At 40.7% G+C, this 70429-nt stretch overlaps 6 protein-coding genes and 1 long non-coding RNA gene across 9 annotated transcripts; 5 read left to right on the forward strand and 2 right to left on the reverse strand.

The window, feature by feature from the left end:
- Nucleotides 1-1157: 1157 nt before the first annotated feature.
- LOC137608241 (betaine--homocysteine S-methyltransferase 1-like) lies at nt 1158-4514 on the reverse strand. Its single transcript, XM_068334467.1, has 8 exons — nt 4368-4514; nt 4124-4256; nt 3930-4042; nt 3650-3841; nt 3018-3165; nt 1983-2165; nt 1672-1900; nt 1158-1597 (listed from the first exon to the last, which is right to left on the reverse strand). Exons 1-8 carry the CDS (start codon nt 4389-4391, stop codon nt 1417-1419), a joined length of 1203 nt encoding a protein of 400 aa, XP_068190568.1. The 5' UTR covers nt 4392-4514; the 3' UTR covers nt 1158-1416.
- Nucleotides 4515-7176: 2662 nt separating this feature from the next.
- Nucleotides 7177-20517, forward strand: dmgdh (dimethylglycine dehydrogenase). The gene is made up of 16 exons (XM_068334549.1): nt 7177-7383; nt 7612-7780; nt 10039-10137; nt 10221-10385; nt 10936-11140; nt 13741-13989; nt 14106-14304; nt 14371-14540; nt 14656-14809; nt 15520-15685; nt 15772-15902; nt 16642-16859; nt 17215-17372; nt 18688-18747; nt 18863-18997; nt 19883-20517. The coding sequence occupies exons 1-16, from the start codon at nt 7262-7264 to the stop codon at nt 20093-20095; spliced, it is 2613 nt and encodes an 870-aa protein (XP_068190650.1). The 5' UTR covers nt 7177-7261; the 3' UTR covers nt 20096-20517.
- A 548-nt stretch (nt 20518-21065) lies between these two features.
- On the forward strand, nt 21066-25411 carry LOC137608869 (arylsulfatase B-like). Its single transcript, XM_068335459.1, has 8 exons — nt 21066-21311; nt 21815-22001; nt 22160-22347; nt 22789-22996; nt 23227-23470; nt 23736-23791; nt 24490-24630; nt 25046-25411. Exons 1-8 carry the CDS (start codon nt 21066-21068, stop codon nt 25309-25311), a joined length of 1536 nt encoding a protein of 511 aa, XP_068191560.1. The 3' UTR covers nt 25312-25411.
- Nucleotides 25412-33114: 7703 nt separating this feature from the next.
- Nucleotides 33115-40153, forward strand: LOC137608243 (arylsulfatase B-like). Its single transcript, XM_068334469.1, has 8 exons — nt 33115-33615; nt 35170-35356; nt 35463-35644; nt 36257-36464; nt 37103-37346; nt 37584-37660; nt 39237-39344; nt 39805-40153. Exons 1-8 carry the CDS (start codon nt 33370-33372, stop codon nt 40068-40070), a joined length of 1518 nt encoding a protein of 505 aa, XP_068190570.1. The 5' UTR covers nt 33115-33369; the 3' UTR covers nt 40071-40153.
- A 1197-nt stretch (nt 40154-41350) lies between these two features.
- Nucleotides 41351-49516, forward strand: LOC137608245 (arylsulfatase B-like). 2 transcript variants are annotated; one of them, XM_068334471.1, is made up of 9 exons: nt 41351-41389; nt 41578-41768; nt 42014-42200; nt 42348-42538; nt 42952-43159; nt 44532-44775; nt 45473-45543; nt 46627-46731; nt 47031-49516. In XM_068334471.1, the coding sequence occupies exons 2-9, from the start codon at nt 41751-41753 to the stop codon at nt 47291-47293; spliced, it is 1287 nt and encodes a 428-aa protein (XP_068190572.1). In that variant the 5' UTR covers nt 41351-41389; nt 41578-41750; the 3' UTR covers nt 47294-49516. The 2 variants fall into 2 exon arrangements, with proteins under 2 accessions (XP_068190572.1, XP_068190571.1); XM_068334470.1 differs by having other exon boundaries at nt 41358-41768.
- A 16098-nt stretch (nt 49517-65614) lies between these two features.
- On the reverse strand, nt 65615-66291 carry LOC137608870 (regulator of G-protein signaling 14-like). Its single transcript, XM_068335460.1, has 2 exons — nt 65723-66291; nt 65615-65630 (listed from the first exon to the last, which is right to left on the reverse strand). Exons 1-2 carry the CDS (start codon nt 66289-66291, stop codon nt 65615-65617), a joined length of 585 nt encoding a protein of 194 aa, XP_068191561.1.
- Nucleotides 66292-67672: 1381 nt separating this feature from the next.
- Nucleotides 67673-68530, forward strand: LOC137608895 (uncharacterized). 2 transcript variants are annotated; one of them, XR_011038249.1, is made up of 4 exons: nt 67673-67701; nt 67867-68076; nt 68216-68280; nt 68375-68530. It is a non-coding gene; the product is annotated as an uncharacterized lncRNA (long non-coding RNA). The 2 variants fall into 2 exon arrangements; XR_011038248.1 differs by lacking the exon at nt 67673-67701 and having other exon boundaries at nt 67708-68076.
- The last annotated feature ends 1899 nt before the right edge of the window (nt 68531-70429 follow it).

Here is a 70429-nt window from a genome sequence, read left to right on the forward strand (position 1 = left end):
TGGCAGCAGCACTTAAATCTGTTCATTCTGAGCTGTAGATACTGTATGAACTTTTAGTTTTAGAAAGGGACAGTTAAATGCAAAAGAGATTTTTCATCAGTTAATTGTGAGTCTTAGGGTGGTGCCGTGGTTCAATTCACCTGTAGACCTGTAAATAATAAAACACCTGTAGATAATTTACCCAAAGTGGATTATTAAAGTATTATTTAAGTGTTGTAGTATTAAAATATTTAAGAGTGTTTCGTCTTCTTCTGACCTGGGGGCTTCCCTGCTCGCCCAGTGCATTGGTTCCTCAACAGGTGGGACTTGAGGTTTGTGGGTCTTGAATGACTTTTTTGTCATTAGGAGAGAGCAGTATAATAGAAGAGTATAATAGTGTGTGCATAAAGGGTGTCATCACTCTGGCTCTCTCCAAAGGGTAAATCTAAACTATTTTACAAACTCAAGTGATGGAGAGTAGAGAGCAGTCCAGACCTATGGCAGCCCAGCTAAGAATGATCCTAACTTATAAACTTTATACAAAAAGGCAGGTTAAGGGTCCTAATTATAAGTTCTCTCCCTCCCAGACAAAGCCTGATAACGGAGTGTTCTCGCTGACATCTATTAGAGACCCAAGAGACCACTTGTACAGGTTCTGGTCTGAAAGTATGAAGTAGCGTTCTTGTTCAGCTGGAGTCGTCAAAAGAGGAAAGAGGACGGGATACATTGGCCCAACTGAGAGCTGTGCAGTCTACCAGGCTGAAGAAATGCAGCAGGAAAAAGAGTGATGATGACAAGACAGGGGAAATTTCAACGGGATAAGTGGGTAAAGAACACAAGGAGACTCGTACACGAAAGAGAAAACATGATGTTGAACTTGGGCCTATGTTATTTTGATTCTTTGTGGCGAAGTAGTATATTTGTTACCATTTAATAAGTGTTAGTTTGTTAAATAGGCCTATTTGTTACATAGCAGGACTCGAACTTGCGCCCATATTTTTTTATCTGACAGGAGGAGGTGTCAAATTGCCTAAAAAGATGTCTGAGACTTGAAGCAATGCCTCAAGTAAAAGCTACCGCTAAGATTCAGGATCTTATTTCACCTTTAACATTTTCTTTAATATTAAAAAAAAAAAAAAAAGCAATCTAGAAAAGAACAAAACATGCTCAAACACCGATCCTGTTCAGTAAGAAGTTTATTGATGGATGTAATCATTTTACAGTTTCCGAGTGTGGTTACTCGTGCACAGTTCTTTTAGTCACAGCAAATAATCTCAGGCACTTATTGTCACAGGAACCACATTGACATGCCAAAATTATGCAAGTTTTCTACAGAGCAAAAATGGGCCCCCCAGTAGAAAACAACAGCATTTTGACCTTTTTTGGTACGAGTTTGCCATCCTTTTCTTCCTCCTGACTAGCAGATGCAGGGGAAGCCTATTTGGATTTGTCTGCCTTGTCAAAGAGAGCATCCAGCTGCTTCTGGGTGGTGGCCTCCTCCTGCTGCATCAGGTCAGAGTCGCCCTTTTTGACCCCCCAGCCATCAGGTGTAGACATAGATGGGCAAAGAGGACGACCAGAAGCGGGCTTCAGTTTCTCCCAGTAATCACGACGGGCCCTAAGAGGAGGAATGCATTCAGGCAAACTGGTATTCTGTGTAAACGGGTGCAGAAAACAAAAAACTCTCCCTACCTGGCTCTAACCCAAGGCTTTGTGTGCATCTTCAGGCAGCTGCCCCAGCCGCCATGCTTCTCTGAACCAGCGGGCAGGAAACCCCTCTCAACCTCCAGCTCCTCAGCCAAGGCACGGATGTGATAGGGTTCGAATCCACAGCAGCCTCCGATGTAACGAATGCCAGCATTGTAAGCGTCTCGGGCGTATTTCTGCATGTCCCATCTGGTGAGGATCCTGGGCTCCAGACCTGTTGGAGGACAGTTGTTCACCGGTCTGATAAATGAGACCCAGGAAAATGGACCAGCAGCCTTTTGTGTCTGAAAACGCACCAAAGGGGAACTCTGGCAGGTCAATGAAACCCTGGCGGCCGCAGTCAGGGGTGTGATAAGCAAGCGGTTGGATCATGTAGTGAGCCTTCAGCCCGGCCTTCTTCACTCCCTCCATCATCAACTTCACAGTCTTCAAGCAGGTTTCAGGGTCAAAGTGGCAGTTAATGCCCACAATGTCTGCCCCTGTGAACAGGAAATGTCAATGTCACAATGTGCAGAAGCGCTTTTTGAAACTACCTTATTTTAATCATTCTGGAGTTTGTAGGAAGACAATCATACTTGGATGTAAAGCTTTGCAGGTAGTGCTTTTTACCACTAGATGGCGCCAAAATTAAAGAATTAAAATCCAACAATGGCATAAATAGGCATTAAAACCAGTCAAATCAGCAGGACAGGTTGGCATGAGCCTTTAAATTTTACATAGTTGAACAAAAATTGTGCCAAATGTGGAATTCTTTACACTCAGGAGAGCAGCAACTTATCTGATGGCGTGTTCATTATGAATGTGAAGCAATGGCTTTTTCTGCAGTGATAACATGCTGAAGGCGTACCTGTTGCTTGCAGAATGTTGGTATGCCCTTTTTGAATGCCACTACAGCAGAGTTATGTTGCCATGAGATCGTCTGATATACGTATACAAGCCAATCAGTCCATGAATATAGGTTAAGTTGACTTGCCTGCAGGGATTAAGATTAGGTGATACACGTCTAGGCTTGCAAGACAGCAGGAATCACAAACCTCTTTCAGTGCCTTAATGCATTTGAGATATTGCAGTCTGACTTTTCCCTCTTCCGATTGGGCCACGATCAAATTTTCAAAATCATTAAAAAAAACTGAAACTTAACATGCATGCCAAAGTCGGTCTCAACGTATCCTGGGCTAACGTGGAACACAACCATCAGAACTGAAGAAGCCTCTTGGATGAGAAGTGAAACATCGAGAATCTTTTTTAAAGTCCAGTGGATTGATTTAAACAGCTTTGGATAACCATGACATGGATAACTGAGAACCTACGCAGACATTACATTTGCATACCAGCCTTCACGAGACGGACGGCACAGTCCCCAGTGCTGACACCGTTCATGTCGCCCTCAGGTCCGATACACAGAGTGGCAGCCACGGGTTTCTTGCTGGTCTTCAGAACGTTGACCGCCCATTCAGCCTCTTCCACATGCTCAAAATACTGTAAAAAAACAATATCATCATCAGTTAAATGATATGATGTAGGTTTAAAAACACACATATTAAGTACTGTTAGCCACTTCCTGTAGTGTGATTTTACAGCTACAATTATTGAAAACGGGTTTCAGGTTACTATATTGAGACAAACAAAAAGCAGAAATAATAAAAATTTCAGAGCCATTTAAATGGATTTCATGCAGGAAGCGATCAAGAAAGTCCAAGCAATGCCAGAATGCCCCTCGTTTAGAAATTAGAAACCTGTGACCAGATCAGATGAGATTGTAGGAGATACCAGCTGACCTGGTACATCCTACGATCGGATCTGGATCCTGAAGTAAACCCTCACTGGTGTCTAGGTATTGTTTTTATGGCCAAGGGGTCATGAGGATCCAACTATGAGGACACTGTTTTTTTAGGCGAAGTCACATCACGGGGGAAACTGAACCGGCTTTGTGTACTTCTTGTTTTGTCTCCTCACTCCATACCTCTGCAATCAGGAAGTCCACGTCTTTCTTGACAAAGACCTCAAGTTGCTTCCCAAAGATGGCCTTGACCTCATCCTCGCTTTTGCAGCTGAGGTAGGCTGGGGTTTGAGATACCCCTCCCGCCACCAGAGCGCCCCCTTCGTTGGCAACCTCCCGGGCCAAGTCACAAGCTGCTTCGTTTATCTCCGCCCCCTAAGGCGCACGGAAGGGGAGACGGTTAGTGGGAGGGACGGTGGGTGCTTGTTCCAGAGAGGTTTTGGATCAGCGTTGACAGACTCACAGAGAAGCTCTGGTTGTGACCTCTGTTTAACAATTTGTCGTCGCTTGCGTAAAAAGTGAACGTCTGCATGACATCGGAACCGGCCCTGAGGAACTCCCTGTGCAGCTGACGCACTGAAACGACACGCCGGTCCCATCAGTGCGCGACAGAAACGCATTCACCAGCTGGGATGGATCGATTGGTAAAAACGATACCCGCTTCTGGATTCTCGGCTGCAGCCTCGGGAGTCCACGGCCCCGCCATCACGTAACCTCTCTTCTCAAGTTGGAAGACGAAGCCTCCGTCTCCGATGACGACCTCTCCCGCATCGAGGCGCTCCAAAATGCCCTGCGCGAAAAGTCAATTAGCGCAAGAAAAAAAAACATTTCAGTGGCACCAAATCTAGTGCCGTGAAACACGTTAAACTATATAAACACGACTAAATGCGTGCACATATACCTTCTTGGTTCCGGTTGGTGCCATGATTATTGCTGTTGTAACTTGCTTCTCCGTGTGTGGAAAGAACACATCCGAGCAGAGCCGTTTATATATTCCAGAGAATGGGTGTGGCGCGTTGGAGCCGCCTGCTTCCTGCAAAGATCATCTCTTTTTCTTCTGTTTGTCTGCGTAAAATAACCTCATTACGCATCATCAGCGCAAAACTCATGCTGCCTTTGATTTATAATGTGGAAATAATAAGTTTAAGTGGAACATTTATTTTACTCTTTTGTGATTTGGTTATTGCAAACACCTAATAGTGATGGTTTAAATACTTTCACCTGTACCTGTGGTGATTAGATGAGTGACTTCAGCCATACATAGGGGTGGTTTACGCACAAGTTCCACTGGTTCGTCACGCCCTAGGTTCATTCAAGGTATCCATTCACAAGCTGCAGAAACAAGAAACAGATGCAAGAAGTAAGGGGGGAGCACATTATGTCCTCAATGGAGGACATAATGTACTCCAAATTTCGAGCGAATGAGATTATAAATTGAGAATTACTAGAAAAGTTGTTCAAAAAGAAAACGAGACAAGATATCAGTGCCCACCCACCCCCATTGATTCTTTTCTTACATTAAGAGAGTCGTTTTTCTCTTGGGGAGAAAAGGCTGAGAAAAAAAAACATGCATTAATATAATTAAAATGATGTGTTCCATTTATTTAGCCCGCATAAGCAGATGTCAGATGACTGTTCGTCCTTAAACAGCAGCTGGTTGAGATTAGCTGCTTAAAAGGGGCTGACAGACAACTTTATAGCAAGCAGCAACTTGCCATAAAGTGACAAAGGGTGTGTTGTCATGTGATATACAGTAATGTAAACACATTCTCAAACTGTAAAAGTATTAATTATAAGAAAATTAAAACTAGAATGTTTTGTCATTTCAGATTAAGAAAACACTAGAGTTAGTAGTAAGGATTTGTTACCTTTCAATTGATAATGCATTGCTTTGCTGGTCAGGTGGTGTCCATATCTTAAGGACTTGTCGTGTAAAAGGACAGGATTCTGAGTGACATCACTGAGTTAGAAATACAGGATTCTGTGGTTACTTCAGTGTGTTGGAAGCAGACAGAATTCTGCATTGACAACACTCAGAAACGGACAGGATTCTGGAGTGACTTCACTGCGTGGGCTCAGGATCATATCAGTAAACACTAGCGACAGTGGAGACTCTACCACGCAAAGAGGAGATAAATCAGTCCAGATCTCTTGTTGGACCTGGGGTCTTTTAAAGAAAAAGGAAAACCTTTAAGGAAAAAGGAAAACTGTTCTGTTGTCTGAAATGTCAGAATGTAAAAATTTTTCACACATTATGGAATACATAATGGCATGGGGGTTAAGGTTAGGGTTACGATTTGGGTAATATCTGTCACAAATATTGGACTCATAAAATCACTAGTAAACCATTAAAAGCACATAATATCATGTTACTGTACAATAAATCAGAATAAAAACATACAATATTATATTATTACCCTGTCCTCTTGAAACACAATGAGGAAGAACTGGCTGAAGATGAGATGTTTTTTCTGTACAATATTATAAAAAAATTGTCAGCCTAAAATAGATTTGTATTAACCACATATTATTGAAAATGCATTCATGAATGAAGTACAGTACAAAACTGGGAATGGTTATCTTCAGTTTAGTCTGGAGACAAATCAATCTGACTTACGTAGCTTTTCGCCTTACGATTAAGTTTACGTCCGATTAACGACGTAAACTGAAGTTGACCTGCACATGTTTTATGTCAAGAAGATGGTTAACCAAAGGTAAACACAAACCTACCAATCGATGCAGGAGGAGGCAGATGAGCCTTTTTTCTCTGTGTCCTACAGGCTGGTATGAGTTATGTCCGATATCTTCAGAGTTGGGACCGAGTCTGTGGCAATATTTAAAATACATTTCTACTTTGGTTAATAAAGTCAGCTTTGTTAAATATTTCTCTGCCCTTTGGTTGGCTACACACTTTTTAACAGTTCTGTTCATTTAATGGTTTGCCATGTGTTGAACATCCAGTTCAGTCCAGTTGCAGCTTTTCCAGGTCAGAGGCTGTGTTGCAATAAAAAGCTCAAGGACCAGACAGATAAATGCTCTGGTGTGGATAGCTCAGACCGGATTCAACAGGTTACTTCTTTTTTAACTCTTTTTTTACATGATCAAACAGACCCTCTGGTACAAGGTGTAGCGATGCACGTGTTAATGTTTATCTGAGTCATTTTACATTCAACATGCGCTCAAAGCAATCATATCTTGTCATTGAGGAAGTGTCATCATTTGATCCATTGCTGTTATATTTGATCCGGATGTTCATGGTCCCTAAAGGATGAACCGTGAATCCAATGAGAGTTTTGTTTCTCTTGTGCCACGGTGAGGTTGAAGTGAAATACCTATTGGCTGGCTTGCTTTTGCATTTACTACGGTATTATAACTATTAGTAATCATGATGCTGATGTGATTCCAAATTCTGGGGGGGGGGGTTCTATTTTTTCCTCATCCTGGTATGTGGGTCACATCACCCTAAAGAACCTCCTCGTTTGATGCTTCAGCTTACATTTTATTGGTGTTTTTTTTTAAATTCCAAGTAATTTTCCCACAAGAAGTCTTCGCATTAGATTAGTATTTATTTATTAAAGCAATAAACACTGACAGTTGTCGACCCATGACCTACATTTGGAGTTGTGGCGCTCAAAGCGTTAACTCGCCTGAGAGTTTCTGTGGGGAACCGTCCGGAAGGCGTACCAAAGCGCCTGATAGGACAGGAGCAGTGTCGATAGTGACTGACCTGAAGTTACAGCTGCTTAAGGGACAGTGATTATGCACAGTTCGTTGTGTTGAAAAAGAACTTAAACCATGTCAAGGGTTCTAAATCTGATCGGTAACCGGTTACGGCGAGATGCAGCCGCATGTCCGGGGTTTACGCGTCTTCCTTTACGGACCATCTGCTGCAGTTCGCCAAAACAAGCTGCAGAGAGGTGAGATAGATAAAGTAGTCGTGTTTTACTTTGACTTAAACATGATTGGTCGATTTACAAACGATGGAGTATTTGTGCGTAAAGCTGCACAGCTGCTTGAGATCCGTGCAACTTTACGCGGAACTGATATGGTTAAATGGGAAATCTGGCTCTGCGCCTTACGCACGGTTGGCATCGGTCTTTACTAGGGCAGCTCAACCCATTCTTCTATTCTTTTCGTTCTTTCAGTGATGCATCCTCTGTTTTGGGGAAAAGGTGGAAAGACACTGCAGAAACTGTTGTCATCGGTGGGGGATGTGTGGGAACAAGCTTGGTTTACCACCTGGCCAAAGGGGGCATGAAGGATGTGGTGCTGCTGGAGAAGTCTGAGCTGACGGCTGGATCTACCTGGCATGCAGTAAGACCCCCCCCCCACCTGCAATAAGCCCCCACCTCCCTCTTTTTTTTTTTTTTTTAAGGAGAAAGTAGGTCAGAAGGGTTCCAGCAGTGTTTTTGAGTACAGTCCCTGTTAAGGTGGGCAAAGGTTATAGGTGGCAAAGTACAGTTTTCATGTACCTAGGTGGTCTAAGTTACGAGCACCTGTGTGTTGTTATACATTTATGTTGAACCTTTCAGTTTTTATTTTATGTTTGGTCTATAAAATATAAAAAATACCAGTAAAATACACAAAAACCCTGAGTTGGGTCATCAAAATGAGTCAAAACCCCCAAATTACGAAAAACAATCACCGCTCGAGAGAACTTAGGAACATGGCCAGGCAATACTGCAACGAATAAAAATCAGTCATTCACCAATCAATCAAAAACTTAATGGATCTGACATCCAATCCACCAGGCTTTCCTGTCCTGCTAACCCACATTAATTTTAGTGTTCTATTTAATGTTACGTCTATATAGATAATAAATAATTATACAACAAAAGACGTTTCTGTCGCTTAATCCGATGATGGCACCGTTTTTTGAAATTGATATCGAATCGATAGATCATTTTGTGAATACTGGTATGTACAAATGACTCGTTCTGAACTATTTATGCTTTAACAAAAAAGCTGAATATGACAATGTGCAAGCCGGTTAGAACACAGCACTGTTTTACAGAGCTGACACACTTCTGAGAAGACTAATTAACATCAACTGATAAGAAATAAGTTCAGTAAGTGAAAATTAGTTACTCAGCTATAGAGAAATCCATCAGGTTCTGATGTGGTTGCTTTGGCTGGGGGGGATCATGAGCTGAAACGATTACGAGTCAAAGATTTAATGCAAATTTCACCATGAGTTGGAGGATGAAATTTAGTATTTTGCATTTTTGCTGAAGATACTTTGATTCTGTATAAATAGTTTTAATGACCATACATCTAGTTAATACTATCAAATATTGAAGTTTTCAGTGCTAAAAGGAAAATCAAAGCACAGGTCTGATGAGGTTAAACCTCCCCAGCCTCATTTAGTGAAGGTGTTTACAGTCATTTGTGCCCCTACCCAGGGTAAGCAGCTGTTAAATGAGGTCTCGACCCTCTGACTAGCACTGAAATTCTATTTATACTCAGTTCACACGTCAGACGAGAAACTTTAGTTACTGTCTTGACAGACTTGTCCCCCATTGGATGAGAAACGGGGTGAACTCAGAACAAGGTTTCACGTTGGTATTCACACCTTCGGATCTTTAGATTAATGACGTGCTCACAAACAGTTCCAAATGAAAGGTACCAATATTTTAGTGTGATAAGTGATGTGGTTCTATACCTGTCATAGAAAATAGGTTTCTATAATGGTGAGTTAACTTACTAGCACTGTTTCCAGATGCTCTTCATACTGACTGGTTAACCATCAAATGGCAGGCAGACAGAGTTAGCGACTAGTCAGGGAACAGGGCCGAGCCCAGAGGTCGGCAACCCACGGCTCTTGAGCCGCATGCAGCTCTGTCATTCTTATGCCGCTGCTCCGCATGGCTTAGGAAAATAAAATATAAATATCCAATTGAAGGGTATTTTATTTGTGTTAGTTTGGTAATTTTATAGTGGTTGTACATTGGAAGGTTATTATAATCTTGATACATTAAAATAAAGTTATGTTTTTACTTTTATTATTTTTCATCACTCAAAATATGCGTCACACTTACGAAAGCCAGTGTAAGGAGTTCCATTAATTCTCCAGTGAAATAGCTCTTTATTTTTCTATTCATTTCTAAATGGAGGCCAAAAACAGGCTCCAAAAACTCAAAGGCGACATAAGGATGGCCGCTTACTGTATTTTTTTGTTAACGACATGTTCAAAATGTTTTTAATTGCGTTCATTACGTAAATAAAATTATTAAAAAAAAATTTCTCTGCAGCATTTCATGCAATTTATAAACGGAACACTATAGTTGTTTACACAAAGTGTGTAGGTAATGTGTATAGGTATAGGTATGTGTGGCTCTCTGCTGGAGAGCCACACAGGAATCAACAGAGACATTCCCAAAGAGGAATAAAAGTTATATTTTGATTGATCATGTAGATATAAACTTGACGGCAAATGAATATCAATGTTATTTTGTGTCGGCTAGATGAGGAGAATAACAATTGTGACATAACAGTGTTTATTTTACAGGTTTTTCCTGTTTCTTCTGAGTCTGTGATCTCACTCCACGGTTAATGTTTGTTTTGTGCTTCAGGCTGGTTTGACAACATATTACCATCCAGGCATTAATCTCAAAAAAGTCCACTATGACAGCATTAAATTATACGAGCGCTTGGAGGCTGAAACAGGACAGGTAAAGTCCTCTAACCGTTCACAAATCATAAGTGCTAGAGGTGTTTGGGGTCATACGTCATCCGTCTTTGTCTTCCTCCGCAGGCTGTGGGTTTTCATCAACCAGGCAGTGTTCGAATTGCTTCAACACCGGCAAGAGTGGATGAGATCAAGTACCAGATGACCCGGACGCACTGGCATGTGACGCCACAGTATCTAATAGGACCAGAGAAAGTCCACGAACTGTTCCCTCTGATCAACATGGATAAGGTCTGTTTTTAGTCTTGTAGAGAACATATTTCTTGAGGCTTCATGACCAAACAACAATGATTTGCAAGGATATTTCGGAGAGTGTCCATTCCTGAATTTGTCGCAGCTGAACCCTCATCATCTTCACCGTCACCATTCACCAGTTGTCTGGTCAGTAATATGATCAAATATCTCCACAACTCAACAGTTACAGGCCACATTCTGACTATTTTTCTTTGAATATTCATGATCCCCTTAGGGTCATGTTCTCTGATTTTAGATTCTGAGTTGAATTTTTCTAACTTTAAGGGAAGACTTCCCTGATAATTAGTAGAACTTTCTTTTATGTTCTTCAAAGGAAGTTCCTTTCCCATCAACATTTGGCCAAAATGTTCATCTTTTTGCAGAAATCCACTCAAGATTCACATTACTAGGCGGACTTCCATCAGTCTTTTGTTTAATATTCATGATCCCCAGAGGAATACCGGAAAGATTAAAAGGAAATCTGCTGGTCAAGACTTGCGAACGCATTATCAGTAATAATAACATGAAGGTTTGTGTGTGTCTTTAGGTGTTGGCGGGTCTGTACACCACAGAAGACGGCCATATCGACCCATACTCCTTGACCATGGCGCTGGCTGCTGGTGCTCGCATGTATGGCGCCCAGATCTACAACCCAGCCCCGGTCAACGCCCTCACCCCAACCGCTGATGGCAAGTGGGATGTCCAGACTCCCCATGGAACCATTCGCGCAAATCGTATTGTGAACGCAACAGGTTTGTATTTGAACACACGTTAGACAGATGGAACATGAAAAGGAAAAATTTGAAACACATGTTTGAGTTTCTGCCCTGATTTCACAAGAAACTTCAGACAAGAATATGTTTTATGAAATTATGTGTCCACGTCGACTTCATTTTCAGTCCTGATGTGCAATAATTCAAACACTGCAGTGGGTTTTCTTTGCTTTGAGTGTTCATGACGACATTACATAAGCCTGACAAAACAAAAACAAAAACAGAAACAGGGTTTTGCTGAAATTGGAATTTTACTTCACTTCCTCTCAGATACAATGTTTGTTTATTTCCAGATAAAATATATATAAAAAAGGAAAATTGTAATTCCAGAATGTTTAGTGTTTAAGACCTGGTGCAGACACATCCTGTTGTCACTGCTCTATACGTTATTTTATCTATGGACACTAGAGCTGGAGACCTTTGCCCACAGAGAACACATGAGCGCAGGAAAGTGAGCGTTTGCTTCAGACTGGGTCACACCAGTTCAGAGAGGAGGGGGGCGCTTACTGGCAAAGCCTTCTTTCATTCCTGTTGCTGCTGCTTGTTTATCTGGCGAGGGGGGCCAGATAATGTGCACGTTTAAAGTGATGCATTGGCTGTGGTTGAACTGCTATAAATGTTGTCCTTTAAAACATTCTAGTGTGCATTGAGAATAGCACTGTAAATGTTTAACTGTTGGTTTTACTTCTTCTTTCTCTCTCACTCACTTTGCACACAGTGTGTTCTGTTTCTAGCAGTAATGTCAGCCGTCTGCCAAATAGGCCACCACCTCATATTTCATTCAATCTCCTCCTGCTATCTTGCTTTCCTTTGTATTCATGGACTTGAGACTATAATTAACAGTTATTTGTGTCTGCTTGAATTCGTTTTTGTCCCGCAGTATGTTAAAGTTCATCTTTTTTAGTCAGATATACCGTTATAGAACGGATAAGTGCAGGCTTTAGTGAGTACAACCGCGTCTGCGGAGTCCGAATCGCTGCATTTTTAGCAACAGATGTCTCTCATTTATGAGCTATAGAAACAACTACAGTTAATTTAAAATTATTTACCTAAAAAAATAAATAAATAAAATTTAAAAAAATAAAAATATATATATATATAACAAGGAAGAGAAATGCTCCAAAGGAACAAGAGTGTCCTTTTTTTTTGTTTTTTACTGGATTATGTTCAAATGATTGTTTAAAACTATTTATGCTGTCACATCAGTTTTGCTGAGCTACGTTTAGTTAGTTGCTCTTTATTTCAGGGCCTTTTTTTTTGTTACTTCTTTCATTCCGGACCCTCTCCCGTCCCCACGGAGCCTCATCCTGACCCCGCAACTGCTTCTTTGTCCAGCTGTCTCCTTTTCACAAGTAACTGCTGACACTCGACACATGGCGTTGTACCAAATGAAGTCTGTAAATATGTCAGCCGACGGGAGTCCATGTTTAATTCAAAGGTCGTTCTCTAGAATGTCAGCTTAATGGATCCGTTGCATTATATCCTTAGGGAGGATGCAAATCTTTGAATCATTCTAAGAACAGCAAATTAGTCTTTCAAACGTGAAGCCCTAAAACTTATGGCTCTAACTTTTGGCCTCCTATCTTAGAACACTTTCTATTTTAAAGGTCGCTTTTAACAATATATAAAATGCAAATAGCAAAACCTTTACCGTGTAACACAAAATGCATCGCATGCTGGACAGACAGACAGACAGATAGGAAATTACAGTTGCAGTAATATTCCTAACAGGGTAATGTGTTTTCCTTCAAGTGAAATGAAATAGACGGTTGAATAAAACCTCTGTATTTCCCCAAGGTCTCTTAGCGGGTCTCAGAGTTTATCTTGGAAAGCTAGCTGTGAAATAATATAAAATATAAAATGCGTGTCCTGTTAAAAAAAAAAAAGAAGAAGCAGAATACGATTCTGTTTTCACGAGCGTCTCAGATGTCCTTGGAAAGCTTTCCAGTTTTCCGTGGTGGTACGAACACTGCTGTTGAGTACGTAAACATCCAGTACCAGCACTGAACTTCTGGGATACCTCATTGATGTATCTGAAATTCAAAGTATTTGTAATATGTTCCTTCAGTCATTTCTGCAGATGGTATACACAAAATCAATGCTCTAGTTTTCTCATTCACACAGTTTTCAATTTTTGTCATGTGTGTTTGTCTGTCTTTGTGGGTGTATATTTATTTCTGTTTATATTTTAATATTCATATCTCAAACTTAATATCACAGGATGGCGCATGATTACATTTTCTCTTGTGTTTTTGGTTCTGTCTCACCCAGTCAAAAGTTTTGGTTTGATTTTAAAGATATTGAGTCAGAAGTTGTAGAAACAAGTACATATTATTATTTGAAAAGGACACAGGACAGACAAAGATTCCCTGTTTCCCCATTTTTACAGAATTTATGCTAAGCTGACATAACTGACTTTTGAACAAAATGTAATCAGGCTTTCCCTTTTCCCATAAATTTGAATGAATTTGAACAAACATGTCATTTAAATCCAAATCCATCAGCAGAGTATGCAAACCATCATAAGTTCATTTTTTAATTGATTTAATTACATCTTTGCTGCTCTTTTTTTTTTTTAGGTTTCTGGGCGCGAGAGGTGGGCAAGATGATTGGGTTTGAACACCCCACCATCCCAGTGCACCACCAGTATGTAGTGACGGCGACAGTACCGGAGGTGAAGGCCCTGAAGACGGAGCTCGCTGTCATCAGGGACCTGGAGGGATCTTACTACCTGCGCCAGGAAAGAGATGGTCTGCTGTTTGGCCCGTATGAAAAAATGGAGAAGATGAAGCTCCAGGACTCCTGGGTCAGAGATGGAGTGCCTCCAGGTCTGTCTGCCATTGATAAAGATCTGTCTGTGAATACTGACAACTTTATTGGAGCGACTTTTCTTTGACAGGCCATTTTCTGTTTTGGTTTTGCTCTTATTCTGTGTTTGCATCAGGTTTCGGAAAAGAACTCTTTGAGTCAGATCTGGACAGGATAATGGAGCACGTGGAGATGGCCATGGAGATGGTCCCAGTGCTCAAGGAAGCTGATATCATCAACATTGTGTCTGGACCAATCACATACACACCTGACCTCCTGCCCATGGTTGGGCCGCACCAAGGAGTTAGAAACTACTGGTCGGCCATTGGCTTTGGGTATGTTTCAGGGAAGGGGGGACAATAGAGATGAATCACGATGATGAAAGCTTGGATTATTTTCAGATACGGAGTCATTCACGCTGGTGGTATCGGTAAGTTCCTGAGTGACTGGATCCTGAATGGAGAACCTCCGTATGACCTGATTGAATGCGACCCCAACCGCTACAGCAAATGGGTGGACGTGCCTTTCTTGTGCGCCAAAGCTCGAGAGTCCTACGGCTTCAACAATGTAGGTAAGAAGAACACAAGACAGTCACGCCTTACGTTGCGTTACGTTGACAGTCTATCCTTTTTCTCAACCCTGTTAAATTCTTTACTGCTTTTCTCTCGTTTTGTCGGTCTCCCCAGTTGGTTACCCAAAGGAGGAGCGTTTCGCCGGTCGACCAACCAAACGGACGAGCGGCGTTTACGAGCTGCTGAAGGACAAAGGCTCGATGGGCTTTCACGCCGGCTGGGAACAACCCCACTGGTTCTACAAGCCTGGAGATGACACCGGATACAAGTAATGAATCAAGTTTAACAGAGCTTGTCTGAAATGATGCACCGGCATAAATATCGAGAAAAGATGGTCCCATAACGATCTTAAAGCTCTTCACAATCACAGCAGATTCACCTGACTGCAAATTGTTGGATTTAATTCAGTTTACCTGTACAAAAACGCATTGATGAAATGAAAATATTCTATTTTGATCATTATTCCCTCATCATTCATCCAAATTACATTTGGAGGAGGGTGATCATTTCACCATCAGGTGCATTTGTGAAAAACTAAATAGTAATAATCTTTACTGTAACACACTCACATGAGTACACAATGTTCTGTGGTGAAGGTTGAATGTGTGGGTTACATGACAAACACATGTTGTCATGAACAGCTGCCTGTAAACCCTTTGACGTAATGTACACAGATCCCATACAGGGACAAAGAAGGGCAGCTGTTAAGCAGCAAATGCAGCATGTGCAGAAACCAGATCACTAAATACACGCCGGATCATATAGTTTGAACTTTACTGCATGCATGATTCAAATCTCTGAAACCAGAAACCAACAGTGGCCAAAAAAAAAAAGATCTTGAAAGTTGTCACGCGTTCACTTAGCAATGTCAGTACTTAATGTTCTAACACTCTGAAGCCAACAGTTCCTTATTTCATTTAAATAAATAAATATATGTTGGCAAATATGAAGTAACTGTTGATTTTCTGTCGCGCTCAGGCCCAGTTTCAGACGCACCAACTGGTTCGGACCAGTTGGCAGAGAGTGTAAGCTGGTAATGGAGAAAGTGGGAGTGATCGACCTGACTCCTTTCGGGAAGTTCATTGTGAAGGGGAGAGACTCCCAAAAGTTGCTGGACCGGCTGTTTGCTAACACAATGCCCAAGGTAGAACGATTCATCAGCGTCACTGTGAAGCGTTCCAGCTGTACAGACTGTATTCTAATACATCTGTCAACCCACAATGTTTCCAGGTGGGCCTGACGAACATCAGTCACATGTTGACCCCAACTGGGAGGGTCTTTGCTGAGGTCACAATCACTCAGCTGACACCAGGAGAGTTCTTCCTCATCACAGGCTCAGGGTCAGAAGGGCATGACCTCAGGTGAAACGCACAAATACACTCTCCTTGTAACCAGGCTGACAGTGTCACTGTTTAAATTATTAACAGAAGATTTATTACTCTAAAACCTGTTTGAAATTAAGTAAATTAAATATTGAGATAGTTTAAATAGACCAAAGCAGTATATTAAAATACTAACACTCTGTTCAGTTTGTAAGTTATTTGTAAGCTGCAGCTTTGATCAGTTATGTTTACAGTCCTGTCATCAAACATTGTGTTTTTCCATCTTAGTTACTGTAGTTACTTGTAGTTCTTGGAAGTGTGGTGTTCTTGAAAAACTACAATCTTAAGCAGAAAGGCAGGAACAGCCAGACACCCACAGACACAAAACTGTACATATACACACAAAACCGGTCGGACACATGTTGGTATGCGTTTTTCAGAGACCACGGAGTAACGGACCTCCATTGTCCGCAGGCAAACACACCCAGACTTGAGCTATTCTTCACAAACCGGGTTCTTTTGTTCGTTAGTTTTTACCGCTAAAGAAGAAAGCAAAAAGATTTCAGCAAATCCGCTCATTTTCCTGCCTTGTACCGCCCTCTGGTGATAGTAGTAGATTACAGTTCCTGTTTGAGGATGGATCCCTTGTGCCTTCTTTAAGCACCAGAGGGCGAAATATGACCGCATTTCGGCACACTGTTGTCCATCCTGAAGAATTAGTCATGCACACATGCTCTTTTTCATCCAGTGAGAGTGTTCCCTGCGGTTTTGATCACAGGTGGATCGAGACGGAGGCTGCAGAAGGCGGCTATGACGTCGCCATCAGCAACGTGACAGAAGATCTGGGCGTGTTGGGTATCGCAGGACCAAACTCGCGCAAAGTTCTCCAGAAACTGACAGATGAGGATCTGAGCGATGCTGGATTCAAGTTTCTCCACTGTAAAACAATAAAGTTGGCTGGTATCCCTGTGAGGGCAATCAGGATCTCCTACACAGGTACAGCCAGACCAAAAGAACTGCATCTGAACACATCTAAATGAGTTTTACTTCTTGTTCTTATGGAGATTGTTGATAGTGCAATTTATCAACAAAATTAATTGATTAGGCAGCTTACATGATGAAAAAATCTCTGTCCTCATCCCTGTTTTCTTCATATTTGTCTCATTATGAAACTTATAATGTGACATAATGACACTTACTGTTGTTACACAAGTGCATTAACAGCTTTAACTACAAACTTATTAAATCATCTCCCCGTCGCTGCCGTTGACATCTTTGTAGCTATTCTCAGAATAGGCCGGGAGACCGGCACATGAGTGGTGATACAATATATGGGTGTGTGTGTGTCTAGGTGAGCTCGGATGGGAGTTGTACATGGACCAGAAAAACATGGCGGCTCTGTACCGGGCCATGATGGAAGCAGGAAAAGATGAAGGCATTGACAATTTTGGTACCTACGCCATGTCCTCCCTGAGGTTGGAAAAGGGATTCAGAGGCTGGGGACAGGAGGTACACACACACACACACACACACACACACACACACACACACACACACACACTGGGATCCACGTTTAAAAACGCACACTTTCACGATATAACAGGAACTACAGGGACCAGTTAGTATCTTGTACACATCTGCAGGATATTGTTTGATGGACGATCCTCAAAATAGGCACCAAACAGACGGACAGAGAGAACTTTAACCACTTCCCACTTCCAGTTCACACTACAAATTTTTTTTGGTCTATCTGGATCTTGAACTGGCAAGACCCGGCTCAAGATCCAGTGTCAGGAGATACAGTTTTTATGACCTTTAGTCCATACTCATCTGTGGTCTCCACTGATTTGCTTTCCCTTTTGCAAACACTGTGTGTTTTTCTACACAAACCAAAATTGTTTATCAGTCTGTTAAAATGCCAGTCGGGGTCAGCTCCGTCAGCTGATCTCATGTTTACACGATGCCGCCACGGAGTTTTTATGGTCGTCTGACTGAGAATGAAAGTAGCTCCATGATTACCATAGGAAAATTATCAGTTATATAATGCAAATCAGGAGAGAAATAAGTAGAAATAAAGTTTTTAAAAAAAAGTAAAAGTGACAGAAGCTGGTGGTGTGCATGTGCGCATAAATGTACGTACAACAGTGGCACATGTGCACCACATCAACAGAGGTGTGTACAGCAGGCGCTGGCAGAGGTATTCATTCAAGTTTACTGGCCAGCCCAGACAAAAACATAGTTTTGCCAGTGTAGTTGGACGTCTGGCAGCCAAATGTGGCCCGCCACATCATTTTATGTGGCCCGCGAGAGCATAAAAGGTCAGAGTGTCTAAAAATAAACAGGTCAAAAGTGTGCTATGCAGTATTTGAGGCTATTTTAACTTTGATAAAACCATTTTGAAATGTTACTTTTCTTGATTGATGGAGTTCTGTGGGTTCAATAACTTGACAAATTAAAAGGATTTCTTTCAGAAACAAGCCAACAAATTTTTTCTGTGCAACTGTAATGTTTGAACCTTGAATAAGTAATATATTCAGAGTTATTCAACATTAAGGAGTAGTTACATTTATTTACATTTATAAGTTGCCCTTTGAGGACAGCCATTATGCTGATGTGGCCATCGGTGAAAATGAGTTTGAACTAGACTAGATGGAGAAAAGTACAGTAAATAATATCATATGAGAGAAGTTTAACAGCTGGTGCCTGTCTTTACGCTAAGCTAAACTAACTGAGAGATGTTCTGATGTGACAGTTGAAAATAAATCAAATGGAATTATTCCTAGAAGTAGCTCAGATGCTGATGAAGGTCAATTCCTCTTTCCAGATGAACTGTGACACCAATCCTCTGGAGGCTGGACTGGATTATTTCATCAAACTGAACAAGGTAACGATGGATCATCTGAACGTTCAGTTCCACTGTTCGTATCCATGTTTCCACAATTTCTTTGCTCTAGCAGTGAATACATTTAGACTAAACTTTGTTTCTGGACAAACCCTAGCCTGCCGACTTCATTGGGAAAGCAGCCCTCCAGGAAATCAAAGCTAAAGGCCTGAAGAGGAAGCTTTCCTACATCACCGTGGATACCGATGACATCGACCCTGAAGGAAATGAAACCATTTGGCACAACGACAAGGTAAACATCAGGAAGAAGCTTCATTGGAGGTTTTTGATCAAAAGATGTTTTATTTTACCTCTTCCAAGGAGACTTGATGGAATGTCTCCACATTTACTTTACATTCACATTTACTTGTTTGTTTGTTTGTTTGTTTGCGAAATATCTTGGAATACTCTGATTTTTGGAGGGTGTCCTGGGTGATGTGATGATAACAAAGGTGAGATAAAAATAATTCATGACTGCTTCTAAGATAAGAAGTCATATTTGAGGAAAAATAGATCCAGATCCACCATGATGGGTATTCCCTTTCTTGTCCAACCCAGTAAGAACTGATGATAACAACATGATCCTAAATGCTGGCTCCAAGCGTGACTACCGTAACTGTCTGAAGACAATAGTCTTGGTGGAGTTGTGTGTTCTCTGGGTGTTTTCCAATCATTATTCAAACTAAAATGCACAGTAAGTCAAACAATATAAAACTACATTGACACATTCGTCCCATTTCCAAACAGCTGCAATTCTATCTGCTTTTTATAAGCTGCATCACAAATAAAGATCCCTCGTAAACTAGGTGTTTGTTTTTTTCTGATGTCAACTGGAAGCAACACACGGAAGCGTTCTGTTGGATCCAACATTCTGTCATGTTTGATTTAATACGCAGGGATTCAAAGAACTTGGCGTTGATCTTTTTTCAGAATGTTCCACAAATTTGAATTCCCGAGGGCAAAAAATTGTTTCCTCTGTCCTATCATGAGGCAGATCAGACCATAATGGTGACATCACCAAAGCGGGACCTCAACATTGATGTGCTGACTCACAAGTGTCTTGAATGCTGATGGAAATTACTTTCATGCAGGTTGTGAGGTTGTGATCACTCAGCCTGTGTCTTGTGTTTCTTATCAGGTGGTCGGCAACACGACATCCGGAGCTTACAGCTACACCATCCAACAGAGCCTGGCGTTCGCCTACCTGCCCCTGGAGCTGGGATCTGTGGGTCAGAAGGTGGAGGTTGAGCTATTGGGAAAGAAATACCCCGCCACCGTCATCCAGGAACCTCTGGTCCTCACTGAGCCCACAAGGACCCGGATGCAGAAGAAAGGAAAAGGCAAAGCGTAAACACAGAACTGTCCACCATCACCTGACGAAGAACATGAACTGTGACATAAGAATGACTACCTTTCCCCCGTGTTTAAGAGGAGCAAACTGACGTCTTAGAACATTATCTGTTTTTGAGCATCAGGGAAATAACCATTGCTTTGGGAGAGTAATTGGTGTTTTTGATTCCACGAATGTATCTTAATGTTTACAGGTCAACCGAGGAAGGCTTTTCAGTGACTTGAGTGTCAAAATTTTAAAATAAAAAATGGGACTTGACTGCATTTCATCATCTTTATTAAGAATTGAAAGACGGTATTTATACACCAATTAGTCAAGGAAGAAAATGCTTGCAAATTTGTACAAAGATCATTTTGTAACTCTGTTTTTTGAAACTAATTGTTTTGTACATTTGTTTGTTTTGCTACCCTGATAATTAAAGTTTCTGCCTTGATTGAAATTGTTGTGTCTTTTCTCTCCAGTTTTCATCAGAAACTCTGGGTCTTCTTCAAAACCACGGTTTGACCGAGTCGGTACCCAGAGGATTAGGATGATGATGATGAATAAAATTTTTTCATGGTCACAATTTTGATCGTCCTAACATTTCAAATATTGAATGGATAGCTTTATAAGTTGTGAAAATCAGTACAGTAACTTTAATTAATTTACGAGTGTGTTCAGACCCTGTTGATCCTGACTGGCATTATTAGAAAATCTCTACACAGGTAAATAGAGTTCATAACTCCAGGAGTCTCATTGAAAGGTGGAGCACAGTTTCATAAACACGGATGTCAAGGATCAGTGTCTTAATAAAATATTTATTCCGTTGTGATTAAAAAATTAATGGGAAAAAACTAAAGCAAGATATGTCATATGAGCCTATTTGACTCCCTTTGGTGACATTTACCTTTCTGGACTTTTGTTTCCTTGTTTACTCTGTTTTATGATAAGCATAGTCTACACATCAATGGTTGAGTCATTTGAAAACAACATGTCTCTCCGACTGATCATAGCTGCTCTGTTCCTCATCTTCTCTGGAGTTTTAGCAGCTCGACAGCCTCACATCGTCTTCATCTTGGCTGATGACTTTGGTTGGAACGATGTCGGCTACCACGGGTCAGAGATCAGAACACCGAACCTGGACCAGCTCTCTGCTAATGGAGTCCGCCTGGAGAACTACTATGTTCAGCCCATCTGTACCCCATCCAGGAGCCAGCTCATGACCGGGAGATATCAGGTGAGGTTCACATTTTGTAATCCACTCATAAAGCAAATTTCTCCATTAAAAAAAATGCAAGAATTAACATTTCCCGGTGCAAGAAAATGAATTAAATGATATTTGACCCTCCTCTTGCCTGTATTCAGCTGTGATAGGCTCCATGACCCGCAAAGTGGAAAAAGTGATGTGGATGAGACAATTACTGCCGTCTCATCTATAAGAAGATGGATGGAGGGCTACTTATGAATGATTTGAAACATCACAGTGGTTTTAATTTATAATCATTGATTTAAGTATGCACTATTTGTATCCTAACTTCTTTTTTTTTAATGATCTTCATTGAATCAGTAAGAAAAAGATGTCATGATTTGATACGTTTGTCAGTGTGCACACAGAAACCATTAAAGCACAACACATACGGATGGATGTAAAAAAAAAAAGTCTTAAAATCCAGAAAAAGTGTTTCAAAAAAGAAATGCATTTTTAAATCCCTTTGCTGATCTTTGATTCATCTTCATCAGATCCACACAGGTTTGCAGCACAGTATCATCTGGCCCTGTCAGCCCAACTGTTTGCCTCTGGATGAGAAACTGCTGCCTCAGCTGTTGAAGGAGGTGGGATACTCCACACACATGGTGGGCAAATGGCACCTTGGAATGTACAAGAAGGAATGCCTGCCCACACGCCGGGGCTTTGACACGTACTTTGGTATATTTCTATGAGATTTAAGATTGTTTCATAGGACAACATTTCTACATTTAAAAAAAAATGCTTTAGTCCAATAATTGCTTTATTGGAATACATTTATAAATGTATACTTTTATATAAGCATTAATTCCTGTCATCTGCTCCCTGTGTTAATCCAGGTTACCTGACAGGCAGTGAGGATTATTACAGTCATGAACGCTGTACTGCCGTACCTGATGAGGGCGGGCACTGTGCGTTGGACCTGTGGGACGGAGAGGGAGTCGCCACCAACTACAGCGATGTCTATTCCACCGAGTTGTTCGCCCAGAAGTCCATCAGCATCATTAAAAAACACGAGTCAATGCAGGTAACATACACACACACACACACACACACACACACACACACACACACACACACACACACACACACACACACACACACACACACACACACACACACACACACACACACACACACACACACACACACACACACACACACACACCTGGTATGAATCAACCTTCAAACAGGAAACAAACCCAATCCAAACCTCACCTGCACATGGGGCCAAACACTCTCTTTGGTGATTCTTCTTCCAGATTTTTATCGACCGTTTTGCACAAACAGGAAATGATAAATTGTTCTGTATGTGTTTGGAGTTGCCTGATGATAATCTTCTCTACATTTGCATCACTTACATAGGATCTCCAGTAGAATACCCCTGCTTTGAAATGTATTCATAGAGAACTGTCTATCAGTAAGTTATAAAAATATGTCGTCACACATCTTTTTGTCCATCTTTCAGCCCCTCTTCCTTTACGTGGCTTTGCAATCAGTCCATGGTCCTCTTCAGGTGCCAGAGCGCTACCTAACCCCCTACAAGTTGATCACAGACCACAATAGGAGGGTGTACGCTGGCATGGTGGCAGCAATGGACGAGGCCGTGGGGAACATCACTCTGGCCATGAAGCAGCAGGGACTTTGGGACAACACGATCTTGGTGTTCTCAACAGGTGACGTACTGCATGTAAACACTGGACCAGAAGTCATTTTATAAATATTTAATCAAACATATTGAGGACCACGGATAACTTTGGGGCAAGACATTGCAAATACAGTGTAGTTAGACATCTGGCACAAATTTAAAAAAGCATAATATGGGACCTTTAATTAAATCTATCCCTCCACTTGTCATACAGATAATGGATGCAAGCCAGTATTGCTGTAATCTTCTGCCCCTCAGATAATGGAGGTGAGGTGATGGAGGGTGGCAGCAACTGGCCGCTACGAGGGAATAAGGGCACAATGTGGGAAGGAGGAGTCCGGGGAGTCGGATTCATCACCAGTCCACTTCTGCAGCAGCCCGGGACTGTTAGTCGTGAACTCATGCACATCTCTGATTGGCTCCCAACTTTAGTTAGCGTAGCAGGAGGGAGCACCAACGGCGCAAAGCCGTTGGATGGATTCGATATGTGGAATACAATCAGGTGAGCTGAGCTGTTGTACCATCAGCTCTTTACTGATGACGGCCTGTCCTCTCTGTGTGCTTCCTACTGATCCTTCCCCCATGTGTTTGCTTCTGCACTCTCGATCCAGGGTCTGTATCTCCTCGAGATTTTGCTTATTCAGTAACTCATTTGTTGTTGAACAAGTCCTTCCAACACTGTTTCCTCTCTTGGGCAAGAGATGTCATAATGTGTATGTGTGGGTTGAGTGTTCACATTAAGAGTTACACTGATTTTTATTTTACAGCAAAGGATTAAAATCTCCTCGTTTGGAGCTGCTGCACAACATCGACCCTCTCTTCGATCATCTATGTGAGTTCACATTTCACTGTACACAAAAAGTCTTTTCCCCTTCTCATTTGGTCTGTCAAATATTCACAGTAATAAGTGTCCCAATAAAATTAAATTCGCTTCACTTACAAAAAGTTTCAAATCTCAGAGTGTCCTCAAGGCCAGGGTTAGGATTAGGGGTTAGGATTAGGGCCTGTTTCATAAAGGCCACAAAGAAAGACAAATCACCGCCCCTCAACATGTATTGATGATATATTTGGATAAAACCTTGCAGCTGTGTTCACCAAAAGCATTTTTTTTCCAAAAACACCGACTTCTCTTGAATTTATTGCAGTAGAAACAAAGCATGTTTACCTTACGCTACAAATGCCAGTGGCGTAATGAGGCATTGGAAGTCTTTTCCATGCTACACGCTGCAGGTTTGGAATTTTATTTTTTTTTATCGGTCATCTGGAGTCTAAAAATGTTCAGCATTGTAAGAAATGCTGCTCTAGACTTTTTGTCCAGGTGTCCAATATCAGAGAAGGAGAGTTGGGAAGATAGCCACAAAAGCCACAAATACTTTATTGATCCCGCAAAACATAAGGACCCCGTGAGGTGGTCACTTGATAATAGCTCAGCCATTTTGTATCATTAAGTAGGCATCCGTAGAAATCATTTTGCAACCAGTGGCACTCTAATACTGTATCAGAATAAGCAGTTTTTTCAAATTGATCAGAAAGTTTGTCCTTTGTTCTCTGCAGGTAATTCTGAGATGGTTAACAATAGTGTTGGGTTCAAATCTCGCTTCAATGTGTCCATTCACGCAGCCATTCGATCTGAAAAGTGGAAGCTGCTCACTGGCCCCAAAGGTCAGTATTTTCCATCAAACACATTCATCTCTTATTTATGATCTGGTAGAATCAGTGATTTTATTCTTTTGTTGTATTGCCTTGAAGTCAGTTGGCTAGGGTAGGGGGGATATAGTGAGGAAAAAGATGGTGAAAGTGTCTGGTTCCGATGTGAAAATGAAAACATTACCTCACCTTAGATAGAGATTCATTGTCAGCGGTAGTTCTTGAAGATGAGGTCAGATCTCATTCTCCACCCTGAGTACTAGAACTACTTGCACCTTCTCTTTAATTTGTGGAATTTTTATGGTTGATTTCCTTCTTTGATTTTGCTGGTGACTGCTACTAACTTCTTTTTAGATTTTTAGTCATACTAGTAATATGTCATCAAGCCAACTTTAAGAATACCTGACATTGTTCATTTAATTTCCACCAGGTTGTAGTGCTTGGTACTCTCGACCTGGCCAGAGCCACTCTGAGTCAAGTCCTTCAGAGAATCAGCAGCTGAAGACTGTGATGCTGTTTGACATAGAAAATGATCCACGGGAGACAAAAGATGTATCTGCTCAGCATCCTGTTGTTGTGAAGAATCTCCTCAAGAGGCTCAAATTCCACCAAAAACGTGCTGTGCCAATTAATTTCCCTCATGCTGACCCCAAATGTATCACAAGTCCCGATGGAGCCTGGGGACCCTGGGCTTAGACGACGACAAGGATAAAGCTTTGTTTATGGGGATCACAGGAACAGGAATTTCTATTATAGAGAGGTGTGACATGTGTGTGTGAGTTTTATTCTACGTATTTGCATATCCATATTGTTTAAAGGGGTGAAATGTGATGATCAAATTTACCTGTTCTATAAATCACAAATTACTTAATAAAGAAACATTTGCATGTGGCTGCTTCTGAGTGCCCTTTTTTAAACTTAGTTAATTACTAGTGCTTTTGTTTTAGGAATACATTTTAGCTGTTAATGAGCTGGTGTTGCATTTTTTGTACTGTATTTAAGAATTTAAGAATTTTTTTTATGAACAGATGGTCCTCAAGATACAAGCATTGTTAGATATGAACAAACACATGTCGCCATATCCAATTACTGTAGTTCCCCTTTCTGCCACAACCTCCGCCGAGCAGCACTGCTGTGTTTGTGCATCTCCAACACTCATCTCCCTGAGTTTGTTCTTTTATGTTTCTCTGTAAGCATCTCAGCGCATCAGGCTTCTTACCTTCTTGGACACTTTTTACTAAAGCGTCAAGATGCATGGCTTCACTGCATCACGGATTTTTAGTACATGATACCATGCGCGCATGCTATTGGCTGACAGCATCCGTGTGTGCGCTGCATTCCGAGACTCAAGGTTCCTCCTGCAACTTTTCTTTAATACAATATTTTAAACAGTCTATAAGAGTGTGGGAAAAGGTAATACAAATATAAGGTGGTATGGGGAGGGTTCATAAACGTTTTACGGTAAATAATGCTTTGCTTTGGGAGAGTAATTGGTGTTTTTGATATCACGAATGTATCTTAATGTTTACAGGTCAACCGAGTGACTTGAGTGTCGAAATTTTAAAATTAAACGATGCATTTTATCATCTTCATTATGAATTGAAAGAATTGACAGTATTTATACATCAATTAGTCAAGGAAATGAAATTCTGGCAAATACGTACGAAGATCATTTTGTAAATCTGTTTTTTAAAAACTCATTTGTATGTACATTGGTTTGTTTTAATACCCTGATAATTAAAGTTGTGCACTTGTTGCCTTGATTTAAGTTTTTTATCTACTCTCATCAGAGACTCTCAGTTTTATTTTTATTCTGACTTGAGGACCAACAAAGCCACGGTTTGACCGAGTCGGTACCCAGAGGATGAGTATGATAATAACAAATAAAATTTATCATTGCCAAAATTTTGATTATCTGAAGGTTTCTGATGGAGAATGAATTGTGTTATAAATTGTAAAAATCAAAACCGTAATTAACTTTAATTGACTTGTAAGTGTGTTCAGTCCGTGATGATCCCAACTGGCCTGACCAGAGGCCTGTAAAACTTAATGAACCTAGCCGGTCTTCCTCTTACTTATCTGGCTTCACTTACACCTGCTCCGGAGCAGGTTAGGTGTTCAGCATAGGTTACCGCGACAACGTAGCCCGATAGGCAGTCAGCCACCTTTATGGTTCTGAAAAGCCAGGGTTAAACCTGAAGTTATCTCGCTAAGCCGTAATCCAGCTTTATGGTACAGTTCTCAGAAAACCTCTACAAAGACAAGCACAGTTCACAACTCCAGCTGTCTCATTAAAAGGTGGGGCACAGATCCACAAACATACAAACACGGATACGAAAGATCCTTGTCTGGATCAAATATTTATTCTGTTGTCACTAAACATAACTGTAGACATCTAAGTTACATCTGTCAACGCATTAACACTTCAAAGTCAAAGTCAAAGTCAACTTTATTGTCAGATGCACCATACATGCACAGCATACAGCACAGATGAAATTACAGCCCTCTCAGACCCACAGGCAGTTAAAAACAAAGACGAAAGGACCGCTATAGTGGGAGAAAAAGGACGCGCTCGTTTGTACGCGCCACCATCCTATCCTATCCCAAATAGGTTTGTTGCGGTGGAACCCAACAGAACCCAATAGAACCCTCCAGAGCAAGCACAAGCGACAGGAAAAACTCCTTCACTGAGGAAGAAACAGGGCTTGAATCATTTGAAAACAGCATGTCTCTCCAACTCATCATAGCTGCTCTGTTCCTCATCTTCTCTGGAGTTTTAGCAGCTCGACAGCCTCACATCGTCTTCATCTTGGCTGATGACTTCGGTTGGAACGATGTCGGCTACCACGGGTCAGAGATCAGAACACCGAACCTGGACCAGCTCTCTGCTAATGGAGTCCACCTGGAGAACTACTATGTTCAGCCCAACTGTACCCCATCCAGGAGCCAGCTCATGACCGGGAGATATCAGGTGAGGTTCACATAACTCGAAAAAGCAAATTTCTCTAAATGCAAGAATTGACAAGTCTGAATCCCAGAAAATTCACAACAGGTAGTCCTCACCCTACAAACACAATTGTTTCTGAAAGGTTATTTGTAAGTCGATTGTAAATTGAGGTTTTTTAAATTTTAATCTATAATCACCATTGAGGTAATTAAAATTCCATTAACACTCTAAATATGAAATTTAGCTCCTACAAGGGGACACCCCCCGTCAATAATCTAAGAAGAATATGAATAACCAGGCAGGTTGTGACACCGTTTTCTTACAGGGAGCCTATAGTGTCTATCGCTGGCTCTAACTTTCAACCTGACCTGAACTGACAGCAGTCTTGATGCTGGTGAACGTCCCCATGGACAGAACTAAATCATAAAAAAATAAAAATGAAGATGTCTTGACCCAACATATTTGTCCGTGTGTTGACACAGAAACTACACAGGCTGCATTCAAAGTGCAGGCTGGCCGTCCACTCTGTTTTTCATAAGTGTCCAAATGCAATTGTGCACTGTTCAGAAAGGGCCATATTGTTAGCCGATCTTACAGGTTGCCACAGAAATGTCTGAACGCAGCATTACTGTGTGACTCACATTGTCATTGTCACATTACAAAAATATCATACACAGGTGTATACACACACACATACACACACACACTGCATGCTGCTGATTCTGTGAAACCGAATGGGGTTTGTTAAAAAAATTATAATAATACTGAGTTCAATTAGTGAGGTTGCGCCCTGCACCCTGCAGCCCAACTAGAAAAAGAAAGATGTTGAACAGGCTTAGCAACAGGTTTAAGAATCAAATAAACTGAGGCTGCATATGCTAGCTGTGCATTTGTCCTTGAAAAAAAGAGTACATACAGTATGTGTCGTTCGAGGCATTGTACCGCAGAAGAGTATTCTTTGATTAAGAAGTAAATGAAAGAAGGGAAAACCTACAAAGAGGTGCAACGAATTATAGTGTGCCCACATGTTTAAGAGCTAAACTGATTTCTATTTTACAGCAAAGGATTAAAATCTCCTCATTTGGAGCTGCTGCACAACATCGACTCGCTCTTCAAAAATCCATGTGAGTTCACATTTCAGTGTACTCGAAAACTGGGATTATTACCACAAAAGTCACAAATAAGTTTCCTTGCCCACCCAAAAAATCTCATGAACCTGCAGGTCTGTCCTCTCTCCTTATGTCCCTCAGCTTTTCCTCCATCCACAACCAGAGTAAGAATTTTGCTCCTGTCATTTGGAGGCCTTGTTTTTGTGGTAATGCTGCCACAACAAGGAACAAGTAGCTAAGATTTCAAGACATGCACTGACCTTTGGTGCTAGTCGGCTATTTTATGTAATTAAGTAGGCATAGAAATAATTTTGTATCCACTGGTAGTCTAATATCATAATAAGGAGTTTTTTTCAAATTGATCTGAAAGTTTGTCCTTTGTTCTCTGCAGGTACTGATGAGATGGTCAACGATGGCTCTTGGGTCAAATCTGGCTTCGATGTGTCCATTCACGCAGCCATTCGATCTACAAAGTGGAAGCTGCTAACTGGCCCCAAAGGTCAGTATTTTCCATCAAACATATTCATCTCTTGATTTTATTGTTTTGTTGTATTGCCTTGAAGTCAGTTAGGGGGATAGAGTGAATAAAAAAACGTGGTGAAAGTGTCTGGTTCTGATGTGAAATTGAAAACATTACCTCACCTTAGATAGAGATTCATTGTCAGCGGTAGTTCTTGAAGATGACGTCAGATCTCCTTCTCCACCTTGAGTTCTAGAACTACTTGCACCTTCTCTCTAATTTTCAGAATTTTCATTGTTGGTTTTTGCTTCCGACTACTACTAGTTGCTTTTCAAATATCCAGATTTGTAGTCATAAAGCCAACTTTAAGAATACCAACATTGTTCATGTAATTTCGACCAGGTTGTAGTGCTTGGTACTCTCGACCTGGCCAGAGCAACTCTGAGTCAAGTCCTTCAGAGAATCAACAGCTGAAGACTGTGATGCTGTTTGACATACAAAATGATCTACGTGAGACAAAAGATGTATCTGCTCAGCATCCTGACGTTGTGAAGGATCTCCTCAAAAGGCTCAGGTTGCACCAAAATCGTGCTGTGCCAATTAATTTCCCTCATGCTGACCCCAAATGTAACTCAGGTCCCAATGCCTGGGGACCCTGGGCTTAGAATTGGTAGTGTGCAGGCTGATGAATGGTGTCCCGTGTCTTTTGGACTCATTCAGCAAAAAAATAAAAATAAAAATTGAAATAATAAAAATCACAGAACATACACAGACATAAAATGACACTCTTTGAATTCCCAAATAATTATTATGAAATTTTAAAATATGCTATGTAGTTATAATGGTTTATCACCGTTTTTCAAGGGCTGAAAATTTATTCTCTCCCCATCTCTTCATCCTCTACACCACGGATTTTCAGTTAAGTTGAATACACGCCCCACACAGAAATTTTCAGATGACGCTGCCACTGTGGCATGTGTCAGGGAGGGTGAGGAAGAGGAAGGGATTTTTTGGAGTGGTGTCAGGGAACAAGCTCCAGCTGAACATCCCCCAGACGAAGGAGATGGTCCTGGATTTTCGGCGGGCACCTATCTCGGCACAGTCAGTGGCCTTCGAGGGGCAAAGAGGTGGAGGTTATAGAGACCTACAAATACCTGGGACTGCAGCTGGATAATAGACTGGACTGGACTAGCAACTTGGACTGTGTTTACAAGAAGGGGCAGAGTAGGATGTACTTCCTGAGGAGGATGGCCTTCTTCAACATCTGCTCCGAGCTCTTTCAGATGTTCTGAAAGAGCTCGGAAAGAGCTCTGTGCTGTTTTACATCATTGCGTGTTGGGGAGGTGATGCCAGGATGAGGGAACGCCTGAACAGACTCATCAACAGGGCTGGTTTTGTGGTCGGTCAGGGTCTGGACTCCGTGGAGACAGTTCTGTAGAGGAGGACCATGTCCAAGTTCAGAGCAGTCCTGGGGAACACCAGCCACCACCTTTACATCTAGATCAGAAAGGTCATCGACTTGCGGTTGAGTGTGGGGGAGGTGATGGACTGATGATGGACTGGAGATTTTCTCTTGTTCTTAAACCCTACCTGTACATTCCTACGAGCCATGTTTATCTAATGTGACTGTTCTGTTTCCTGTCTGTGATAACTGTAATTTTGTATAATGTTTGTTGTATGATTGTATTTGTATTCAGCAAAGGAAAATTATTTCTCCTCGGGATGATTAAAGTATTCTTCATCTTCATCGTCATCTTCAGAATTTGAGTATAGAATATAGAGTAATAGTTTAGCACTAAAAAGGAAAATTATATAATCCGTCGTTACTCATAGTTAATGTGTTCCAGGACCACCAGAAAAAAACAAAATTCCGTGATATAGTGACGAACTATTTATTTTATTATTTATGGTAATTTATACTGATACTAAACCACTTTATATCTTTATTATTTTTGTATTAAAGAAAACTATATTTAATACACAGAAATGTGCTGTGTTCTGTGAGTCTCAGAACGCAGCACACTCACACATGCTGTCAGCCAATAGCATATGCGTATGGTATCACGTGACTACCTACTAAAAAATCTGTGATGCCACATACTGATGTTTTCCGTCGTAATTACTTTACAGGCGGCACGGTGGCGCAGTGGTTAGCGCTGCCGCCTCACAACACGGCGGACCCGGGTTCAAGTCCCGCTCTGTGCGGAGTTCGCATGCTCTCCCCGTGTCTTCGTGGGTTTTCTCCGGGTTCTCCGGCTTCCTCCCACCTCCAAAAGCATGCGCTTCAGGTTGATTGGCCGGTCCCAAATTGACCATAGGAGTGTGTGTGTGAATGATTGTTTGTTTCTATGTGGCTCCGCGGTGCACTGGCGTCGTGCCCGGAGTGTCCCCCGCCTCACGCCCTGAGACTGCCGGGATAGGCGCCGGCTCCCCCGCGACTTGTGTTTGCGGATTAAGCGGGTTAGAAGATGAATGAATGAATTACTTTACAATGGATCCAACCAAAGAGAGATCCCAAGTCTGGGAACATTTGGAACTGGTGCCGCCAAACAAAGTAGATTTTAATTTTCTAAGAAACTTATTTTCAGGCTCTTCCCTATAATAATATATAATAATAATAATATAATAATAATAATAATATAATATAATAATAATATAATAATAATAATATATAGGAAATTGTTTTATGATCCACCTTTGCAAGCAAGGATTAACACATTGAATTAGATTATATTCGATTTTATTCATAAAATAAATGCAATACAGCAAACGTCAAAGCGCTGTTTTCTGGGCTCATCGACCGTTGTGTGGTCGCAGTATAGACATCCCGCCAAAGAGGGCGTCCACATTCTCAATGAATGGGGCGGAGAGTAATGAAACAGTTTGCGGCACAATTGTTGCAACTGGTTCGAAGCCCCACGGGGCGCCATTCAGACATCACTAGCAGAGACTGATACACGTGTAAAAATCAACAGATGTATTGCTCAGGCTAAACAAAAACGCAAGTGAGCAAGCTGAGCAAAAATCCAAAAACATATAAAAGAACTGGCAGCTGAGAGAAACACTAGACGCTCCCATCACTGTAACAGGACGGAATAGTCTGGCACCCTCTTAGGGAAAATCCAGGCCTTTTGAGATGAGGCTGATGAGTAGAGTGGGACTGGTGGGCCTCTATAGCTGCTAGGCACCAGCCACACCCTCATCCTCCCAGCAGACCACTCAAAAAACTCAAAGAACTCAAAGAACAAAACATTCTTAATCTGGATGACCATTGCAATCTGCAATTCTGCAGTCTGGAGTATTTAGTTTTGTAAATATAACTGTAAATTTCTGATGATATGATATATGTTAATATGTTTACAATATGTGAATATGTATATTTCATATGTTGCATATGTATGTATATTATTTAAGTATTTATGTATGATCCCCCCTTCCCCGCTGCCACAATCACACAAATTTCCCCACTGTGGGACAATATAGGATTATTATTATTATTATTATTATTATTATTATTATTATTATCATTATCATTATCATTATCATTATCATTATCATTATCATTATCATTATTATTATTATTGTCTCCTGACTGCTTAACCTGTCAGGAGACGATGAGCTTTGTACAATAACAGACCCGCCGAGCATACCAAAAGAACAGAACCTTCACACCTCCTCCACTGTTCTACCTGTTTCCTTGACATGATGGCAGGATGACTTGTATAAATAAAAAACATCATAGACCTGAATTATAGAGAAAAACAAAGCAGTTGCCAACATAAAATGGTATTGTGTATCATCATGTCCAAATTACAGCTACAAGCTGTTCTCTCACTCATTCATTTGTCTCTTTTTAAAAAATAGTGAACATTATGTCTCTTCAACCATCAGAAACAAAAACATGATAGATTTTAAGTGATGTGAAACACTTTGCATTCAAACATTAAACACTATAATTTTTTTTTTGCAGCTACAGGTAACCTGCTGCCTGTTAGAATTGTCCAGCCAGCAGTCCTGCATTCTTTTGTTTTTAGCTATGGGAGTGGAGTGTTTTGTATTATTGACGTAGGTGGTTGTGTCTGTTATTTCTCACGACTGGGTTCACCTTAAATATCTGCGATTATAACCCTTCAGTGGAGGCATACACTTTAATGACTGATCTCAACCCGAGAGATTGTTGTCTTTTTTGTTTAATTTTGTGACAAACTAGTCATTTGTGGAATAAACAAGAAAACAGCATGGCTCTCCAGCTGATCGTAGTTGCTCTGTTTTTCAGTTCTCCTGGAGTTTTAGCGGCACAACAGCCTCACATCGTCTTCATCTTGGCTGATGACTTCGGCTGGAACGATGTCGGCTACCACGGGTCAGAGATCAGAACACCGAACCTGGACCAGCTCTCTGCTAAAGGAGTCCGCCTGGAGAACTACTATGTTCAGCCCATCTGTACCCCATCCAGGAGCCAGCTCATGACCGGGAGATATCAGGTGAGACCTTATTCCTCAAGACCTTACCAGATGTGTTTGGATGTAGTGACAGATATCATAATGTACATTCTACTCCATTCCATTAATCTTGGACAGTTGGTAATAAAGCATACATTTCCTCCTGCAGTGAAATAACTCTCAGTTCTCCATCCGGCTTGATTGGCCGCGTTGTGTCTGTCCTAATCCTACAAGGCTGCTATAGATGTACTTGAACTCACAGATGTAGTTACTTATATTACATATGGTATGGAAAACAAACATGTGAAAATGTACCCTGACAGTAAATCATGAGTCAGTCCATCTAGTAACAAGTAAGCAAGCATGCAATTAATCAACTTTTATTTTTAGAGTGCTTAATCACATTAGCAGGCATTTTGAATACCTTTTACAGACAGAAAAAGCCAACAGAACCCTACAGAGCAAGTATAAGTGACAGTGATGGGGAAAAAGTCCTTAGTTGAGGATAAAAATCCGAAAAGAACCTGGAGTCTGGAGGGCGGCCTTCCGGCCTGACTGGTTGGGTGGAAAAATAATATAATGTGGGTAGGAACAGGGCAAGAGAAAGAGAGAGAGTGGCAGATAGCCAGATAGTTGGTGTCTGAATTTAGACCCAGCGGCTGAGGTGAGGACGTGGTGCGAGGACTTTCAGGTTGCATTCATTGACTCCTAAGTTATTGACTTTTATACTTGCTCCCCACTTGTCAAGGAGAAGCACATGGCAGTATCTTGCAAGCATGTGAAAGTTCAATGTTCTATGAATAAGACAAAAAAAGAAAGAGAATTTGCTATTGTTTGTTAGGTAAAAACATCTAAAACGTGATAGTGCTTAACAGAACAAAATAGGTCCTGTAGCTTGATCTCAACTTAATCACAGAACTGCATTTGATTCTCATTGTGGTGAGGTAAAGCAATGAACAAACCAACAGAAGTGATCATAGGGAGAGAACACAATATTTAAGGTCTAATAGAGAAAAAAGACAGAAGGATAAACTGTCTGTAGCTCTCCTCGACACTAATCATCAATGCAAAATCTCCTACATGACAAAGGTACAAAGATCAATATACCATTTTGTTGCATAAACTCATGGGTTGGTATAATTGCCATCAGGGATTTTCTGATCTGCACTTTGTCTTAACTTTCACCAAGAACCTCTGCCATGGGAGACCATACCAGAAATTACAATTGCACATTGGCCCAAACAACACAGTTCCTAGGATGTTTATGGTAGTCTAACCCCTCCACCATGGTAAGGGGGCAGTTAATGGAGGGGAAGTTATGCTCGCGAAAAAAGAACATGAAAACCTGTTAACAACTTCTTAATTAAATCAGTCTTAAAGTCATAGATTTGATTCCCATGTTTGATTAGGCAAAACTTTTTATGTCGGATGCCCTACCTTACACAACCCTTTGTATTTATCTGGACTTGGGACCGGCACAATAAGACACTGGCTTGTGCCCTTTTGTGGCTACATTCGATTAATTAAATCAGCAATCAACAAAAAATAAAATATTCTGGTTCTGGTCCATCTTGTGTTTTTTTCTGTCCTCCTCAGATCCACACAGGTTTGCAGCACAGTATTATACATGAATGCCAACCTTACTGTTTGCCTCTGGATGAGAAACTGTTGCCTCAGCTGTTGAAAGAGACGGGGTACGCCACACACATGGTGGGCAAATGGCACCTGGGCATGTACAAGAAGGAATGTCTGCCCACACGCCGGGGCTTTGACACGTACTTTGGTATATTTCTTTGACATATAAGATTGTTTTATAGGACAACATTTCTAAAATTACACATTTACTGTATATATGAATGAATTCCTGTCATCTTCCTGTGTTGCTGCAGGTTACTTGGCAGGCCATGAGGATTATTACAGTCATATATGGTGTTTACCTGGTCAGGGTAAGCACTGTGTGTTGGACTTGCGAGACGGAGAGGAAGTTGCCTCCAATTACAGCGAAGTCTATTCCACCGAGCTATTCGCCCAGAAGACCATCAGTATCATTGAAAACCACAAGTCAACCCAGGTGACACACACACACCTACACCTACACCTACACACACACACACACACACACACACACACACACACACACACACACACACACACACACACACAAACAGTGTCACAACATTTTAGTTTGAATCAACCTTCAAACTAAAACAGGAAATACACCCAAACCTCAACTGCATCTGAGGCCATAGCTGTCTTTGGTGATTCTTCGCTTTACTTATTCATTTTATTTATTTTTATTTTGTATACTTTAATAACCCTGAAGGGAAATTAGAGGCTCAATCTAGCACATGGTTAGTTTAATCACAATGAGCAACTTTTAAAGAGGACGGCGCCTTGCTCAAGGGCGCCTCAGCAGTGCTCGCTTTAGAGCGTGAGCTGACAGTGTGTAAGATTTCAACAATTCATTGCAAACACACTGACACTGCCAGTGAAAGCGAGACTGCAACCTTCATAAAGACAATGAATTGTATTCTACATGTTTGGGGTTGCCTGATGATAATTTTCTCTACAATTGCATCGCGTAAGTAGGATCTCCAGCAGAATACCTGTGCTTTGAAATGTATTCATAGAGAACTGTCTATCAATAAGTGAGACTTAACACATGTTTGTGTTCATCTTTCAGCCAATCTTTCTTTACGTGGCTTTGCAGTCAGTCCATGCCCCTCTTCAGGTGCCAGAGCGCTACCTAACCCCCTACAAGTTTATCACAGACAACAATCGGCGGGTGTACGCTGGCATGGTGGCAGCCATGGACGAGACTGTTGGTGACATCACTGTGGCTTTGAAGCAGCACGGACTTTGGGACAACACAATTCTGGTGTTCTCAACAGGTAACATCGTGGGATGTAATTAAAGGCAAAAATAAATAAATAAATATTGAGTGAAAAGCAAAAGTGAAAATAAACTGTATTACATCTTTCTTTATTTCTAAAACTTTTTTTAAATGACTACAAGCCTTCAAAATTTTGATAAAACTAATATACAATTTTACCCTTTTTTTTCTTTTTACCTAAACAGTTATGATGTTATTAATAAAAACACTAAAAATTAACAGTTTGTTTTGTTTTTATATTGTGCTATTGGCAAAACTCAATCCTTGCATACACTTCTACTGTAGATTCTCATTATTTTTGTGATGCATAAACGTCATGTTGGGAAACGCAAATTTTTGTTGAAGCGCATCCCAGGGATGCACTACTACCTTGAGGTAATATGAACTCTGCATATTTAATTCATTTTACCTAACAGGGCAACTTTAATGACTTCTTTGTCTCTTTTTAATACGACACAGCAGATACATAGTAATTCATTCTTGTTCCCAACAATTTGCAGCCCTATAAACTATTTCTTTCTGTATTTATTTACCTTACCCAATCAAGCTTGTAAAACCTTTCCAGAGTTAACCTACAATGAAATCTGTCTCACTTGAATCATATTTTCTTCATTGCTATGAACTTTTTTCTCTCAGATAATGGAGGTCAGATTATAAATGGTGGCAGCAACTGGCCGCTGCGGGGGAATAAGGGCGGAATGTGGGAAGGAGGAGTCCGGGGAGTCGGCTTTGTCACCAGCCCGCTACTGCAGTCACCCGGGACCATCAGCCGTGAACTCATCCACATCTCTGATTGGCTCCCAACTTTAGTGGGCGTAGCAGGAGGGAGCATCAGCGGCACAAAGTTACTGGATGGATTTAATGTGTGGGACACAATCAGGTGAACTGAGCTGTTGCACTTTTGAGTTTACAGTATGACTGACACCAGGTCTTTAGTCATGACAACCTGTTACCTCCTTGTGCTTCTTCCCGATCATATATGATTTCCTACTGAACAGCAACTAGCTGCTTTAGATAAATATTTTCCAGTAGATTGACCAGTGAATCAAGCATCGTGGTGTCTATGTGTCATTTGTGTATCCCCAGGAGTTACATTGGGGGTTTTTTTGTCTTACAGCAAAGGAGATTCCTCACCCAGGGAGGAACTACTACACAACATCGACCCTCTCGCACATGAGTACTCTACTCCTCAATGTAAGTTCAACTTTCAATGCACGCAGAAGATAGCTTTTTAAGTGTCTTCACAGTAGGTAAGAAACTGTTCCACCTTGTGTAAGCATCACCACTCCCATCCAGACCTGTGAAAATTCTGCCTTGTTTCTTGATATACTGTATGTTCTTGTGAAAAATTTTCTGGCATAATCAACACCGTATTTGGAATCTAAAAGCAAAAAAAAAAAAAGCAAAGTAATAATAACAATGTATGGAAGAGGGAACACAACCTCATACCTAAAACTAAAATGGGAACAAGAACTAGGTATAGTAACAACGAAAGCAGCAGCAGCAACAACAACAACAACAACAATAATAATATATTTGTAATGCACTTTATATTGATAAGCTCCTTCAGATAATTAGGAGCAGTGACGTGGAGACACTGATGAGTGAGACAACAGATTTTGTATTGGATTCTGAGTGAGACAGGAAGCCATTGAAGTGACTTAAGAACAGATAAGATGAGGTCAAATTTTTTACACTTTCGACAGGATCCAAACAGCACAGTTTTGAATGTATTTGAGCTTCTGGATGTTTTTCTGGGGATCAAAACAAAAAAAGGCATTGCAGTAGTTCAGCCTGGGGGAGATAAAGGCGTGGATCAACTTTTCTGCATCTGGGAGAGTGAGGGGCAGAATTTTGAAAAATTTCTAAAGTGGTAGAAGTGGGCTTGCATTTTAATGTTACACACTCAACAGGACAGTATCAAGGCAAGGGCAGCAGAGACAAATTACCGGTAAATTTGTTTCAATATACCACAGCTATGCCTCTACCACCACAGCCAGTGCTGCTGGTTTTGTCCAAGTAGTTGTAGCCATGTCTGTGGGTCATGAATGAAAGAGGACAATCTATTCAGTGATTGCATGTTTAAAAGTTCAACTTTGGCTTTTGTTGAGGTGGTGTGGTATTGTAGGGGTCAGAGAATGGTGAAATCTACTCACCGTTTTTTGTCATGCTTGCTCCGTGATGATCTTAGTGTTTCCAATGAGAGAAAATCCAGAAGTGGCAGCGCCTTGATGACGTGTCCGATATACAACAAACATCCAGATAGAAGGAATGTGTTGACCATGGTCTTCTTCTTCTTTTTCCTTCATGTCCTCATCTAACCCTGTCTTCTGCATCCTCTTGTCTCACACCAACTACCTTCATGTCCTCTTTCACTACATCCATAAACCTCCTCTTTGGTCTTCCTCTAGGCCTCCTGCCTGGCAGTTCAAAACTCAGCATCCTTCTACCAATATATTCACTATCTCTCCTCTGGACATGTCCAAACCATCTCATTCTGGCCTCTCTGACTTTATCTCCAAAACCCCTAACATGTGTTGTCCCTCTGATGTACTCATTCCTGATCCTATCCTTCCTGGTCACTCCCAAAGAGAACCTCAGTATATTCATCTCTGAAGAATGAGGATTCAAGTCAATACTTGGTGATTTTAGATATACAGATATAGAGAACTTTATTAATACCTTGGGAAAACTTCCTCAGGGAAATTAATATGGGGCTTAATGGAATTTTAAATAGTTTTTCATTCATTCATAATCTTGTTCTCTGCAGGCGATGATGAGGTAGTCCATGATGACTCTTGGGTTGATTTTGGTTTCGATGTGTCCATTCAAGCAGCCATTCGATTCTCAAAGTGGAAGCTGCTCACTGGCCCCAAAGGTCAGTATTTTCCATCGACTGTCATGACATGTTTAATCTGAGGGAAGCTGAAAGTCAAACACATTCATCTCTTATTTCTGATCTGGAATAACCAGTAATTTTATTGTTGCCGTTAGAATAAGAAAAATGGCGAAAGTGACGTATTGTGATGCAAAATTAAAAAACATGGCCTCTTCTTTGAAGATTTCTCATTGATTAACATCAGATAGGGTTTCTTGGGCTGTGGCTGATGATGAAAATAAGAAGTTCCGATATTTGTGTTTCACTTTTCTGCTCCTTTGCTGCTTTTAAAATTTCCAGGTTGTCCAATTCACTGAATATGTCACAAAGACAACTTACTTTGAAATAAAATGTTTCTTCTTCTGATCCTGAAAAAGTGTTCTACCTCCCTTGGAATTGTAGCCCAGTGCTCGATGCAAATGTGTTAAGTTGTTGCTGACGTTCATCTAATTTCCACCAGGTTGTAGTGCTTGGCACAGTCGACCTGACCAGAGCACCTCTGAGTCAAGTCCTTCTTTCAAGCGACATCTGAAGACTGTGATGCTGTTTGACATAGAAAATGATCCACGGGAGACAAAAGATGTATCTGCTCAGCATCCTGATGTTGTGAAAGATCTTCTCATGAGGCTCAAGTTCCACCAAGACAGTGCTGTGCCAATTAATTTCCCTCATGATGACCCCAAATGTAAACCAGGTCCTGATGAAGCCTGGGGACCCTGGGCTTAGCCGACGTTATATCGATGGTGCGTTGTTTACGTGAATTACAGCAACAGGATGATTTTTTTTTTTTTTGCACTCAGATTAACAGATTCTGCCCTTGTCAATGTCCAATTGGACTACATCTACTGTTCAGAGGTCACAGTCTATAGAATTTTTGACGCATGTAGCTGGGCAGAAACAAATGCTGTTTCCTGTGACCGATTCAGTTTTATTGTATGCAATAAATTTTAATATTGAGAATTCTGGAAGACTGAAATGTTTTCTTTGAATAATGTCTAATAATACTAATAATACCTAAAAATACCACCTTTTCTTAGGCAGAGTGGGTACCTTTATTGGCTCAAAAACGCAATAGTCTGAGTCAAAAAAATGAACAAAACAAAGAACAAGCACTCGGAGAGCAGAAACCTCTGTCAAGGACACATTTGGAAGGGTTTGTAGAAGATGATCCTAAGTTTTGATAAATGTCTACTTCTCCTTTCAGCTTTTCCCTTCAGGGGTCGCCTCAGCAAATGAGTGTCCTCCATCTAACCCTGTCTTCTGCATCCTCTTCTCTCACACCAACTACCTTCATGTCCTCTTTCACTACATCCATAAACCTCCTCTTTGGTCTTCTTCTAGGTCTGCTTGGCAGTTCAAAACTCAGCATCCTTCTACCAATATATTCACTATCTCTCCTCTGGACATGTCCAAACCATCTCATTCTGGCCTCTCTGACTTTATCTCCAAAACCTCTAACATGTGCTGTCCCTCTGATGTACTCATTCCTGAGGTTCTCTTTGGTCCCTCCCAGAGAGAACCTCAGCATCTTCATCTCTGCTACCTCCAGCTCTGCCTCCCGTCTTTTCCTCAGTGAAACTGTCTCTAGACCAAACAGCATCGCTGGTTTTGATAAATGTGTGATTTGCGTAATTCTTTGCGTGATTCTAAAGTTACAAGACAAAATGATGAAATCTGCTCTATTTCACAATGTTAGAGGAGTCTTCAAAACAAAACACCTCAAGAATTATATTACATTACATTAGTCTAAACTAATGTAATGTAATCTAATGTAATGTAATGTAACATTAGTCTAAACTAATGTAATGTAATGTAATCTAATGTAATGTAATGTAACATTAGTCTAAACTAATGTAATGTAATGTAATGTGAACTACTGAGTAGTCACTGGTGTGTGTTGCTGACCTGCTGCCTGCCAGACTCATCCAACCGGAAGACCTACATTCACGTGATTCCGGTCTTTTCAGTCATGTGACCGTCTCGTGACCGTTTTCAAACACGGAAGAAGAAGCTGAAAGCGGGTCCGGTCTAAACAACAGAGTGAGGTATTCTGCTGTGATTACCTTTCAGTGGAGACATGTACATTGATGACTGACCTCAACCTGAAGGATTTTTCTTTTTATTATTTAAATTAAAAAATAACTAGAATCCATTTGTTAAATAAAAAAAGAAAACAACATGTCTCTCCGACTGATCATAGCTGCTCTGTTCCTCGGCTCTAATGGAGTTTTAGCAGCTCGACAGCCTCACATCGTCTTCATCTTGGCTGATGACTTCGGCTGGAACGATGTCGGCTACCACGGGTCAGAGATCAGAACACCGAACCTGGACAAACTGTCCGCCGGTGGAGTCCGCCTGGAGAACTACTATGTTCAGCCCATCTGTACCCCATCCAGGAGCCAGCTCATGACCGGGAGATATCAGGTGAGATGGAGAGTTTTAACTTCATCAAAAGAACATTTTTGTCACCGTCATAAACTACATTCAGTGTATTTAAGAAAGTTCTGCTGTCACTTGAAAAAAAAAAGCTGTGTTTTGACCCAAATAAAATGATTTTAAGTTTTTTTTCTTAATATATTTTTTTATGAAAAAAAAAAATAAAATGATAGGTGCATTTTTATGGGTTTTTTTTTTTTTTTTTTTAATTATTATGATTGATCTATCCTAAGATCCACACAGGTTTACAGCACGCTATCATCTGGCCCTGTCAGCCCAACTGTTTGCCTCTGGATGAGAAACTGCTGCCTCAGCTGTTGAAGGAGGTGGGATACTCCACACACATGGTGGGCAAATGGCACCTTGGAATGTACAAGAAGGAATGCCTGCCCACACGCAGGGGCTTTGACACGTACTTTGGTATATTTCTATGAGATTTAAGATTGTTTTAAAGGACAATGTGTTTCATTTTAGTCCAATAATTGCTTTATTGTAGTCCCATTAAGTTGCTTTATTGGACCACATTTATAAATTAAACATTGATATCTGTTCCCTGTGTTGCTCCAGGTTACCTGACAGGCAGTGAGGATTATTACAGTCATAAACGCTGTGTTGATGTACCTGGTTTCAATTTCGAACGCTGTGCATTGGACCTGCGGGACGGAGAGGAAGTTGCCGCCAACTACAGCAGAATTTATTCCACCGAGCTGTTCACCCAGAAGACCATCAGCATCATTGAAAACCACAAGTCAACCCAGGTGACACACACACACACTGTCACAATGTGTAATTGTCAGCCCTGGTATGAATCAACCTTCAAACTAAACAGGAAACAAACCCAATCCAAACCTCAGCTGCACACGGAGCTAAACGCTCTCTTTGGTGGTTCTTCTTCCAGATTTTCATTGACCGTTTTGTACAAACAGGAAATTACGTCAGATTTCAGCGATTCATGCAAACACACTGACTTCCCTCTGCCAGTTGAAGCAAGACTGTGCAAACTTAATAAATACAATCAATTGTATGTGTTTGGGGCTGCCGGATGATAATCTTCTCTACATTTTTCAGCGCTTAAGTAGGATCTCCCCTGCTTTGAAATGTATTTTTAGAGAACTGTCTGTCAATGAGTTTGAAAAATATGTCGTCACACATCTTTGTGTTCATCTTTCAGCCGCTCTTCCTTTACGTGGCTTTGCAATCAGTCCATGCCCCTCTTCAGGTGCCAGAGCGCTACCTAACCCCCTACAAGTTTATCAAAGACAACAATCGGAGGGTGTACGCTGGCATGGTGGCAGCCATGGACGAGGCCGTGGGGAACATCACTCTGGCCATGAAGCAGCAGGGACTTTGGGACAACACGATCTTGGTGTTCTCGACAGGTACATCTGGAAAGTGTTTATAGAATGATCTACCAGGCACTGAGCTAAACTAGTGCAAAGCAAAGTTCTAAAACATTCTTGGATCCACATCTCAAGCAAACAAACAGCAATCATAGGTGGGAAGAATCTCCTCAGCTCAGCTAATTTGCATGAACTATTTCTTTCTTATGGCATTTTGTGGCACACACCTAACACGACACCTGTTGGTTGGTGAAAAATAATATTTAACAAGGGGGTATGTCATTTTCCAAGTCAGTGTGTTAGAAACATGTTATTCCATATTTCACCAGTCTAGAGCTGGTTGCACTGGGAATAGAGATGTCCACTAGAGGGCAGTGTTTCCTAAATTTTTGCTAATGAATTTTTTCATGACTGATCTTAGAAAAAAAATTTTGCATCAAGGTCAGTGAGGAGCACTTACACTTAACCTCGCTCATGTCTCAGTATTGTTGACCAGTATCCATTCATTCTTGATGATGCACATCATTTTACCAAGATGAGGGATCAGCATCATCTAAACATGCTGCACTTGCGGAACTTCCATGAATCAGATATGCAGTAGGTGCTTTGAGGGTTGTTTTAAAGGGTAATTAGGAGACCGGAACAGTGCTGTGAAACTAAAGTATGAAGTTTTTAATGCTGGTACCAGAGCAGCGCGGTACCACATGAAAGACAAAGAAAAAACTTATGCTCGCACTAACGACTAATGGCCATTTAGATAAAAATGTGGTCATGAAAGCAAGCAAATTTTGTCTATTAGGAAAAAAATGGATGAAATATTTATAACAATTCACGCCCTTGATATGACTCTGGTTAACATGTGTTGTTCTAGCAGTTTGCCTCAGATATATCAATAAAGATATAGGGAAACTACTACTAAGGCAGTAGTCCCCAACCCTTGAGCTGCAGAGCGGTATTGGTCCATGTGTCAGTCGGTATTGGGTCGCACAGAAGGAATACATAACTTACATTATTTCCGTTTTATTTATTATCTGACTCTGAACTATGTTTTAGTTTGGGAAATGAGTGGATTCTCTCCTCCACATCTGACTATGAGTCACTCTCGACGCCACTCAAGATGTTTACCTGGGTCACATGGCTACTTTCTTAAAGGGGCTGCTACGGTAATACATTACTGCAAAATTGAGACTCCCAAGCTAGCAAGCAAACGTTGGCGTTATGTTACAGGGATGCTGCGAATAAATTTGATACACATTGGATTCATGTTTATTTATATATTTAGAAAAACAGTTCTTATACTGGTCATATCATTTTATTTATTGCATTTTCCGCCACACCTTCATGGTCAGTCTGTGAAACAGTTCGCTCTTAAATCATATTTTCTTCACGGCTATAAACTTTTGTCTCTCAGATAATGGAGGTCAAACGCTACTCGGTGGCAGCAACTGGCCTCTGCGGGGGAGAAAGGGCTCCTTGTGGGAAGGAGGAATCCGGGGAGTCGGATTTGTCGTCAGCCCTCTGCTGAAGCAACCCGGGACCGTCAGCCGTCAACTCATCCACATCTCTGACTGGCTCCCAACTTTAGTTAGCGTAGCAGGAGGGAGCACCAACGGCACAAAACTGCTGGATGGATTCGATATGTGGGACATGATCAGGTGAAATGAGCTGTTGTTTACAGCATGAGTGACACCAGCTCTTTAGTCACGACAGCCTGTCCTCTTCATGAGCTTCTTTCTGATCCTTCTTTCATGTGTTTGCTCCAGCTTTCCTCATCCAGGGTCTGTATCTCTTAGAAGTTTTGCTTGTTCAATAAGTCCTTTGTTATTGGATCAATGGGAGCACAAAGAGAAGGAAATTCCATCCTTCATTCTCGCACAAATTTGTAGTCCTTGCATCCTTTTTCCTGTATTCTCTCTCCTTCCTCTACCTCTGAAGTCGTTTGAAATCCAACGACTGGATAAGCAAATTAGTTTAGCATCAAATCCTTTAATACTTTAATACATCATATATTGAATTAGGTGTAGCTTTTGGAGAACTTCTAACCTGAAGCTGCTGGCAGACCACAGATAAACTGACCACTTTCCCTATTTGTTCACAAGCAGGTCATCACACATAATATCTCTGAATTGTGTTTGACTGACAAAATATATTTGTAACCTAAATGTGGACACAGTGAAGAAGGCAAAATTGAGGGCTGCAGCAGAGCCCTAGAAGAAAATCAAGGCTTAGCCTGGACCACAAACTACTGCTCACAGCAGTAGTGGGTGCACATCAGCTGACCGCTGGCTGATTTATGTGTTTTGGTTGTTTTTGTTCCTGCATTTAAAAGTTACACTGCTTTTTCTGTTACAGCAAAGGGTTTCTCTCACCCAGGTTGGAGTTGCTGCACAACATCGACCCTCTCTATCATGATGGCACTCCATGTAAGTTTGGATTTCATTGTCCACAGATGGATTTTCACAGTAAGTCATGAGAGCAGATATTAAGATCAGAACTTGGGCAGCAGGGTTTTATTTGTTGGAGAAATGTTCCCACGCTGTGGGAAACACGTAATTCTCACCCAGACCTGGTGAAGCGAGAATTCTGATGTGAAATGTGAGCTTGTGGAATACAAACATGTTCTGACAAAAGCTGTGGAGATATGTTTGTAGCAGAAAAGAACTGCTGAGGTCACAAATCTGGAGACACTACTTCTATTTAAAAAAAAATCAAAGACCTCTCGGGGGGGGGGCTGTCCCAGTCATCCACTAGCATTTTATTCTTCAATTTTTTCTTAGGATCAAGGGAAACATGACATTATAGAACCATTTCAAGTTTTCAAGTACAAACACGACTTTTTGTAGGACACAGAAGTCTTTTATAATATTGTCTGTGCTAGCTCTCAGATTGGCTAGGATTATATGAAAACAACAACCTGGCTTTTGTTCTTTATAAAGTATTAACAACCCCTCAGGGGTTTAAGTTGGGTTTGCTGGTCCTTCCAGATCTCCAGAGCCTCTGAAGAAATCTGAGGTTGTGACGCCTGAGGGAAGGGTGTGTGTCCTCACCATCAAAGCGCTGTGATTTTAGAAAGTTTCCAGGAAACTGGTCTTGTGACTGTTTGTTACACACACGGTCATAGTTTCATTCGTGTCTAAACCACTTACTGTCAGGTGGTCCTGGTCTGAGGCCACTATTTCTGAGTTCATGAGCGATCCTTAGATACACACCAAGAAACAGTGAAGGTGAATGTTTTTGTGCTGAACTGTTCCTCAGATGTTCTATAATGGGAACATAATGAACCTTTGTGAGCTTCCATCCACCATTAGGATATAACATCATGCTAAGTACACCAGTTACCTGGTGGTCTGTAATAGTCAGAATCATTACACTGCATTTGTTTGAGCTAACCGCATGATAATCCCATTGTCTTTCATTCGTCTGTATAGAGCATAGTTAAATATAATATTATCTTAATAAACAGTTTTTCAGACCTGATCATCAGCTCTGTCCTTTGCTCTCTGCAGGTCCACATGCTGTCAGCAAAACGTCCTGGCCTGGCTCTCCCTTCAATACAACCATTCATGCAGCCATTCGATCCTCAAAGTTTAAGTTGCTAACCGGCTATCCAGGTCTGTATCTTCTGTCGTCTCTAAAGGCATGTTCAGTCTAAGAGGGAGGTTGAGAATCAAACACAAACACACATCTGTCTCTTATCTCTGACCCAGAGTTGCTTGCTTCACATCCTATAGAGCTCAGTCATAGAATTAAACTCATATGTCAAGGTGTATGTGTTAAAGAGAATGAGAAACAATATTTTATAAAAACCTTAATGGTTACAGAATGTACACACAAAGACAGGAAATGTAGAAAAGAAGTAAAGCAGCTCATTATCATTACATCTCAAGGTGCTTCTTCTAATGTCCATCAGGTTGTGACACCTGGTTCCCTCGGCCCATCCACAACGACTCTGAGTCCAGTTCCTCAGAGGCGCCTCTGAAGCCTGTGATGCTGTTTAACATAGAAGATGATCCGCAGGAGAGGAACGATTTGTCCGATAAACTCCCTGATATCGTGGATTATCTCCTCAAAAGGCTCTACAAGTACCAGAGTGGTGCGGTTCCGATTGACTATCCTGATGATGACCCAAAATGTGACCCAGGCCCCACCGGAGCCTGGGGGCCCTGGGCTTAGCCAACAGTAATAACGTTGGAACTTTGTTTACTTTCATCACATTAATAGGAGTCTGTTCTGTAAAGATAAATAAAGGTTTGGAAACGTCACACATTCCAAAGCCCATCAGGTACATTTTAAAAAGAATGTATGTCATGAAGATTTACTTTTTGAAACAAATTAATTGACGTGCTGCTGTGATCAACCTGAGGATCTAAAATACTTTAAATAAAATAACGCAACGCTACTCATGTTGCAGTTGGCACGGTGATGCAGTGGGTTGCGCTGTTGTCTCACAGCAAAAAGGTTCCGGGTTCAAGTCCTGTTTTGTGGGGGGGTTTTATGTTCTCTCCGTGTTTCTGCTGCAGGTTTTTTTTAAATGCAGGTTAACTGTTTAAAAATACCGATTTTCTATTCTTAGGTTCCCCTCAGTTTTCATATAAAAAATGTGTCCAAAACAGTTACCGCAAGTTATTTTATTATGTAAAAAAATCTTCAATATATTTTATTATGCATACAATGATAAAATAATTCATCAAGTTGTTCAGTGTCTTCAAAAAAGTGCCTAAAACATTGAGTCTTAGCATTATAATGAGATAGAAGATTTACATCTAATTTAATTTCCTAAGATCAAAGTAAAGGGTCGCATTAAATGCAGTTTTATCATTTAGGGCAAAAATTTTCTATGACATGATCCAAGCCATGTGGATTAAAAGTAACTTTACTCTGTGACTTCATAATAAAAATAGATGAGAGAATATATTTAGAGGTTACATGTTTACATTTAAATTGTTGGGTATTTTATTTTGTGAAAATATCGACCTGCTCAGCAAAGATAGAGAGCAGCTGGTGATGGTGGTGAAAGTGGTGTTTGAAACTCGTAGCCTTATGTTTTATAATTGTTTCTATGTGTGATCCTGCAGTGGGTCGACTCTTACAGATGATTTTTCTGTTCTCTACCAAACTGAACAAATATTTACCTTTTGATGAACGTTTAAGCATCAGATGCTAACACGGCTAAAAGAATATGTCACTGTGTTTTTATGTAGTCATATATTGGCTCTGGGGGCCATATATTGGCTAGTGTGTGAGCCAATTGCTATTGCGTTGCATTTGAAGATTTAATATATGTTTGTACTTTTGGGAGTTTCCATTAATTTGTACATTTTTAAAAAAATTTTCTGGAGGAAAATCACTTTTTAACAGATAATAAATGACTTAAAATGTTAAAAATTGTGTGTGAAGATGGAGTTTGTCAAATATTCCGATATTTTGTTGTGTACCCTAAAGGCTACAGTAATTTTATTTGTGCTGGGTTGTTATAAGATACGTGATAAATGTTTTGTTGATCAGCCTCAACTAAAAATTTTGAAGTGTGAACTGGCGGTTGGAGAGGTGCCAGTTCACCTCTGGAGCGCTGCCGAGGTGCCTTTGTGCAAAGCACCGTCCCCTAACAACTTGCTCCTTGCGGCGCAGCACGACGTAGCCTCCCGCTATTATCACCCTCTCCCTATTTGCATGCCTCCAGACCCCCTTGTGTGTGAGTGTGTGAAGGGGCCTGTATCTATAAATGTGTATGAATAGAAAAAACAGAGTGCACGAATAATTTCCCAACTGGGGTTTTCGCGGGTGGTCCTGGAATACATGCGAGTAAGAAGGGATTAATAAAGCGTATATTACTTCTACTAACCATCAACTTATGACAAAACAACAACCTGTATGTCAGTGAATATGGTTTATTACATGAGGAACCCATCTCACTGAACTGCTCACACATTGGTGTGACACAGGACCTATGGAAAATCACCATGACTATGAACCTATAAAATAAACTCCTTTCTCAAACACCTGAGGGCAACAAACAAATGCACATCCGTTCCAAATCCTCTCATTTTATGATCAATGAACTGAAGATTAATTCATTCCGGTTCATCAGCCCTGCAGATACCTGTAACTGTTGCTATTGTAAATATTTAGATGTACTTCGTTATTTCTCAACAAATAATGGCTACGAATATAAAATTTCACTCGCTAATACCCATAGATACTGACAGTCATCACTGTTACTTATTTTTCAAGCTTATATGTTTCTCTTACTTACAGTGCATGTAAGTAAATGCGTTTGATTAGAGACGAAGAGTACAAGCTGTGACTCTTCATCATTTACGGGTCATTAATTCAACAGTATCGTGAAACACAGTTTGTTTTGTGGCTTCATTTGTGGCAGTAATTCTATTTTCCAGCATTCCTCCTCTCTGTTTGGCTTCCTTGTATGAATTCTACCTGATTTCTGGATTCTGACTGGTTTTTTTTTGCCAGTTTGGAGTGATTACCTGCTTTTGCCTCTGCAATTAAATACATATTTGGATTTCACTCTCTTGTCATGCTTTTGGATTCCATCAGTCAACTCTGTAACAGAGCAGTAGGCCCAGCCGACAGCGCCTCAGCTGAGGCGGAGCTGTCCATACAAGGTGACCTGATACAACACCATGATCAGCAGCTTGGCTGGATGCATCACAAGGAGTCTGCAAAACATCTAAACTCCAAGCAAGCCAGATGTACACTTTTTAAAAAAAAACTATCAATTTTTGTTTGTCCTTTTGACCAACAGCCCATGACAGAACAAAATAATCTTAAAGTCAGTGTTTTATTGTGTATATAACGTGGTACACCCATCTCACTGAGTGTCTCACACACTCATATGTGACACAGGACCTGTGGAAAATGATGGAAATTATGAAACTTATAAAAATGTATAAATTGTAAAAAAATTTGGAACATTCACACATCATCAAACACAATTAATATTTACAAACTTCTCCTTTCTCAAATACCCAATGGCAACGACCAAATCCATAGCTGTTCCGGTTTAACTGTTCTGTTAAATATGATGATGTTATTTATTATTTCCCTCGTCAAATAACAGACATGAGAATAAAATTTCCCCTACTGGTCCCCAAACACATTGACAATTCCTCACTGTTGTTTGTTCATGCTTTTTTCATGTTTCTCTTACCTACATGTAGGTAAATGCATTTGATTAGAGGAGAAAAATAAGAGTTGTAAATAATCATCTTTTTCTATCCCTTATTTGAAAAGATTGTTCTGGAAAATGTTCTCTGGCCTTTCAGCAAACCCACACTTGAGTAGCAGAGAGCTTTGCTACACTTTCATGAATGTTTGTGCACCAGCAACTCTTAGAGTCAAAGATTCTAATGGATCCAGAAATTTAATGCCTTTTCATCATGCATGATTTACAACATTCATGTGGAGTTTAAGATCCAAATAATTTATTTTTCTCCTCATAAGCTTAATATTCTGGACAATTAACATGCAATATAACAGAAAATTGAAGGTATGATGTTACCTGTCCAACAATCACTTGTATCTGATGAAAGAAACATGAAACAGAATTTCTTTTGTCACTTCTGTCAGATTAGGAAAAATCATTCACTTTAAAAACCTATGTAAAATTGATGTAAAACTATTATTTTTTCATTTATCAAAGGGTTTACTGAACACTTTTGCTCCACAAATTTATCTCTTAACATTTATTTCATGGTTCAGTCTTAACATGGATAAAGTAGTTCTGAGTAACAGCAGAACTGTGAGCCAGAACATTTTCACACCTATGTTCCATTTACTTAACATCATAATAGTGTGCATCAATAAAGCTCACTGTAACACTTAGTGGGCTGGACATATCATGAATTATTCAGGACCACCATGTATTTAATCGTACCAGAAGTCTGCAGTAAGTAAAGACTGCCAGACGTCTCCTACTAAGGTAAGACTCTGATACGGATCCTCTGCAGTTTATTTGTGAAGTTGACACTGTTATTTTTATATAAATATAATATAAAGTTTTTGTGATTTTAGATGATGATTGTACTAAATTAAAGCATCAGCGTTTTGCACATTTATACAAACTGTAAATATAATTTCTGACCAACACCATTCATCAGGTTTGGTGTAACATGACAGCCTCCCTCACAATAACACACAGTGATCATGTTCACCACTGAACCAACATTTGAAATGAATTTCTCATTTAATAATGAATATCCACTGACTTTAAGGTTCATCACTGAAACTGAACACAATGATTGCAAAAGTTGCTCTGCTGTTGGTCCTCATCATGATTTCCTTTCCAGGTGAGTTTCAGTCATTTATTGCAGTTTGTTGTATTTTTGATCTGTGATCACTTTAACAAGAAAACCTTCTGTCTTTCTCCTGTCTTTATCAGGGAAAGAAATGGAAGTCGAAGGTCATACCGAGGTGGTAAAACAATCATTTTACTGCATAATGAATATCATTTAATTTCTGTTAATAACTTTTTATTAATTTATTAGTATAAATTTGCACCAACATCAACATGTCCCCAAAGTTTGTTCATTATACACCTAATAAGTCTGTCAATGTTTTTATTCAGCACCATGGACACCATGACCACCATGGACACCATGGACACAACCATGGACACAACCATGGACACAACCATGGACACAACCATGGACACAACCATGGACACAACCACGGACACAATTAGGCTCATACGCACCATGCTGATTGAGGTTGTTCAACTCATTAATAACTTTCAAAAAATATTTGATTCAAAATATAAGATCAACAACAACAACAAACATAGTCTAAAATGTTCAACTGGTTTCTTCTCATAGTGAATTTCTGGATCCATCAATACTCAGACCTGCTCTAACCAATATGTTCTTCCTCACAGAGAACACAAAGTTGAACTCAAACACCATGGACATTGCTGAGGAAAACATGGGAAATCTCCTGGTTTGAAAGTCTTGACTTCATTGTCTTCATGTTGTTTTCAAGTCATTGAGTCCTTACTGACGCAAAAAATATAAAGAATAAAAAAACCACAAGCATCAACAACTTGTCTGTGTTAAATTTATTCTGTTTAAATGTGAAATGAGAAGGTTTAAAAAAAACGAATCCAGGACAATTTGAAAAACATCGTTGTGTCCCATTAAATATTATTTCCCTTGCCAAGTGATAGATATAAAATTTCTGTTCAATGCAATCTAGTGAATTTTTTTAAAAAGATTGTACTCTGGCATGTGGACAACTTCAAACTTAAGTCTGAACTATCTACTGGAATGAATGCATAATGGAGTTGGTCAAATTGTGAATCACTTCAAATAAATCCTTGAGGTAAAATACAAAATCAATTAAAATTAATGAAAGTCCAAGTGATGGAAATAAAACAGAACCTCCTTGCCATGAGACAATAGCGCTCCCCACTGTCACCCAACGACGGGAAATTTCACTTGAAAGTCACTTTCACATAAATATCATACAGACAAATACGCATGGATGACCACTATATCTCCTCCAATTTTCATTGTGGACATTAGAGAGAAATCATTCATAGTATACAGATGTAAATTCTGTCATTTGCACGTCTTAAAGCCACTGTACTGTATTGATGTAGCTGCAGCTCCAACAGCTGCAGATATAGTGATAACCACTAGGTGAAGCCACACTCCTAAAATCCCTAGGACTGAAGAAGACTCTTGGAGGAGAGGTGAAATTTCTTTTCCTGCAAGTTCACTTGACTGAATTCAACACCGAGATCGACACACAAATTACTCTCGTAATGTAATTAATAGAAATGTAAACATCATTTGGGAAACTAATTCTATCTAACTTGGATGGTTTGGAAAGATTGTTAATGGAACTAACCCTCAAAAAATAAGTCCATAAGGTCCATTCCCATTTTCCCTCCACAGTTCATCATTGCTCCCTTTTTGTAACAGTAACAGTGCAATAAAGCAACTGCAGTTCACACTTACAAATAGACTGTCTTCCTCCAAAAGTGACTGTTTAATGGAAATTAAAGGGGGATTTCAGTAATGGGCGATGACCAGAATACCACATCACCAGAACCGAACATTTTGACAGTATCTTTAGTTTGAAGTATGTAGACGTAGTTGACTGTACCCAAAAAGAATATGTAATAATTAATGTTGTTGTTATTATCTATATTGTTCTTCTATTGGTTAGTTAGTTAGTTTGCTAGTTAGTTAGTTAGTTAGTTAGTACGCACAACCGTAACAAAGACTTTGGATTCAAGCACAAGGAGAGTAAACTGTATAAAGAAAAGAAAAAACACAGCACAAGGTAGAAGAAACACGGACATGTTCTTTGAGCCAGAACATTTTCACACCTGTGTTCCATTTACTTAACATTACAATATTGTACATACTGCTTCACCTGTAGAGCTGGCTGTAACACGTAATGGGCTGAAAATATCATGAATTATTCAGGACCACCATGTATTTAATCGTACCAGAAGTCTGCAGTAAGTAAAGACAGCCAGACGTCTCCTACTAAGGTAAGACTCTGATACGGATCCTCTGCAATTTATTTGTGAAGTTGTTCATGGGATGGAGGAACACAATACTATTTATTAGGTTGTGCTATAAATGACACTGTTATTTTTATATAAATATAATATAAAGTTTTTGTGATTTTAGATGATGATTGTACTAAATTAAAGCATCAGCGTTTTGCACATTTATACAAACTGTAAATATAATTTCTGACCAACACCATTCATCAGGTTTGGTGTAACATGACAGCCTCCTTCACAATAACACACAGCGATCATGTTCACCAGTGAACAAACATTTGAAATGAATTTCTCATTTAATAATGAATATCCACTGACTTTAAGGTTCATCACTGAAACTGAACACAATGATTGCAAAAGTTGCTCTGCTGTTGGTCCTCATCATGATTTCCTTTCCAGGTGAGTTTCAGTCATTTATTGCAGTTTGTTGTATTTTTGATCTGTGATCACTTTAACAAGAAAACCTTCTGTCTTTCTCATGTCTTTATCAGGGAAAGAAATGGAAGTCGAAGGTCATACCGAGGTGGTAAAACAATCATTTTACTGCATAATGAATATCATTTAATTTCTGTTAATAACTTTTTATCAATTTATTAGTATAAATTTGCACCAACATCAACATGTCCCCAAAGTTTGTTCATTATACACCTAATAAGTCTGTCAATGTTTTTATTCAGCACCATGGACACCATGAGCACCATGGACACCATGACCATCATGGACACCATGGACACAACCATGGACACAACCATGGACACAACCATGGACACAACCATGGACACAATTAGGCTCATACGCACCATGCTGATTGAGGTTGTTCAACTCATTAATAACTTTCAAAAAATATTTGATTCAAAATATAAGATCAACAACAACAACAAACATAGTCTAAAATGTTCAACTGGTTTCTTCTCATAGTGAATTTCTGGATCCATCAATACTCAGACCTGCTCTAACCAATATGTTCTTCTTCCTCACAGAGAACACAAAGTTGAACTCAAACACCATGGACATTGCTGAGGAAAACATGGGAAATCTCCTGGTTTGAATGTCTTGACTTCATTGTCTTCATGTTGTTTTCAAGTCATTGAGTCCTTACTGACGCAAAAAATATAAAGAATAAAAAAACCACAAGCATCAACAACTTGTCTGTGTTGAATTTATTCTCTTTAAATGTCATAAATGTGAAATGAGAAGGTTTAAAAAAACGAATCCAGTTTGAAAAACATCGTTGTGTCCCATTAAATATTATTTCCCTTGCTAAGTGATAGATATAAAATTTCTGTTCAATGCAATCTAGTGAATTTTATTAAAAAGATTGTACTCTGGCATGTGGACAACTTCAAACTTAAGTCTGAACTATCTACTGGAATGAATGCATAATGGAGTTGGTCAAATTGTGAATCACTTCAAATAAATCCTTGATGTAAAATACAAAATCAATTAAAATTAATGAAAGTCCAGGTGATGGAAATAAAACAGAACCTCCTTGCCATGAGACAATAGCGCTTCCCACTGTCATGTGAAGAAACAGAGGGACAAGAAACCCGTATAATTTAGTATTATATTACTATTATTATTTTTATTATTTTTATTTTAAAGAGAAGAAAAAATAATGTCCTTTTAAAAATTCAGTGTGGGCAGGGTTTGTCTTGTAAACATGGGATGGATATTGGCTAAAAAATGAGATGATCTGTGTCAGTTTTGTTTTTTGTCTTTTATTTATTGGTTTTCATTCTATGTATATTTCTGGTTTCGTGTTACTGCCATCTCCTGGATTTGTTGCCCCTGGTCTTGTTTTCCCCGATTGCCTCGTCTCGTGTTCAGCCTATTTGTGTTTAGTTCTTCCCAGTTTTCACTCCCACGCAATGTGCTGATGATTGTGTTCACCTGAACCTAATTTAGCATCCTGGTCTGTCTACTCAAGTCCTTTCACTTCAGTTCAGAATCGTAGCAGTGTAGCTCAGTATTTGTTTGAGCGGAGAATCGTATTTGAGGATCGTGTATGCCAAACCGTTATTGTTTGCCTTGCCTTGTCTGTGTTTTTCTGGATTTTGACCTTTGCTTGTTTCACCATGATTTTTGTCTTTTGATGCCCAGTTAATGACCTTTGGTTCTGTGATCATCTGATTTTGACCCCTGCCTGGATTTGACTACGAACTGATGAAAGGTTTTCGATTAAGTGACAGTTTGAATCTCGCGCCTGGTTCCTTTGGAAACCGTAACAAAGAAAGTTGACCCATTTAAAAATCGGTTGGGAAACCCCTGTTGGAGCCGATTTAAATCACAGCTCTGGTCGGACTCGGGTTACGTCTGACACTCTTCCACCGCGTGGACCCTATGACTGTGCCATAGATCTCACACTTTGCCCCCCAGCTGAAGGTTCTATTTATTTTCAGCCTTTGAAACTTGAGCCAAGGAGAAATATGACCTAGACTCTTTTATCACTAACAATGGTGGTATCATAATGGACCCAGAAAAGGTCAGAGTGGTCACCAATTACCCTTGCCCTTCAACTTACAAGGAGCTTCAGCAGTTCGGTTTTTTGTCCCAAAATTTAGTCTGCATTTCATCCACAACTCCAGTGTGGTCAGTGTTGTCCCAGCATTCAGCAAAGGTGCAGACGATCCATCCTTTTGCATTCTCTTGCAGTCTTTTGCCCGCAGACAGAAACTATGACATTTGGAACTCAGAATTATGGTGAATAAAAGTAGCTGGACCTTGAGGACTGGAGACACTATTTGGAGGGAGCAACTTTCCTGGTCTGGATTGACCACAAGAACCTGGAGTCCATCCGTTCCCCAAAACATCTAAACTCCAAGCAAGCCAGGTGAATGCTTATTTTAACCTCTTCAATTGTAGTTGGTCTCATCAGGGAGGCAGTCGGAGGGTTCATAAATGTTTAAATTACAGAAATCCCTTGCTTATTCACACTTGAAGATGTGCGGCTTCACTACATTGTTGATTTTTAGTAGGTAGTCACGTGATACCATTCTATCTTCCCGTTTAATAAGGAGATGGAAAGAGTACTTTGAAGAGTTGATGAACAAGGGAAATGAGAGAGAACAAAGACTAGAAGAAGTGGCTGCTGTGGACCAGGAAGTAGCAAAGATTAGTCAGGATGAAGTGTGGTTTAGTATCAGTATGGGAATGGTTCATAAACGTTTAAATTACTGTATATAATAAAATAAACGCATAGTTGCTATATCACTGAAATTCGTTTTTTGTGGGTGGTCCTGGAATGCATTAACTGCGAGTAACGAGGGATTACTCTTCATAAATAAAGTATATAATTCTTCTATCAACCATCAACCTATGACAAAACAACACAACCTGAATGAGTGAATACTGTTTGTTATATGGGAAACCCATCTCACGGAACTTCTCACACACACACGTGTGACCCACGACCTCTAGAAATTACCAATCCTTCAGGAATGTTTACATTTCTATTAATTACATTTCAAGAATAATTTGTGTATCAATCTCTGTGTGGAATTCAGGAAAATGAACCTGTAAAATATTTTGACCAGGCTGAGATGAGAGGAACAAATTCCAATTAGGAGCTGTCACATTAATACATCATCAGCTCCAATCATTAATATTCAGACTTCTTAATATTCAAACACCTGAGGGCAACAACCGAATGTACAAATATTCCAATTCCTCTCATTTTATAATTAATGAACTGGAGATTAATTCTGGTTCTTCAGCCCTGCAGATACTTATAACCGTTGCTATTGTAAATATTTAGATGTACTTCGTTATTATTGAAAAATAGCTACGAAAATAAAATTTCACTCGCTAATTCCCACAGACACTGACGGTTCATCACTGTTACTTTTCATGCTATTATGTTTCTCTTACTTTACAGTACATGTAAATAAATGCACTTGTTTAGGGAACAAGAAATTAGCAACTGAGTCACCTACAATGTTTAACCTTTGTGGGGGGTTTTTTGTCTTAAGCACGAATGATTGGGGGAGCTGGACCACATGTAAGACATTTTTAAATGCATTTGTTTCATCCGCAAATTGTCCGGTCAGCAGTCATTTTTCAAACTGCCAAATTCAAAAGAGAAAGACGCCGAAGCCGCATCCTGGCCAAGTCACCTCAAGGTGGTGACAGGAGAAAGCTCTTGGCGAAAGCGTTCTTTCCAGCCTATAATACTAGGACCAGTGAAGCACTGTAATAGTGATGGACCAAAAAAAGTCCGGTTGGTCACAGGTTGGCTTAGTCATTCAACTTGCAAGAAGTTCCAGCAGCTCCTGAGGTTGGCAAACTTCCTGAACCTGGCGTCAGAGCTGAAAGTGCCTGACAATTGTCCATCACAGTTTAATAACCACTTTTAAAACATTTGTTTTCCCATGTTATGCTTTATGTTAAATAATGAATGATCATTGATTTGTTGTAGAAGAAAGGAAGACTGATCCAATTTGCATGTGTTAAAACCAGTTTTATATTAAATCAAGTATCAAACAGGGCATGTTTACTGACTTTTACCACTATGTGTTTGAGCCCTGTGGCATCAAGCTGTTCACACTGTTTAGATGTGTTTGTGTTGTGCAGAGCTGATGCCAACACATGCTGGCCAGCCTCTATTCATTCCATCCTAGCTGCCAGCTGAACACTTGACCATTCCAAATCCTTCAAGAGGTTCTCTCTGCTGCCACCTAAAGTCTTCTCAGAACCATCTGATTCTCTCCCCACAGAGCCACAGCTATTAACAGATTCCAGACTGGTTGGCCTGGGTAGCCCCAACACCCCATCTCCAATGGGACAGCCATACCTGCGAGTGCAAAGTGCAAAGCTGTGAATATTCATCTTTTACTGTTCATTACTTCAACTGTCAGTTGAAATGTAATATATGATTTGTTGCTTCTACCAGAGATATCAAAAATAAAATCAAAATTTGTATGCAAATTGATGCTGAACTGTTTTTATTGAATAGTTGAAAAACTTCCAACAATCGTGTTTCACAAAATTATCGCAGGCAGTAATTTCATTGTTCCGCTGAACTGAGTCGCAGCTGATGCCTGACTCCGCTGAGACACAACATTATCGTACTTGTGTTCTATTTACTTAACATTACAATATTGGACATGTTGCTTCACCAAAACTTAATGGGCTGAACCATCATGAATTATTCAGGAACACTCATGTATTTAATCGTACCAGAAGTCTGCAGTAAATAAAGACTGCAAGACGTCTCCTACAAAGGTAAGACTCTGATATGGATCCTATGTAGTTGATTTGAAAGTTGTTTATGGGATGGAGGAACACAACACTATCAGATTGCATTATAAACTATACTTGTATTCGTATACAAGTTATGATTTCTGACATTACTTGAGAAATGTACTAAATTAAAGCATCAGCATTCTGCACAAGTATAAAAAACCTAATTTTAATTTCTGACCAACACCATTCATCGGGTTTGGTGTAACATTACAGCCTCACTCATAATACCACACAGTGATCATGTTCATCAGTGAACAAACATGAAATTAATTTCTCATTTAATAGTTAACATCCGGGCGGCGCAGTGGGTAGTGCTGTTGCCGCATAACAAGGCGATTCCGGGTTCGAATCCCGTTCTGTGCGGGTTCCTCCCACCTCCGGAAACTTGCTTCAGGTTAATTGTTCGGTTCCAGATTGTCTGTAGTTGCAAGAGTGTGTGTGTCAATGTTTGTCTATGTTTGGGTCCACGGTACGCTGGCGTCGCGCCCGGAGTGTCCCCTGCCTCACACCCCAGTGGGCTGCGGTAGGCTTCAGTACCCAGCGACAGTGTATAAAGCAGGTTTATAGGATGAATGTATCTAATGAATATCCACTGACTTTAAGGTTCATCACTGAAACTGAACACAATGATTGTAAAAGTTGCTCTGCTGTTGGTCCTCATCATGATTTCCTTTCCAGGTGAGTTTCAGTCATTTATTTCATTTTGTTGTATTTTTGATCTGTGAACACTTTAACAAGAAAACCTTCTGTTTTTCTCATGTTCTTTATCAGGGAAAGAAATGGAAGTGGAAGCTCGGGTAAAACAATCATTTTATTGCAATTTATTTCAATGCATGACTAAAATACACAACTAATATAAACTATATATATATTAACAACTTTATATTTATTCATCAACAGAAGCATGTCCCTAAACTTTGTTCTTTATATGCCTTAAACTGTTTTTATTCAGGGCTATCCCATAATTGCGTATTCAAACTGTCATAAAAAAGCAGGCTACATATGTGGACAAGATGGAAAAACCTACTGGAATGGATGTGCAATGAGGTTGTTCAAGTTATTATTAATTTTCAATAAATCTTTCATGTAAAGTATAACATGAACAGCAAAAATAAACATAGTTTAATCTTTTAAATTGGTTTCGTCTGATGATGATTTTCTGCATCTATCAATACTCAGACCTACTCTAACCAATATGCTCTATTTTTTTCAGACAAGCCAATGTTGAAATGGAAAAAAGGGGAGCTTGCGATCCATAACTTTGTTGTCTTCATGTTGATTTAAAGTCAACGAGTCATTACTGAAGCAAAAAATATTTAAAATTTAAAAAAAACCACAAGCATCAACAATTTGTCTCAGTGTTGAATTTATTCTGTTTACATGTTATAAATGTGAAATGTGACGTATTTCCGCTTTTACGTAAATCCCAGTTGAGAATGTGTACTGTGATAGGTTTCCTTCTTTGACAAACACTGCGTGGGGGCAATTGCATTTTGGGGGGGCGAGGGGCGGGCTAAAAAGAACAGCAGGCAAACCTAAAAGTAACGAGTATTCATGAGTCTTCTCAGAAATTAACTTGAGTAAGAGTAAAAATCTTTGCCTTGGAAATGTATTCAAGTAAGAGTAATTAGTATGAAAGAATTCTAGTATTTGAGTAAAGTAGAAATCCTCAGAATCTGTACTTAAGTACAGTACTTAAGTAAATTTACTCCGTTAATGTCCACCCCCGCCCCAGCCACATCAACCAGCTCCGTCTGGGTGATCCCAAGGCGTTGAGATGCGGCACTTTCACCGTTTGACAGGAAACAGAGAATTCTGTGTTTATCTTCCACACTGGGAGAAGCGTCGATTCTACTGGTGGGGTTGCTGTGTCAACCCAGCCGGCTGGGGGTTCCACCCTTCTATGAGGTGATTCACCCGTCTGTTGGGTGCGAGTCCCCCCCCCGGTAGCATGGCCTGTAGCTCCTTCCAGTGTGGACGGCACAATTTCCATTTCCTTGACCATCAAAAATTTCATTTCCTGTTGAAAATACAATGTGGACACTACATCCTGAAGCAAGTTCCAAAATATTGTGGGGAAAAAAAGGACAGAAATTGGCTAGAAGTAATCAGAAAGGTGAGAGCCGACGACTGAAAATTCTAAATGGTTAAGTATATAAAACTGACTCAGTGGAAGTTGAACTGCGGCTCAGTGTCACCCTCTGGCTGTTACACTACATTAGCACAAGACGATCACAAGAGCAGTGCTAATACTAGTAGCCACAGTAGAATGGTAATGGTGATCATTTGCCCTTTTGTGATTGGGGTCACGGGGTCATAACAGTACTGTATTACACTACATAATGTAACGTCAACATAATGTAGGGACGGCAGTAGCTCAGTCCAGGAAGTCCAGGAAGTCTTGGGCTGGGGACTGAAGGGTCGTCGGTTCAAGACCCATGTTGGGTAAAAAGATTTTCACCTCCCGAGCTCTGGCAAGATGCCCATGAGCAAGGCACCGTCCCCTTTATACATTGGTCATTGGGATGCCCCACAAGGGAGCTGCCCACCGCTCTACCTACCTGCATGCCTATAGGTCCCTTGTGCCTGTACCTTATATATGTATATACAGTTACACATTTTTGACGAATACGAGTACAATACGAATAAAACCCGTTAATACTCGTCATCGGACTGAAGGAAAATCACCCGGACTGTTTTCACGCTCTGTGATTGGCCAGTCACACACACTTCCCGCCCCTCCCTACAGACTGTAGTTAGAGTGGAGTTTGTCCCTGTCCCACTCTCCGGCACACGCAGACAATTACTGATCTCTCTGTTGGTGGCTCCACTGTTCCTCACGTCTTTCTTCTTAAGTTTTCTCCAGCTTGCCTCTATTTCGGTGTTTGGTTACCTGGTGAACTTTCTTGTCGTTGTTTTTTTGTTGCACGTACGCGTGCATTTAACCACCGCCTCCACTTGTCTTTTTTCTTTTTTTACCTGTTTGTTCTAAACTCTGTTCAAATTAGTAATTTCTATACTTTATAAATATTTTAACTGAGACATAGCGCGCACAAACACACACACACACACACACACACACACACACACACGCTCGCCTCAATCAACATTGTTTAACTTTATGTGAAAAAAAAAGGCAAGAACATTAGGTGCTAAAAATAAATAATAATTAAAAAAAGTTTGATTATAAGAAAAATTAAACTGAAAAAGACAAAAAAAATTTAAAGTTTTGTTAAGTATGACAATTCTTGTTCATGCATACTTCGTAGTTGATAATTTCCTATTGCATGCACTTCATCAATACATTTTGTATTTACTCATTCTGCATATACGTAGTTCCTTTACTATTTTGATCAAAAGCGTCTGTAACCCCTCTATTCATAAGCCTACCTGCCCGTTTCCTGTCAGTTATATAGACCCCACCTGCCACCAGAGGGTGATATTACACCCGAGGGATAATTGCATAGAGCCTTGCATAGATTAACCATAATACAAAATAATTTTGACGTACTTCAAACAAATTAACAATCCTATTACACGTCGAATAACAGTTCTGAGGCTCTTCGGTAAATATTCATTCATAGACTCAAGAATATTCATGTTCTTACTCAGTTCCATAAAAAACTTCCTCTGTAAATAGTTCTCTTAATTTTGTGATCAAAAACATTGATTTGAATCTCAATTTCGAGGCTGTTCTGTAAATAGTGTTAAAAGAAACAATAAATATAGCACCTTGTGATCAATCCATATCAATTTTAGACTTAAAATAATGTAGCGATTTGAGCCCCACCCACTTCCGGTTTAAGCCCCGCCCAATCCGAGTACAGCGGTACCTCTACTTACGAATGTCTCTACTTACTTACCTCTAGTTACGAAAGAAATTTCAACTTACGAAAGGTAAAAATACAGTACGGGCTGATACTCGCAGCTCCTACAGGTTCCTGAACGCAACATTCTCATAGCTGCTCTGCGATTGGCTATTACCTAGTATCTTCCAGGGATCCCATTGGCTAAGAGGGACCTCTGTGTGGCGCTAGATAGGTGTTTATACAGGGTTCTCATCATTCAATCCTCGACCCATGACGTGTTCTGATAGTTTTACGTAAATATATTAACTTTTAGAGTATTCGCTATGGACCCCAAGAAAGTGACGGAGAAAAGAGGAAAAGAAAAGAGTTTTTTGTCTGTACAAACAAAGCAAGAGATAATAGAAAAGCATGAAAAAGGGATGTGTTTGGTTGATCTCGCCAAAGAATATGGCCGTAATGCATCTACAATCGCCACGTTATTAAAACAAAAGGAAGTTTAAGGAGTTTAAGGCATTCCGTGGGTGGTTGGAGAAGTTCAGAAGGAGGACTGGAATTCACTCTGTTGTTCGGCATCGTGAGATAGGAGCGCATGAACCAAAGAGGGCAAAAAACGGTGAGGACAGCAGTTAAAAGGTAAATGACCATCATATTTATTCTTTGTTTCTTACATTATGCACAACTCTCATTTATTGTGTAATAATCCAATCGTAACATTTATTTGTTACATGTTTTGGTGCATTTTTATGCTTTGTAAAACATTTATGTCGGAATTTTTGTGGGCTTGGAACGGATTAGGGCATTTGCACGGAAAACACGTCTGTACTTATGTAATTTTCTGCTTACGTTATTTCTTCCGGAACCAATTAATTTCGTAAGTAGAGCTACCACTGTACAGATACGGATACAGATAATCTAGTTGGTTTTACAGATACAGATACAGATAGTGGTGTACTCGCTCATCCCTATATACAGTATATATACAGTATATGTATATATACATATAGATAGACACACACACACACACACCCACACATACAAACACACCTCCAGCATAATGCTGTTTAGGTGAACTGGTCACACCACATTGTCTGAAGCTGTGAGTATGAGCGTGTGTGAGTTTGTCTTTCATGTAACCCCGCAACATGTGAAACACCCTAAAAGATTCCAGAGTGGACGCCAAGTCATTACTGAGGCCATAGATCAAAAGATGTACTCAATAGGAATCTTTATTGACCTCAAAAAGGATTTTTATCACAATTTATCATGAAATTCTAACTGAGAAACTGGGAAGAACAGCTGCAAACACAAAATAAATATCAAGGTGAATGAAATAAATATTGAGCTGGTTGCTGAATTCAAAATGCTAGGAGTGATCATTGATGAGATGCTTAATTGGAAATCTCATGTTAGACAATTGCCAAAAAAGTTAGCCAGAAGTGTATCCATACTCTGGAAAACTCAAAAACTATTAAATCACAAGGCGGTCTATATAATTTATTTTGCACTAATCCTGCCCTATCTTAACTACTGTGCTGAAGTATGGGGAAACACATAATCTATTATTTATTAAATCTAAACTACTGAAAATACATGACATCATAAGCTATAAAACTGCACAACTAATAGCCAATAACTAATTACCACAAAATACACAAAGACAAATACAGATTAATGAATCCAACTACCAACTGAGAGGAAAAACAGCATTTTTACAAAAGAAAGCGAGAACTACACTAAAAGCATTTTCCTTATCTTTTACTGGCAGTCAACTCTGGTACAAACTGGATAATGAAGTTAGGGGTCTAATAACTATCTGCCTTTAAACTAGGTTTTAAAAATGCGACGTTGCAAGGTTATATTTCTGATGGTTAAAGTCTTACATTGTTATGGCTAAATAAACTACGTGTGTCATACCTGTGAAAAAATGTCACTGCAGCATCTGCGATGGTGAACGCTTAGTTTAACAAAACTGGACTCTTTTCAAGAACTGACAAAGACGCGTGCAAAGATGCACGTCTATTGGACTGAATGAACGATTTAAAACAACAACGCACCAACATAAAATAATTGAAATGTGACATGCAATGTACGAATTTAGTTGATGATGTGTTGCAATGAGAGAGATGTTAATGATTTAGGGGATGGGCATTTTACAAGCCAATGGATGTGCATTCTCCTGCAGTCTTTTGCCTGCAGACAGAAATGACTTATTCATCCTGAACCTGCAGTTGGAGAGATGCCAGTTCTCCTCTGGAGCACTGCCCAAGTGCCCTTGAGAAAGGCACCGTCCCCTAACAGCTTGCTCCTTGGGGCGCAACCTGAGGTAGCTCTAACGACACCATCTCCCTATTTGTATGACTACAGCCCCCCCCCTATGTGTGTGCTTAAACGCAGGGGCCTGTACATATAAACATGGGAAAATAGAAAAGACAAATAGTGTTTATTGTGTGGGAAACCCATCTCACTGAACTTCTCACACACGTGTAACAATAAGAGCGGGGTCGCCATTCAGCGTGTAATGTGTGAGGTCACTTAACTGTGACAGTGGCAACAACAACAACAGCGACGTACATTTTGGTACCATAGCGCATTGGCGATATCACTGTCTGGTAGAGGTGTAGAAAATTTCACACACCAGACGTTGCCAACTTCTTCTTCCATTTTTTACCGCTCCGTAACGCACAACACTCTTCCTCCTGGCACCTCGCTCTCGCGTTGCGGATATAATGTCACTGTCCGCCATATTTGATTGGAGCGTTTGGAGCTGGTCAGACGGAAGACGCATCTGTCCATGTCCGATATGAAACTGCCTTCCAAATGTGGTTTCAATCTATCCCGCAAATATTGGATATAATGTTGTATGGCACTGTTCAGACTACAAACGAGATATGCGACATCAATCTGGATGGGCTAAAAATTCGGGGAGCTGGACCACATGAGAAAACAAATGAAGACTTATCACCCATAAGTCTTCTGAATGTGGATTTTAAATTACTATCTACAGTTCTGGCTTTGCACCTCGAGGCTGTTCTGCCCATTTTAGTGGACCTGGGTTTGTAGCTGTAGCTGTCCATCTTCATCAGTTTAAATATCTGTGCTTGAGCGTCGTTGAACATAACAGGCGTGGGTTGCTCCAAGTCCTTCTCTTCCACCTTGACCGTATCATCAATATTGACTGAGTAGGGAGCGCTGTCAGACAGATATGTGTCGTAGATGGAGCGAGCCTCTGCTTTCAGCTCATCCAATGAGGTGGCTGGGATCTTCCTGAACTTTTCACAAGCCTGCCAGAATAAAATGTTTTCCGCACTCACCTCTGACCTCAAGAAGGATGTAAAGTAGTCAACTCCACAGGGGTCCTCCAGCAGCTTCTCAAACGAGACAGCCCAACTCAACACACTACAGGTCGGGCTGACATCTCCGCCCTGAGCGCCAGGAAGGCTGGAGCTGCTGCCGCCACAGGCCCTCGTAGACATGTTCAACTCTCCATCTGATACTGCCTGGATCTTCTTATCCTCCGTGGAGGAAGAACGCGTGGCGCACCACCTGTCGCATTTCCAGAATTGTCTTGGTGGTGTTTTCTTTGCCATGCGGGACAATCTGCGGTAAACAGCTTGGAATGTGACCGTGACCGTAGCAAGTTTCCAGGCTACATTAATTAAAGATATTAGCTTTCGGACTAGTCAATCAGAAGACCGATTCGACTCATGGAGGTAGCGGTGCAATGAACCACACAAACACAGAACTTTATGTGCAATTAATTATATTACTTTGTGAAGAAAAAAATATATATATACAGTGAACCCCAATATTCACTCTCTGCAGAAGGAATAAAATTAACTAAAGTAAAGTACATTTCAGATAAACCCACACACAATATTTATCATCACACTCATTGTCCAAAATAATCCAGGGTCAAGTCCAAGCCGTAATTGGTCCGTTGGCAATGGCGTGTGTGTGCGTGTGTGTATGTGGGTGTGTCCGGAGGTGACAGGGGGGGACCGGCTTCCAGAGCCTCCTACCAGACCAGGCGAAGTTCTCCGCATCGGTTGTCCCCGCTCTGAATCAGAGTCCTAGCTCGCCATCGTTTAGTCGAGTCCTCACCGGCACTCCGACCAAATCCATGAAAAATGTTCAACGTTCATATAGTTCAGATAACTCGTCCACACAGGTCTGTTCCGGTAGCCTGCGGCTGATCAGGGAACTCCAATGCCGGCTGCTTTCGACGCTTCCGGATCTCTCTCTCTTTCGCGGACACACACCCCCCAACGCCGTTTTCTCACTGGCTTTTATTGCAGGTGACATCATTAGCCACCCGCAGCCCCACAGGTGAATGCGTGATGTCATACACCACGTGACAAGTTCACACTAGTGTGGAACCTAACGTCCTGTGCTATGGTAAGAATAAAAATATTAATAATAAGAAAAATATTAATAATAACCAAAATAACCATCGAATATTACTGTGGTAACATTCATCCTGGTTACACTCTCCCGTCCTTAAACTATGCTCGTCCCGTTGCATGCTAACTAAACAATTTCAACAGACGGCACAACCAGATCTGATGGGGGTGAAACACCTAGGAGGTTGGACAAGCTGCGTATTACCAGTTGAACTACAGATTCTGAGGGTTTACCAAGAGCTGTATACTGGAGTCGATCAGGAGCTAAACGTTGACGGGTTGAACGTCTAAGAGTTGGGTCATGGTCAGCTACTTCAGTGGCAACTAATGGCTCTGAGTCAGTGGCAACTGGTGGCTCTGCATTAGTGGCAACTGGTGGATCTGCGTCAGTGGCAACTAGCTGGAATGACTCTTCAGGTAAGTTTTCAATTTGTGACTTATTAACAAGATTTCCTTCCACCCTTGATTCCTCTTCAAATACTTCCGAGACCACAGGGCTAACAGACGGAGGAGTTAGAGGACTGCTTTGGACAGCTACAATCGATGACGAAGGAACAGGAGCTGGAACGTCTTTGTCCATGGTGAATTGGACTGCGGGTAAGTTTGGATTCAGTGAAACTACGGTCTCAAAATCATCATCACTAGCAAGGTACTCCAAGGAGCCGTCAGCATCTTGACTGCAATGGTCAACAACTTGACGAGAACGAGTACATGGTCTTACAGCAGGAATTGTGTCAAATGATGCCCTACGGTCTTCCTTAGATGGAAGGAAACCACAGGGGAGAAGGAGGTCTCTATGGAGAGTGCGAATGGGTCCATCTCCGATTTCCGGCTTCACTTTGTAGACTGGGAGATCACCAGCTCTGCTAACCACCACATAGACGTCTTCTTCCCACTTGTCAGACAGTTTATGTTTTCCCCTGAGACGCACATTCCTCACAAGCACTCGATCACCTGCTTCCAATGCTGCTGGTATGACTCTCTGATCAAACCGTGTTTTGTTTCGTTCTGCTGATTTATGAGCATTCTCTGAGGCTATTTTGAAACTCTCTTCCAGTCGTAACTTCAGTCCTTGAACATATTGTGAATGACTTTTGTTCTTGGCCCCCAGCAGTGGTAGTCCAAAAACCATATCGACAGGAAGACGGGGTGTTCGGCCAAACATTAACTCATAAGGTGTGTAACCGGTCACATCGTTCTTAGTACAGTTGTATGCATGAACTAATGGTTTCACATAGTCCTTCCATTTTGACTTTTGCTTCTCTTCCAGTGTTCCAAGCATGCTCAAAAGTGTCCGATTAAATCGCTCCACGGGATTGCCTCTGGGATGGTACGGTGTAGTTCGACTCTTCTGGATTCCTGCAACTTCACACAATTCTTTGATCAATTTTGATTCAAAATCTGTTCCTTGATCTGTGTGGATACGCTCGGGGATGCCATAATAGACAATAAAATTGTCCCATAAACATTTTGCCACAGTTTTTGCCTTTTGGTTTGGTGTTGGAAGGGCCATAGCAAACTTTGTAAAGTGATCTGTTAAAACAAGAATGTCCTTGGCATTACTAGAGTCAGGCTCGAGGCTCAGGAAATCCATACAGAGTAACTCGAGGGGACGTGAGGTGATTATATTGACAAGAGGTGCACTCTTCTCAGGAAGGGTTTTCCTTCGCACACAGCGGCCACAGGTCCTAATCTTTTGTTCGACGTCCCTAGCCATTTTAGGCCAATAGAACCGTGCACGAACAAGATCAAGGGTGCGATCGATTCCAAGGTGACCCATATCATCATGAAGGCTCTTCAGTACAAAAGGGCGGAGTTCATCAGGGAGAACAAGTTGGTATGACAAAGCTGCATTGTTGTGACGTTTGCGGTACAAGATACCATCTATGAGTTCTAACCTTGTCAATTCTCGCAACAAAAGAGGGAGTTCGGGCAATTCCACCCTAGCTGTTGGTGGGACCTTCTCTCCTGTCTCCATCTGGTGAATGAGTTCTCTCATGCTTGGGTCTGCCCTCTGTTTTTCTTTCAAGCTGGAGTGAGACAGCGCTGGAACAACAGGTAAGTGATCTTCAGAGATGTAACTTTCTAGTACAGCATCGGCTCTATGTGAAAGCGACTCGATCAGGGTCATGCAACACTGACCAGAATCAACGGCCTGAGAGGCTTTAACCAGCTGACTCTGGCAGATTGCGTCGACAATGTCAGGAGAAATGACATCAGTGTCTGCAAGATGGTGGGATATAAACTGGTGAATAAGTTCAACATCTTTCGGTGACTCTTCGGCAGGGGCTGTGTTGGGTCGCCGGGAGAGTGCGTCTGCATCATAATTGTGCTTTCCAGCTCGATAGAGCAACTTAAAAGAGAATGTGGAAAGAGCAGCCAACCAACGATGACCAGTAGCATCCAGTTTAGCTGATGTCAGAACATAGGTCAGGGGGTTGCTGTCTGTCACTACTGTGAATTCTGCTCCATACAGATAGTCCTGAAACTTTTCGGTGACACTCCATTTAAGTGCTAAAAATTCTAGTTTGTGGGCTGGATATCTACTCTCACTTTGAGAAAGACCACGGCTGGCAAAAGCTATTGCCCGAAGCTTTCCGTCCTGTTCTTGATACAAGGCAGCACCTAAACCTGTAATGCTTGCATCCGTGTGTAAAATGTAAGGAAGAGCTGGGTCAGCGAACCCGAGAACTGGTGCAGATGAAAGTTTGTCAATGAGGGTCTCAAAGGCTTGTTGGCAACCTTGATTCCATCGCTCTCCAAAAGGCTGGTTTGAGCTGCAGTGCAACTTGGCGGATGTCTGAGGTTTGGTCTTTCGGACTGGGGCGTAACCCCGAGTTAGATCATTGAGAGGCTTGGCGATGACAGCATAGTCTTTAATAAAGCGGCGGTAGTACCCTGCGAAACCCAGGAAAGATCTCAGCTGCTTTAAGTTTGTGGGAATGGACCAGGACTTGATGGCAGCAATCTTTTCAGGATCTGTTTCAACCCCGCTCTCTGACACAATATGCCCCAGGTAACGGACTGAAGTCTGGAAAAATTTACATTTTTCTGGAGAAAGCTTTAATCCATACTCCTTCAGCCGGCTCAGTACTCGCAGTAGTCTTTTCTCATGCTCTTCTAGAGTGTTTGAGAATATGATTAGATCATCAAGAAACACCAGCACTTCCTTGAGATGAAGGTCTCCCATGCATCGCTCCATCAACCGCTGGAATGTGCTTGGTGCGTTAGTGACTCCTTGAGGCATTCTATTGAATTCCCAGAAACCTAACGGAGTTACAAAAGCAGTCTTGGGTTTGTCTGCCTCTTCCATTTCGATCTGATA

This window comes from Antennarius striatus, chromosome 15 (genome assembly GCF_040054535.1).
Source record: "Antennarius striatus isolate MH-2024 chromosome 15, ASM4005453v1, whole genome shotgun sequence".
In the NCBI taxonomy this organism is placed as follows: domain Eukaryota; kingdom Metazoa; phylum Chordata; class Actinopteri; order Lophiiformes; family Antennariidae; genus Antennarius; species Antennarius striatus.

Bases quoted from the DNA above. Each gene is read 5' to 3' on its own strand.
- LOC137608241 (XM_068334467.1), bottom strand. From the start codon at position 4,391: ATGGCACCAACCGGAACCAAGAAG. The intron at 3,166-3,649 runs GTATGGAGTGAG...GTTTTTTTACAG, and splicing joins TGGACTTCCTGATTGCAGAG to TATTTTGAGCATGTGGAAGA. The intron at 1,598-1,671 runs GTAGGGAGAGTT...TCCTCCTCTTAG, and splicing joins AAGCCTTGGGTTAGAGCCAG to GGCCCGTCGTGATTACTGGG.
- LOC137608245 (XM_068334470.1), top strand. From the start codon at position 41,523: ATGTCTCTCCGACTGATCATAGCTGCTCTGTTCCTCGGCTCTAATGGA. The intron at 41,769-42,013 runs GTGAGATGGAGA...ATCTATCCTAAG, and splicing joins TCATGACCGGGAGATATCAG to ATCCACACAGGTTTACAGCA. The intron at 45,544-46,626 runs GTAAGTTTGGAT...TGCTCTCTGCAG, and splicing joins CTATCATGATGGCACTCCAT to GTCCACATGCTGTCAGCAAA.
- dmgdh (XM_068334549.1), top strand. From the start codon at position 7,262: ATGTCAAGGGTTCTAAATCTGATCGGTAACCGGTTACGGCGAGATGCA. The intron at 7,384-7,611 runs GTGAGATAGATA...TCGTTCTTTCAG, and splicing joins CCAAAACAAGCTGCAGAGAG to TGATGCATCCTCTGTTTTGG. The intron at 18,998-19,882 runs GTAAACATCAGG...GTTTCTTATCAG, and splicing joins CCATTTGGCACAACGACAAG to GTGGTCGGCAACACGACATC.
- LOC137608870 (XM_068335460.1), bottom strand. From the start codon at position 66,291: ATGGCAAAGAAAACACCACCAAGACAATTCTGGAAATGCGACAGGTGG.
- LOC137608869 (XM_068335459.1), top strand. From the start codon at position 21,066: ATGTCTCTCCGACTGATCATAGCTGCTCTGTTCCTCATCTTCTCTGGA. The intron at 22,002-22,159 runs GTATATTTCTAT...GTGTTAATCCAG, and splicing joins GGGCTTTGACACGTACTTTG to GTTACCTGACAGGCAGTGAG. The intron at 24,631-25,045 runs GTCAGTATTTTC...AATTTCCACCAG, and splicing joins GCTGCTCACTGGCCCCAAAG to GTTGTAGTGCTTGGTACTCT.
- LOC137608243 (XM_068334469.1), top strand. From the start codon at position 33,370: ATGGCTCTCCAGCTGATCGTAGTTGCTCTGTTTTTCAGTTCTCCTGGA. The intron at 35,357-35,462 runs GTATATTTCTTT...GTGTTGCTGCAG, and splicing joins GGGCTTTGACACGTACTTTG to GTTACTTGGCAGGCCATGAG. The intron at 36,465-37,102 runs GTAACATCGTGG...TTTTTCTCTCAG, and splicing joins AATTCTGGTGTTCTCAACAG to ATAATGGAGGTCAGATTATA.